The 51272-nt window shown below is 34.5% G+C and overlaps 1 protein-coding gene across 1 annotated transcript; it reads left to right on the top strand.

The window, feature by feature from the left end:
- The first annotated feature begins 16793 nt into the window (after nt 1-16793).
- Nucleotides 16794-26895, top strand: LOC139844022 (methyl-CpG-binding domain-containing protein 5-like). Its single transcript, XM_071834226.1, has 4 exons — nt 16794-17236; nt 20201-20311; nt 20631-20936; nt 26776-26895. The coding sequence occupies exons 1-3, from the start codon at nt 16889-16891 to the stop codon at nt 20853-20855; spliced, it is 684 nt and encodes a 227-aa protein (XP_071690327.1). The 5' UTR covers nt 16794-16888; the 3' UTR covers nt 20856-20936; nt 26776-26895.
- Nucleotides 26896-51272: the final 24377 nt, after the last annotated feature.

Here is a 51272-nt window from a genome sequence, read left to right as displayed (position 1 = left end):
TTTTATTAGAGAATAACTAGTACTGCCTCGTTAAAAACCTTGCTAAAGAAAACTCATTGGGATAAAACTTTAGCTAAGGGAAAAAGAGTGCAGCATAAAGTTGACTCCCCCTCAAGTAGGCAACGCCTGAGTTGTTACATCTTCTGAACATGCCTCATGCCAATATTATGAACGTGTGTTCTGAAAATAGCAGTTAGCAGTGCTTTGGTATAAAGATCAGCAGAGTTGTTGATTGAACGTATCTCATTTTAATCTGGTTGTCTTTTACGATATCTTGAGTATATGAGAAAAATCTGAGGTTTTCATCTGAAACTGTATCATCTAAATCTTTTATGTACAAGTTTGGCCCTCGTGATTTGTCTACAGTCTCCTTCATGGTTTGTTCAAACCGTTGTTTCAGTTCCTATTCCCTTTCAGTCTTTTTCTGAGCCTTACCAATATACCATTCTTTTCCATCAAACTTATGACCGTTAAGACCGTTTATAGCTTTAGCGCCTCGTCAGCATTTATGTTTTGTTCTGTCATTTTTGATACTCTTCTTTCATTTGTATTATGTAAGCTGTATTATCTTCATAGATAGTTGTTACGCTTTTATAGCGTTCTGGCTTCATGTAATGCAATCACTTCGGCATGATTTGATGATGTTGCAACAAGTGTTTGTTTTGAGAACGTCATGATATTGCGGTGCCTCCATTTAGGAATACATATCCAGTTTGAGATTTAGCTTTATGTAGATCGGATAAATAATCTGCATCTGTATAACCAAACAAATCTTGTTTCGAGTTGTTAGAATAAAATAATTATAAATCAGTAGTTCCCCGAAGGTATCAAACTATTTGTTTGATCCCATTCCAATGTCTTTTGGTAGGGGCTGAGCTGAACCTTGTCAACAAATTAACTGCAAAAGAAATGTCAGATCTTGTATAATCTATAAGATACATAAGAACCTCAATTGCACTAAAATATAGAACTTCCGATCTGTTAAAATTTTCATGATCTTCGCAGGGATGAAATAGATCAGTGTCAATATTGAGTGATCTAACAACAATGAGTTTGTCTTTAAAAAAAATGTTTTGAAAATCTTTTCGGTATAAGTTGTTTGATGTACAAGTAAACCATTAGGCATATGCTCAATTTGCAATCCAAGGTAATGTAACATCCCGCCTTTTTCCGTTTACTTTTCCGTTTAACTATTTAAGTTCCGTTATATGTTTATAACACATCCCGTTAATATGCGTTGAATTATCTCGTTTAGGTAATTCCCGCACCCGGTTTAAAGTTGAGGGACCAAACTTGCCAAAGGTTGAAACATTTGACTAGGTCAAAGAGTCAACCCCTTTTCATCCATTCATTTCACCTCCTCTTCCTCTTTTTACTACTTTCAAATCCTCTCAACATTCAAACACAAATTCATCATCTAAATCCGGAATAAGGAGCTAGCAACAAAACAAAATACATATTCGTGATCCTCTCTTCATCCTCTTCGATTTGATACCAACTTCATCACTTTTGGGTAACATTTCTAAAACACTAGATTTCTTTAAATTCGTGTTCTTGACTTAAAAGTATGTTAATTAGTGTCTATGGCTCATTGTGATGTCGTGTATGTAATTTGTATGCTCGATTTGTTGTTTTTGGTGTAACTAGTTCATTATGAAAATTGCTTGCTAAATCCTTGATTTTGGATGATCAAATGTTGTTAGATTGTTAAAGTGCATGTTTTAAAAGTGTTACTAGCATCATTAGCTTCATGTTGAAGTATAGGTTGATTAAAGAAACTTCATTAACATGATTATTGTTTTTGTGATGCTTGACTAGGGTTTGATAAGCTTTATATGAACTTTGATGCACCAAATGCTATGAAATATTGTAGATAAGAGTTTTGTTGCAATGTGTGTTTGATTACCTTCGAAACCGCATATCATACATGTAAATTGGTTTCCCGAATCATGAAATGCGTTTTAGAACTTGAAACTTTGATTATGAATGCTTAATACGGTTTTTGGTTGTTGTAAGTGTTGAATTGCTTGATGAAATGTGTCTAGGTGTTTTCCTCGTCAAATTACCTTTCCGATGATATATGATACATGTTCTAAGTGTTTGCGGGTCATGAAATGTGTTGGTTTGTGTTTTGGTTCGTGCACTTAGGAAATACAGCAAACAGGGCCTGGAAACCGATCAGGACGCCGTCCAGATACTGGGGACGCCGTCCCACCTTTTGAACCTGGACGCCGTCTAGGATATCAGGACGCCGTCCCACCCTTCATTTTGGGACGCCGTCTAGCCATTTGGGACGCCGTCCCATTGTACTAAAACTGGCTGTTTGGGTTGTCATTTGACGAAAAATGTTTGGGATGTTCTAGACCTCCAATTCACTTGCAACTTGTTTTAACATGCTTATATATGAATAACTAGCATAGAAAATTTGTCCGAGACCCGACCCGAACATGTTGACTTTTCCGTTGACTCTGACCCGACCAAGTTTGACTTTTTGTCAAACTTAACCAAATACTTATGCAACCTTTCTAATATGATTATTTACTTGTAACTTGCATGAAACTTGACTAGTTGATTCACATGTTAATATAATCAAGTCGTAACGAGCCATAGGACTAATTGAACATCTTTGACCCTTCGTGACTATCGTTATTGATACAACCTATTTGTTTAGGTCAAGACTAGCATTGTTCTTTGCACACGTTACTTGTCGAAGTACTTTTTGGTTCGTGCATACAAGGTGAGATCATAGTCCCACTTTTACTCTTTTTGAACTTACTTTTGGGATGAGAAAACATAAACGTTCTTTTAAACTACGTGAACACAAGTACAGGGAAAACAAACATTCTACATACAAGTTTGAACACAAATCCTCAATTCGATTATCATTAGTTACATCAGATGGTGTAAGCGAGAACTTATGTTATATGGCCATATGGGTTTGACAAACCCTCACTTCGGACGGTTCGCTACCGTCTACGGGTGAAATATATTTTCGGGAAACAGTGTATGTTCTAACACTATTATTACGGGGTTCAACGGACGGAATGTTAAGCTTTGATAATTGAGTGCTCGTGAATATTAACTTTTAGAATGTACTATGGCTTTATCGATGTTGCAAATCTTGTGGTTCAACTTACTATTACTCACTTACTTATTTAAACCTATGATTTCACCAACGTTTTCGTTGACAGATTCTCTATGTTTTTCTCAGGTCCTTGAACTTAGGTGATATATGCTTCCGCTCATACTTTTTGATACTTGCATTGGATGTCGAGTATACTTGCATACGTGGAGCGTCTTTTTGACTACTTTTAATCGTGTCGCACGTGTTTCATACAAACTTTAAACATTGTTATGTACTTGTTATGGAAACTACTTTTGTAAACTTTGAAACACCCTTATTTATGAAATGAATGCGACATACTTTTCGGTCAAACTTTGTTATAAAGACTTACGACCATGTAATGGGACCATACGTAGATGACGCCGTCATTTGACGATTTGTCGGGGTCGCTACAAGTGGTATCAGAGCCTTGGTTGTAGGGATTTAGAGTTCATTGGTGTCAACCCCGAGTCATAGGGTACATTGGTGAGTCTAGACTACAACCGGCATATAGACTTGACATAGGAATTACTTGACAAATTGTGCATTTATACTCTAACTCTTCTACTCATATCTACTCTTATTCTATCTAAATCTTGCGTCATATAATTTAATTGACACGCCACCTTGACTATATGATGTAATGTCGAATGCACATATGAATTAGGGTAATATAATTCCCGGAAATTATATTACGGTGACTCATATGAACATACCGACATTATGACATAAAGAATTTAAGGCGGGTCAAGGATAATTTTCTCTCTATCTTTATCCCATATCACGGTTAGTATTATTTAGAATACTAACCAACGGTATTCTTTTGTTTTGAAGGAACAATGGCTCCTCGCCGTGTACGACGCAATGAAACTCCCGAACAAGCCTTACAACGCATGATAGCCACCGCCGTGGATGCGGCCATGGCCGGTCACTCGTCTAACAACAACAATAACACCAACCACAACAACAATAACCAAGGAGCCGGTAACTCTAGCGAAGGGTGCTCCTACAAAGCTTTCATGGGGTGCAAACCTCACACTTATGATGGAACCGGGGGACCGGTTGTGCTTACTCGTTGGTTTGAACAAACCGAGGCCGTCTTTAGCATAAGCGGTTGTCGGGATCAAGACAAGGTCAAATACTCCACCCACACTTTCTCCGGAATTGCTCTAACATGGTGGAACACCTATGTTCAATCGGTGGGTACCGATGAAGCTCATGCCCTCTCTTGGGCCGATCTAAGGGAAAAGATGATTGTTGAATATTTTCCGCGCGAAGAAACCCGAAAGCTTGAGGAAGAACTAAGAGCTTTGAAAGCGGTCGGAAACGATCTTAAAGCTTATAATCAACGCTTCGCCGAACTATCCTTGATGTGTCCTAATCTTGTTAACCCCGAATCTCAAAGGATTGAGCTCTACATGCTCGGTCTTCCAAAAAGCATCAAACAAGGGGTGATGTCATCCAAACCCACTACTCATCAAGCCGCTATGAACATGGCTCGCCAACTAATTGAAACGGTTGACGAAATCGTAGTGCCGGCTCCTAAGGCCGAGGACAAGTCGGGTGGCAACAAAAGGAAATGGGAAGCCACTCCATCAACCAACTACAACAACAACACCTTCACCAAAAAGCCTTTCAACAACGACGGCAAGAAGGGTTATGTCGGAAACTTACCTTTTTGCAACAAATGCCACAAGCATCATCACGGCGAATGTAACAAGCTAGTTTGTCACCGTTGCCAAGGTGTTGGTCATAGGGCCAACAATTGCACAAGCGCCGCCCCCGTTGCTCGAAAGGGGCCCAATCCTCCAAAAACGGTCACTTGTTACGAATGTGGCCAAACGGGCCATTATAAGAACGAATGCCCGAAAAAGAAAACCAACCCCAACAACCGAGGCCGAGCCTTTAACATCAACACCGAGGAAGCCCGAGATGACAATGAACTAGTCACGGGTACGTTTCTTCTCAACAACACTTATGTTACTTGCTTATTCGATTCGGGTGCCGATAAATGTTTTGTGTCTAAGACTTTGGCTCCTACTCTTTGCACTCCACCACACCCCTTAGATACTACTTATTCCATCGAAGTGGCCGACGGAAAACTCTTAAGTGCCGACACATATTACCGGGGGTGTACTTTAAACATTTTGGGTAATGAATTTGAAATTGACTTGATACCCATGGAACTAGGGAGTTTTGATGTAATAATCGGTATGAATTGGATGGTCAAAAATAAATCTCACATTCTTTGCGATCTTCACGCAATCCGAATTCCTATCGAGAATGGTGAACCATTGATTGTCTATGGCGACAAAAATTGCACCGGACTCAATCTCGTTTCGTGCCTTAAAGTTCGAAAGCTACTTCGCAAGGGTTGTTTCGCGATTCTTGCTCACGTTAAGAAAGTCGAGGCCGACGAAAAGCGCATCGAAGATGTGCCAATTGTTAGTGACCTTTCCGATGTATTTCCTGACGAATTACCGGGTCTTCCACCTCATCGACCGGTTGAATTCCAAATCGATCTTATTCCGGGAGCCGCACCCGTAGCACGTGCACCATATAGACTCGCTCCATCCGAAATGCAAGAATTGCAAAGTCAAATCCAAGAACTACTTGACCGTGGTTTCATTCAACCTAGCCATTCACCATGGGGCGCTCCGATTTTATTCGTCAAGAAGAAAGACGGATCCCTACGAATGTGCATTGATTATCGTGAACTAAACAAATTGACGGTTAAGAACCGATATCCCCTTCCTCGCATCGATGATCTCTTTGATCAACTACAAGGTTCTCGGGTATATTCAAAAATCGATCTCCGTTCGGGTTATCATCAACTAAGGGTTAAGGGGGAAGATATCTCCAAAACCGCTTTCCGGACTCGTTATGGTAGTTATGAATTCCTTGTCATGCCTTTCGGTCTCACTAACGCACCGGCGGTGTTCATGGATCTCATGAACCGCGTGTGCAAACCTTACCTCGACAAATTCGTTATCGTGTTCATTGACGATATTTTGGTCTATTCTAAAAGCGAAGAGGAACACAAAGAACATCTCCGACTCGTACTCGAGCTCTTGAGAAAAGAGAAACTATATGCCAAGTTCTCCAAGTGTGAATTTTGGTTAAAGGAAGTTCAATTTCTTGGTCATGTTGTAAGTGATCAAGGCATTAAAGTCGATCCCGCAAAAATCGAAGCCATTAGTAAATGGGAGACTCCTACTACTCCTACTCAAATTCGTCAATTCTTGGGTCTCGCCGGATACTATCGTAAATTCATCAAGGATTTCTCCCTAATCGCTCATCCTTTAACCGCGTTAACTCACAAGGAACGAAAATTCGTTTGGACATCCGAACAAGAAACCGCTTTCCAAATCTTGAAAACTAAACTAACCACCGCTCCTATCTTGTCACTTCCTGAAGGCAATGATGATTTTGTTGTATATTGTGATGCCTCGAAAAACAGTTATGGATGCGTATTAATGCAACGAAAGAAAGTCATTGCTTATGCCTCTCGACAACTCAAAGTCCACGAACGAAACTACACGACACATGATCTTGAACTCGGTGCCGTCATCTTTGCACTTAAGCTATGGAGACATCATCTTCTTGGTACCAAGAGTACTATCTTTACCGATCACAAAAGTCTCCAACATATCTTCGATCAAAAGCAACTAAACATGAGACAACGAAGGTGGATTGAGACCTTGAACGATTATAATTGCGAGCTTCGTTACCACCCCGGGAAGGCAAATGTAGTGGTCGATGCCTTAAGTCGAAAGGAAAGAGCGGTGCTTCTTCGTGTCCGAGCTTTGAATATCACCATCCACTCCAACCTTAATAGCCAAATTCGGGTAGCCCAAGATGAAGCTCTTAAGGACAACAACATCGCACGCGAACTTTTAAACATTCTCGTCTCCCGATTCGAAGTTAAGGAGACCGGACTTCGATATTACGCCGGAAAAATTTGGGTGCCTAGATATGGCGATCTACGAAACCTCATCCTGGACGAAGCCCACAAATCGCGATACTCGATTCATCCCGGCGCCAATAAGATGTACCATGACCTTAAAGAACAATATTGGTGGCCGAACATCAAAAAGGAGGTTGCTAGATACGTCGCCAATTGTTTGACTTGCGCTAAAGTCAAAGCCGAACACCAAAGACCGTCCGGGTTACTTCAACAACCCGAGATCCCGCAATGGAAGTGGGAAAGGATCACGATGGATTTTATCACCAAACTACCGAAAACGTCGGGCGGTTATGATACAATTTGGGTCATTGTTGACCGTCTCACCAAATCCGCGCACTTTCTCGCCATGAAAGAAACCGACAAAATGGAGAAACTTGCACGACTTTACATTAAAGAGATTGTAGCCCGAAACGGAGTACCGTTATCGATTATCTCCGACCGAGATGGTCGTTTCGTTTCTAGATTTTGGCGTACGTTACAAGAAGCGTTGGGAACGCGTTTGGACATGAGCACCGCATATCATCCCCAAACCGATGGGCAAAGTGAACGTACAATACAAACCTTAGAGGATATGTTACGAGCCTGCGTTGTTGATTTTGGAAAAGCTTGGGACAATCACTTACCTCTCGCCGAATTCTCTTACAATAATAGTTATCACGCGAGTATTAAGGCCGCACCTTTTGAAGCGTTATATGGTCGAAAATGTCGCTCTCCTCTTTGTTGGGCCGAAGTGGGTGACGTGCAAATTTCCGGGCCCGAACTCATTCACGAAACAACCGAAAAGATTCTTCAAATCCGAGATAGGCTTCGGACGGCCCGGAGTCGTCAAAAATGCTATACCGACAAAAGACGCAAAGACCTCGAATTTCAAGTCGGTGACCGCGTCATGTTAAAAGTCGCACCTTGGAAAGGTGTCATCCGTTTTGGGAAACGTGGAAAACTAAATCCGCGGTACGTTGGTCCTTTCGAAATCTTAGAGCGTATTGGAACCGTTGCTTATCGTTTAAACCTTCCGCCTCAACTAAGCTCCGTCCATCCTACTTTTCATGTATCTAACTTGAAGAAGTGTCTCGCCGAGCCCGATATCATCGTCCCTCTCGAGGAACTTACTATTAATGACAAACTCCATTTTGTGGAGGAACCGGTTGAAATTGTGGACTACGTCGAGAAGGAATTAAAACAAAGCCGGATCCCGATTGTTAAGGTCCGTTGGAACGCCAAAAGGGGACCCGAGTTTACTTGGGAAAGAGAAGATCAAATGCGAAAGAAACACCCTCATCTATTCCCGGTCCCGGAAACGTCAGATTCCGAGGAAGAAACAACGACTACTACGCCTACCTAAATTTCGGGACGAAATTTCTTTTAAGGTGTAGGTAATGTAACATCCCGCCTTTTTCCGTTTACTTTTCCGTTTAACTATTTAAGTTCCGTTATATGTTTATAACACATCCCGTTAATATGCGTTGAATTATCTCGTTTAGGTAATTCCCGCACCCGGTTTAAAGTTGAGGGACCAAACTTGCCAAAGGTTGAAACATTTGACTAGGTCAAAGAGTCAACCCCTTTTCATCCATTCATTTCACCTCCTCTTCCTCTTTTTACTACTTTCAAATCCTCTCAACATTCAAACACAAATTCATCATCTAAATTCGGAATAAGGAGCTAGCAACAAAACAAAATACATATTCGTGATCCTCTCTTCATCCTCTTCGATTTGATACCAACTTCATCACTTTTGGGTAACATTTCTAAAACACTAGATTTCTTTAAATTCGTGTTCTTGACTTAAAAGTATGTTAATTAGTGTCTATGGCTCATTGTGATGTCGTGTATGTAATTTGTATGCTCGATTTGTTGTTTTTGGTGTAACTAGTTCATTATGAAAATTGCTTGCTAAATCCTTGATTTTGGATGATCAAATGTTGTTAGATTGTTAAAGTGCATGTTTTAAAAGTGTTACTAGCATCATTAGCTTCATGTTGAAGTATAGGTTGATTAAAGAAACTTCATTAACATGATTATTGTTTTTGTGATGCTTGACTAGGGTTTGATAAGCTTTATATGAACTTTGATGCACCAAATGCTATGAAATATATTAGATAAGAGTTTTGTTGCAATGTGTGTTTGATTACCTTCGAAACCGCATATCATACATGTAAATTGGTTTCCCGAATCATGAAATGCGTTTTAGAACTTGAAACTTTGATTATGAATGCTTAATACGGTTTTTGGTTGTTGTAAGTGTTGAATTGCTTGATGAAATGTGTCTAGGTGTTTTCCTCGTCAAATTACCTTTCCGATGATATATGATACATGTTCTAAGTGTTTGCGGGTCATGAAATGTGTTGGTTTGTGTTTTGGTTCGTGCACTTAGGAAATACAGCAAACAGGGCCTGGAAACCGATCAGGACGCCGTCCAGATACTGGGGACGCCGTCCCACCTTTTGAACCTGGACGCCGTCTAGGATATCAGGACGCCGTCCCACCCTTCATTTTGGGACGCCGTCTAGCCATTTGGGACGCCGTCCCATTGTACTAAAACTGGCTGTTTGGGTTGTCATTTGACGAAAAATGTTTGGGATGTTCTAGACCTCCAATTCACTTGCAACTTGTTTTAACATGCTTATATATGAATAACTAGCATAGAAAATTTGTCCGAGACCCGACCCGAACATGTTGACTTTTCCGTTGACTCTGACCCGACCAAGTTTGACTTTTTGTCAAACTTAACCAAATACTTATGCAACCTTTCTAATATGATTATTTACTTGTGACTTGCATGAAACTTGACTAGTTGATTCACATGTTAATATAATCAAGTCGTAACGAGCCATAGGACTAATTGAACATCTTTGACCCTTCGTGACTATCGTTATTGATACAACCTATTTGTTTAGGTCAAGACTAGCATTGTTCTTTGCACACGTTACTTGTCGAAGTACTTTTTGGTTCGTGCATACAAGGTGAGATCATAGTCCCACTTTTTCTCTTTTTGAACTTACTTTTGGGATGAGAAAACATAAACGTTCTTTTAAACTACGTGAACACAAGTACAGGGAAAACAAACATTCTACATACGAGTTTGAACACAAATCCTCAATTCGATTATCATTAGTTACATCAGATGGTGTAAGCGAGAACTTATGTTATATGGCCATATGGGTTTGACAAACCCTCACTTCGGACGGTTCGCTACCGTCTACGGGTGAAATATATTTTCGGGAAACAGTGTATGTTCTAACACTATTATTACGGGGTTCAACGGACGGAATGTTAAGCTTTGATAATTGAGTGCTCGTGAATATTAACTTTTAGAATGTACTATGGCTTTATCGATGTTGCAAATCTTGTGGTTCAACTTACTATTACTCACTTACTTATTTAAACCTATGATTTCACCAACGTTTTCGTTAACAGATTCTCTATGTTTTTCTCAGGTCCTTGAACTTAGGTGATATATGCTTCCGCTCATACTTTTTGATACTTGCATTGGATGTCGAGTATACTTGCATACGTGGAGCGTCTTTTTGACTACTTTTAATCGTGTCGCACGTGTTTCATACAAACTTTAAACATTGTTATGTACTTGTTATGGAAACTACTTTTGTAAACTTTGAAACACCCTTATTTATGAAATGAATGCGACATACTTTTCGGTCAAACTTTGTTATAAAGACTTACGACCATGTAATGGGACCATACGTAGATGACGCCGTCATTTGACGATTTGTCGGGGTCGCTACAGGTAATACTTGGTTTTTTCATGATCTTTCATTTCAAAATAATTCTTTAGAAGTTGAATGATTTCATAGATCTCTTTATTTGTTCATATGATGTTAAGAACATTGACATAAACAACTACGATCTCATATACGAACATTGTTTTTATAAAACATACGTGTAAAATAAGTTTATATTTATACCCTTTTTTTTTATCAAGTAGTCATTTAATCGGTTATACCACATACGTCCCGTTTGTATAAACCCACTTAGAAATCTTTGTGATTTAATGGAATATATTCCCTTGGGTTTTACATTAGATGCTTATGATACCTTAACCCTTTAGGTATATTCATATATATCACTATTAAGTGATCCATACAGATAAGTAGTAACAACATTCATGAGATGCATTTAAATAACTACCAGGTTGATTAAGTATCTAATAAGTAATTGTATCAATTACAGGAGGATAATTTTTCCTCCTAATTCATTTCTGGTCTTTGTGGGAAATATTGAGTTACAAGTCTAGTTTTGTCTTGTAACTTCATTTGCACATTTCTTTTCGGATAAAAATTCATTTGTATCCCATACGTTTCACATCTTTAAAAGTGATAACGATTGATCCGAAAACTTTTCTTTTATCGAGCGATTCTAATTCAGCTCTTATTGCTCCTTTCCATTGAGCTCAATCATGTCCATTTTGTATATTCAATGACAGATTTTAGTTCCAGATCATCATCTTTATTCATGATGTCATTGTAACATTATATGAAAATATCTCATAGAGATTTTAGTTTCATTTCGGTTCCATAATATTGCATAATTTATCGCAATTTTAGTATTTACATTTATCAATATCCTCTGCAGAAGAAATATTGATTTGTGGTTCTTCTTGAACACTTTCTCTTACCTCATTATCAGCTGATTTTCTTTTTCGAGGATTTTTATCTTCGGAACCAATTGATCTTCCACGTTTGATGCGTGGCAAAGACTCAACAGTGACATTATTGCCAGCTTTTGGAATTTCAGTTCGAGCTGGAGCATTTATCGCTGGTATATATGATTTAGTCACTTTTTTATATCTGTAAATGCATAAAGTAATTAATTTGCAAGTTCTTGCATATGCATTATTTTTGAACTTTCGTTTCACATTCTTTTGTGCGAGTTCAATATACCTTAATTGATGTTCACATCATGAAGCATCATTTTATTTTTTATTTTTATTTCTCCCCCTAATCTAGGGAACAATGTTTTATTAAAATGACAATCAGCAAAACGTGCTGTAAAAACATCACCCATCATGGGTTCAATATATCTTATGATTGAAGATGTTTTATATCCAAAATATATTATCATCTTTCTTTGAAGAACTATTTTATTGTGTTGTGGTGATACAATTGGAACATACACTGCACAACCAATGTTTTAAGGTAGAAAATATTTGGCTCTTGGCCAAAATCAAGTATTAAGTGAAAATATTTACGACTTCCACATGGTATAATGCGAATTAATGTCGCAGCAAGTAAATTTACATGTCCACATATAAATATTGAGAGATTTGTACTCATTATCAATTGTCTAGTTATTAGCTGTAAGCGTTTATCTATTGATTCAGCTAAACCAATTTTGTGTATGCACATGAGCAACTGGATGTTCAACAACAATCCCTGTAGATATATAATGATCATTAAATGCTTGAGATGTTAACTCACCAGCATTATCAAGTCTCATCCTTTTAATGGTGTAATCAGAATAATGTGTTCTCAATTTAATAATTTGTGCAAGAAACTTTGCAAATGCCATATTACGGCTTGATAACATACAAATATGAGACCATCCGCTAGATGCGTCTATTAGAACCATGAAATATCAAAATGGTTCACATGATGGATGAATTGGTTCATATATCTTACCTTGAATTCTTTCAAGAAACATTTGTGATTCTTTTTCACAATATACTTTTCATTAATCACCATATGTGCTTTCCATTAATCACCATATGTGTTTTTTATTTTATTTTATAAATCACCATATGTGTTTTTTTTTTTTTGTTTTTTTGTTTTTTTTTTTTTTGTGAACTATTTGTTTCATATCTAGCTTAGGCAATTATTGTGAACATTTGGTCCCTATAAGAGCATTTATTTTTTAGACTTTTAGTTGATTTGTACTTGTCACAATTAGGGATAGCACCCGCGGGTCGTGGATGCGGATCCATTGGATCCATCACCCGTACCCGCGGATTTTTTTTAAGAGACATCCAATTGAACCCTTGTTCGTTGAAACAATTTGACTATATTTTTACTCCCCATTATTAAACGGGCCATTTTGATGCACACTCTTAAAAAAATAATTTGTTTTTTAAGTTTTATTATTCAACCTCCTTTTTTCAACGGTCACGTTTTTAACAAAACATTTGACAAGTTTGGAAAAAAGTTTTTTATTGATTATCATCAAAAGTTTTCTATTGTCACTCTACTGGATGAAATTATGGCATACAACCAAAATTGCAACCCAACACTAAATAAGAACAAAAAGATTGTTTTTAATTAACATATGTATATGTGTTAAACTCGGAATAATAATAACTTATTTTAGAAAATTAACATAAGACATGTTGAAACATTTTTGTCACATTTAGCTCATCAAGTCTAATACTTATCATTGATAGATTTTATCACGTCTAGGAGATGTTTACTTTTTTCTTGTATTAAGTCCTACTTTCATTTACCTTTGTTTGGAAAAAAGTTTTTTTTTACTTTGTTTTCCCCCTTTCTGTAAAACTCATTTAAACACTTTCTTTGTTTTTTTTTTTTTAAAAAAAAACTTCCTTTTTTTTACGTTACCCGTAAATTATAAATATATAAAAAAAACTTTTTGTTTAAAATTTTTTTCTAGTTTTTAAAAGGCCACTTGACCAATTTTTTAATTCTTTCACAACACCTGATATCGTGATCGTGACCTTTCACCAAAGCAAGAGATATTCTTGATAAACTAAACACGGACTCGTGTTTGAAATTGTCGGCCACAAAAAAAAAATTCATTTGATAAAAGTATATATTTTTTTTTTAGTTATAGAAGGAGACCACTTCATTTTCAATACTTCATTTTTGACAAAAAACTATTCCATTTTACCATCCCCTTTTTTTTCTTACTTTAACTTTTAAGATATACTTTTAATAAAAATACAAACTACTTTTTCTTATTTTAACTTTTAAGATTTACTTTTAATAAAAATACAAACTACTTTTTGTATTTTAACTTTTAAGATTTACTTTTAATAAAAGTACAAACTACTTTTTCTTATTTTAACTTTTAAGATTTACTTTTAATAAAAATACAAACTATTTTTTTATTTTAACTTTTAAAATTATAAATTTAAGAATAAACATTAGTATGCATGAAATAAATAATGATTAATTGCATAAGTAATCATAAATGTTAGATAACATATAAAGACCCCGTCGTATTCGTATTGATCGGAATTAATCTCGACCCATGGTACCGTGTTGTCAAATGACGTGTTGCGTACATAAAGTACCGTGTTGTCAAATGACGTGTTGCGTACAATCATGAGGTCTTATTAACATAAATATAAATGTTAGTGAAGTTAATAAGAGTTAGATTACAGAAAATATAATTCAGGTGGTATAACCGACCATATATAACTTAAATAACATAAATATAAATGTTAGTGAAGTTAGTAAAAGTTAGATTACAGAAATATAATTCAGGTGGTATAACCGACCATATATAACTTAAATAACATAAATATAAATGTTAGTGAAGTTAGTAAAAGTTAGATTACAGAAATATAATTCAGGTGGTATAACCGACCATATATAACTTAAATAACATAAATATAAATGTTAGTAGTCCAAAATTTGATATATTCGAGTCTGAAAATTATTAATAATTTCATACCTTGATTAGTGATTCGTGATCGTTTGAGATATCTTTTAATTACACTAAGCTTTTCGTGCTGATAACGTGTTATAATTCAGTAGGCTTATAACTACCTTTAATGGTTATAAGAACAAAGAGAGAAAAAGAGAGAAGAAGGAGAGAAGAAATATTGATATTGATATTTCAAGAGAAATGGTGCACCTTAAATGGTTAACATACATGTCTATTTATAGTATAAAATATTACTATGCAAAAAATATAATAATAATAAAATTAACATCCAATCTAGATATTTTATAACACAATCTAGATATTTTATAACATATATATATATATATATATATATATATATATATATATATATATATATATATATATATATATATACGTTGAGAGAGTTGGATGGATGGATATATTAAACTGAACCAAACACGCGAATTTATAGGCATGTGAGCTGGAAAAGGAACTCATGCGATCGCATGAGTTTTGCTTATCCAGCTCATGCGATCGCATGGCCAGCTGGGGAGGCTCACATGTTGTTGTTTTCTTCTGCCGACGGTTTATATAATATAATATATATATTAATTTTAAGAATTAATTATATATTATATTATATTCATGTGCATAGTTGACTTGTAATTTTTAGTCCGTTGCGTCGAGCGTTGAGAGTTGACTCTGGTCCCAGTTTCGGATTTTCGAACGTCCTTGCGTACAATTTAATATCTTGTATTTTGCGTTTCGCGTCTTGTACTCTTGTAATTTTGAGACGTTTCTTATCACTAATTGGAACCTCTTTGATTGTACTTTGTACTTTTGAGCTTTTTGGTCGTTTGCGTCTTCAATTCGTCGAATCAGTCTTTTGTCTTCACCTTTTATTATTTAAACGAATATCACTTGTAAATAGAACAGTTGCAACTAAAATCTTGTCTTTCTTGAGGGATAATGCTATGAAATATATGTTCGTTTTTAGCATTATCACTAACCCAATTATATTTTAGCACATCATTACAATACTCCTGGCCAACACAATAAAGAAACACCACCCCTACTCCACTCAAAAAAGAAACACGTACTACTCATCCAAAAAGTGCAAAAAGAAAAGTGACACGAGCAAGAAACGTCTTAACCAATACAAGTGGTCTTATTAATACTCCTTGTAGTATGAAAGGACAAAATAAATAGAGAAACTGAAAAGAAAATGACTATTTTACCCATCACATGATTCACACATGATACGATTGAACGGGTTTGTCTATACGAGACTATGAGTGTGTTTGGCGCAAGAGCTTATGGGAGCTTATAGGAGCTTGAGCTTATGATTTTAATAAGCTCCAACTAATAAACTTTGTTTGGTAGACATAAAAAATAGAGCTTATGAAAATCATAAGCTCTAGAAAAATAAGCTACGGGTGTGTTTGGGTGACGAGCTTATGGGAGCTTATAGGAGCTTGAGCTTATGATTTTAATAAGCTCTAAGTCATAAGCTTCGTTTGGTAGAGAAAAAAAGTAGAGCTTATGAAAATCATAAGCTCTGAAAAAATAAGCTACTTTTAGTAGCTTATGAAAAAAAGTAGAGCTTATGAACTGAAAAATAAGCTCCAGCTAGTTTATCAAACACTTATAAAAAATAATAAGCTCCAGCTACCAGCTTAAAAAATAAGCTCCAGCTCCAGCTCTATCTCATAAGCTCCAGCTTCAGCTACTTTCATCCAAACACACCCTACTTCTAGTAGCTTATGAAAAAAAGTAGAGCTTATGAACTGAAAAATAAGCTCCAGCTAGTTTACCAAACACTTATAAATAATAATAAGCTCCAGCTACCAGCTTTAAAAATAAGCTCCAGCTCCAACTCTTGCCCATAAGCTCCAGCTCCAGCTATATGCTTCAACTCCAGCTGGTTTCATCCAAACACACACTATATAAGCAAGATTTACATACTACGTAGTAATAAAGATTTGTATACTAAGGGACTATCCTAGTAAAAAATCGCAATTTTAGATCAGCATTTTTGAATAAATTACGGGGACTATTTTAGTAATTTTGTCTCTTATATACGGTACGTCTAAAAAAGCCAATCGCAAAACACATATATAAACCCCAGTAAAAATAAAAATAAAAAAATTAAATCCCTGACCTTGTCACTTTACCTTCCTTGCAGCCGTCCGATAGCCCCCACCTCGGTGACAGCGCCCATGTCCGAATCGGAACCTGTTATCATCGACGGCGACTCGTTTTCAACGCCGATCAATTCCCCATCAGAACCAGAAGACCCCCTTGCTGCGCCCGACCCACTTCTCGGATCCGGATCTTTCATCGCTCCAAACAACGGAGTAGCTGCTGCAGATCAGAATGTTGAATCAAAAGAAACACCAACACCAAAAGCAGAAGCAGAAAACGACAAGATTGATTTAACGAAAAACGGTGATGATGAAGATGCTGATCTTTCTGCTAAAAGAGCAAGACCTGATTGGTTGCCTGCTGATTTTAAGATGACATTGAAGAAACGTACATCTGGTGCTACTGTTGGTTCTATTGATAGGGTCAGTATTTCATATTTCTATTCTGCTAAGTTTTGTTTCATTGCGCTTATTTAATTTTATTTAATTTCAGCTAATAATTTTTAGGTCAAATTGTCAAGAAAGTTACTGCTACTGGAAAATTCAGTTTTTACAAGCCGAGTGTTATATTTTTACATAATTTTCAAAAAGAATGACCAATGACTAATTTTACCAAAACACGTTAGTTAATTTCAGTTTATAAAAATTCCAACTTTAACAGTTTTTTTTTATAAATTTTGGATTTTTATGTCACATTTATGGGCAACTTGTCCTATTTAGTTTGTTATATGAGTTTGATGATGTTATATTCTTAATGTGTAGCTAGTTTATTGAAGACTGGATTTAAAAGAATATATTTTGCTGATTCAGTCTAAGCCTAAAATCCTTGATATCAAGGTTGCAAAATTTACTACTCGGGGAGTACTTGGTCGAGTACGTGGTCGTCGGTCGGGACTTTGGAGGAAGTAATTGGCAATTCGGGATTAATTGAAATGGACTTTTTATACGTTTAATCAATAAATTTCAAAACTATATGTGTAAGTATAGAAGAAGCCATAAACATAAACTTTAACATAATTGTTTAAAAAACTATAAACATAATAATTGTATATTTGTTAAAAAACTTTAAAATTCCAGTTTAAATTCATGTTAAAATGTTCCATTTTTTGCTTTCACCAACAACTCTGATTTTGACCCATTAAACAACATTGGCCGATTAATTAAACTGATATTGGAAAATCAGATTGTTTTGTTCTTAAAAAGGAGTAATCAGGGATTAATTCGGAGTAATCGGGGATTAATTGTTTGTAATATGGTTTTTTTACAACATTGGTTGATAGGATAACTTTGGGCATGCGATTAATTTTTCATAAATTTTGCATCTTTGTTGTGTATTTACTTTTTATACTGTAAAGCGCCATTTATTTACGACTAAGTTGCTTGTAAATTTTCGTGATAAAGATAGAGATTCTAGAAGGTATTTGTAAATATGCTAGTTACAGTAACCAAATTGAATACCAGGATCTATGTAAAGATTAAATAGTGTCCATGTAGTAAGTTGTTGTCTTCCAATAAATAGCTGTATGAAGAGGGTACTAAAACAAGAGTCTGCACAACTTTATGTTGTATAAAATGTACTAATGGTAGTGTATGCACTTAGCTTTAGGTAAATGAATTTGAACAAGCCTTTGGTCCCTAAACTCAATAAGATTTGGGAATGACCTTATGAACGTGTTAACGTAGGGGTGTCCGCAACGTTAAACATTCTTCTTATCTTAGTTGTCGTTGTAGATTTGTATTACATGATGCACGCTAGGAAATATACCTGTGCTTTGAGGATAGTTCGTCTGCTTCTGTTGTTGTATGTCAGTAATAAGGTAACACTCATTGACATGGTGTACTGTAGTCAGTTGGATTTTGGTGAATTAAAGTTGACTATGGACATTGTTGTAAAAGTTAGTTAAGTCGGCCCGTTTTGGTGACTAGTCCGTCCCATTTCGCCCAAAAATGCCTAAAAAGTCGGTCAACGCTAAAAATTTGGGTCAAAGTCGGTCTGAGTCGAGTATGAGTCAGGTCTGACTCGGTCAAGGTCAAAGTTAGGTCAAAATATTAATATTAATATATATTAAATTAGATTTTGTGCCATATTTATGTTTTTTGTCTGATAATTTTTATTAATGTGTAATATATAGTATATTTTTAACTTATTTATTACTAAAAGTCAACGTTGGTCAACGCCCTTCTCTTCCCTGACTCGAACTACTAGTCTCTAAGGTCCTGGCCGACTCATCCCTTACAAAATTTACTATGGATGTAATGAGGATTAAGGATGGTGATTGTATAACGAAAGATCTAGCTTTAGTAATTAACTAGAGATGTGAAGTGTTATATATTATAAACAGTCACTAACGGTATCGAGGTAACCCTTCCAACCAAGAGGTTGCAGGTTCAAGTCTAGGGTTAAACATTTTATATATTTCTGGAAAATTTAGTGTTGGGTGTGCGAGTTTTCAAAAATAAGAAAAAACAATTACTGTGTAACTTTTTGATAATGTGATTGTGATATCAGTTTTGTGACGGGCTTTGCATATTAGTATTTATGAAACCACAGATTTAGGTTTTTATAACATTGATTGAAGTCTAAATAACTCTTTCTAATTGTTCATCTTCTCGATGAAAGATTCCGAGATTATGATAATTTAGGTTACACATTCACTCACCCTTCATGTACATAAGTCCTAAAATGCTATTAAATTTAGTACCTAAATCGAAATGTCTATAGCTACCTTACTAGATTATATAGAATCCAAGCTATGTTTTTTCGTGATTACATCTTCTATAATTTTATGTAACTATTGGATTTCTTACAATAGTCATATAAAATTGGATCAGTAAGCTTTATTTTTGACATATAACGATATTTATGTTTGGTTCTAAATATACGTTGATGAAGTTTGTCATAAGCTTTTGTCTCGGTAGGTTTATAATGGAAACTTTTGTACGTTATGATATGTTGCCTGAGTGACTTCTGTAGAGATTATGATCTCTCAAGCTGTGTTTCAACTTGCAAGGATATTGATACTTGATATATGAATACCAAGATTAAGATATCCGAAATTTGTGTATATATATATTCATCGTACAAGTCTAAAAGTAAACCTAAAAAGAAAATTGTTCATGCTAAGAACCGGTATCAAATATAATACCATAATGACGATTTAATGGTCCAAATAATGATTCCCATCAGTAGTTGATAACATATGATTATGCAGCTTGTGTGTTTTAATCTTAGAAATAAAATGTTTATGCTGATCCGATTTGATAATTAAAAGAACACGATTGGAATCAATCTTCAAGGTTGTAGCTTCCATATATATGCATATTTATCTTGGCATTAGGTTCTAATATCCGTATTAACTATTTTTCGTGCATATTCACTTTGAGCAGTACTATATTGCACCAACTGGTCTTCGTTTGCGTTCAAAAAGAGAGGTGCTCACGTTTCTCGAAACAGGGGGCAAGCGAAAAAAGCCATCAACTCCAAACTCTGATGAACCTGTAAGCTAATACAAACTTAGTTTTCTCCTTTTCGGCTAATTGCATTTAATACTTGTTTGCTTTCAAAATTCCCTATTTCGGGAATCGTATATTAAATATAGATGATGATATTTCCACCGTCAAAATTGATAAATTCATCAAAATTGTGCATCAAGCACTTATACCGTACAAGTACTTGAGGTCAAATTTTAGTTTACGGGACTAAAAAATTGATTGAGTGGGTTTTTCTACGTACAAATTTACTCTTGGTGTTAAATTACTCATTTCTATTTAGTCGATTATAATTGCAATAATGTTATACGTAGTAATTATTATTCAGGCCTCTGAGGGTTCAGCACCTCGTAGTAGTAAAAAGAAGACTGTCGCAAAGAAGAAAGTTCATACTGCTTTCAAATTCGATTTCAAAAATCCACCAGAAAAGGTTAGTTGGCGCCTGACATATGCATCTGAGGATACTTGGTCTCCTAGCATCGGTGATATGAATCTACCTATCGCTGCTAAGCAGGAATGGGCTTCTGTTTTCAATCAAGTATGCCAAAATTAGAACGCCGATTGTGTCGGTCGCTAGTAGGAGGTACTAATAGACTTTAGTGAAACATGCAAACTTGTGTGACTATTTTCTTTTTGTTATAATAATAATAATAACATAGATATGGATAGTCAATTTTGGTGTATACATATAGTCAATTTTGGTACACAAAGTATGTATTTTTATATTGAGATTTTAGGCTATAAATACTCATGAATGCAAGCATTAAACTTGCACCATTTCTCACACTTACAAAGTGTTTCTTTCTTTCTCTCCATTATCATCTTTGTTCTTACACTTCATTATTAGTATTCTAAATCAAGAATCAAACCACTAAAGGTAGTTATAAGCCTACTGAATTATAACATCAAGAATCAAACCACTAAAGGTAGTTATAAGCCTACTGAATTATAACACGTTATCAGCACGATAATCTTAATACTAAATATGGTTGGCTCTGCCACCAAAATGATATATGGTCGGTTATACCACCAAAATGATATATGGTCGGTTATACCACCAAAATGATATATGGTCGGTTATACCACCAGAATGATATAGGTCGGTTATACCACCTGAAAAAATATATGGTCGACACTGTCGCCAAATTTTCATTTATGTTTACTAATATTTATATTTTTGTTATATAACATTTATTTATGATTACTTACACATGGTCGACACTGTCACCTACTTATCATTTATGTTATATTAAATTTATGTTTAATGTTTATATACTTATGAATATAAATTGACTCTAATTTATCATGATGTTTGTTTTAATTTTTGATAATAGAAAATGTCGAATCTGGAAAAGCTTAAATTTACTCCTTTAGAATCAACTGGAAACAACTACATGCCATGGGTTATAAAAGTAAAAATGCATCTTAAATCAATGGGCATTCTTGAAACCATAAATGAAAACAACACTTGTTCTGAAAAAGAACAAGCTACGGCATGTTGCTTTATTCATCAACATATTGATGAATGCTTACAAAATAATTATGTGACTGTAGAAGATCCCCATGTTTTATGGGAAGGTCTCAAAAGCAGATTCAATAATCAAAGAGAAATTTTACTTCCAGCTGCAATGGAACAATGGAGAACATTAAGGTTCCAAGACTTTAAGAAAGTAAATGAATACAGCTCAGCTCTGTATAATACATGTTCACAACTTAAATTCTGTGGACATGAAATTAGTGATGCAGACATGATGGAGAAAACTTTCTCCACAATGAATGCTGCAAACATCACAGTGCAAAGAAATTTGAGAATGCTAAAGTTCAAAACATATCCTGAACTTAATTCATATCTCTTAGTTGCAGAGCAAAATGATGAGCTATTAATGAAAAATCAGCAATCCCGTCCTACTGGTACACTTGCAATCCCTGAAGCAAATACTGCAAATAATTATAAACAGGGACCAGGACGCGGGCAAGGTCGTGGTTATAATAACCATCACCATCATCATGCCAAAAGCCATAACTATGGTAGAAACCATCCTTATGGTAATGGTAATGGGCGTGGACGTGGTCGTGGTCGTGGCCGTGGTGGTCAAAGAAATAGTAATCCACGAAAATATAAATATCAACCACAAAACAAGCCCATTAAACAAGATGTTGAAGAAAATTCTTCTAAAAATTCTGAAGAATCTTGCTACAGATGTGGTAGAATGGGCCACTGGGCTAATACTTGCCGAACATCTAAACATCTTGTTAAGATGTATCAGGATTCGCTGAAAGGTAAAGAAAAGGAAGTAAATTTTGTGGATAATATTGATCCAACAGTCACTGAGAAACCATCTGATTTATATGAAGATTTCTTGAATGTTTAAGTTGTGTGTCTTTTGAAAAATAAACGATTTAATATCGTCTGTCTTTGTCATTATGTTTGCTAAATGTTTCAGTACTATCTATTTGCGTTTAAAATATTGTGTAATATTAATGTACTCACTATTTATTTCTTATATATGAAGTTCAATATGAATTTTGCTGGAATACAACATCAATCAAGTGGTGGAGATCTCTGTATAGCAGACAGTGGAACTACACACACTATACTTAAATCCGAGAAATATTTTATTGATCTAAAACCAACGGAAGGAACTATACATACAATACCAGGACCTGCTAACTTGATAAAAGGGATAGGAAAGGCAAATTTCATACTACCAAATGGTACAAAATTTTTAATAAATGATGCCTTATTTTCTCCCAAGTCAAGCAGAAATTTATTGAGTTTCTCCGACATATACCTTAACGGGTATGATTATCAGTCAGTGACAACAGAAAATGAGAAATATTTAAGTATCACTGACAAGAGTCATGTGGTTGAAAAACTGCCAAGACTTAGTTCTGGATTACATTATACACATATAAATGTACCAGAAATACATATGGTAGTTAACGAAAAATATATTGATCCTGGTGTATTCAGTTTATGGCATAACAGATTAGGCCATCCAGGATCAACAATGATGAAAAGGATTATTGAATGTACTCATGGACATCCACTAAAGGATAGAAAAATCCATCATGATACAATGGTTCCATGTACATCTTGCTCTCTTGGAAAATTGATAACTAGACCCTCACCACTTAAGGTTGAGAAAGAATCACCAATGTTTCTTGAAAGAATTCAAGGTGATATATGTGGACCAATTCATCCACCATGTGGACCATTTAGATATTTCATGGTTCTAATAGACGCATCTAGCAGATGGTCTCATGTTTGTCTGTTATCAAGCCGTAATGTGGCATTTGCAAAATTTCTTGCCCAAATTATTAAATTGAGAGCTCATTTTCCTGATTACACCATTAAAAGGGTGAGACTTGATAATGCTGGTGAATTTACATCTCAAGCATTTAATGACTATTGCATGTCTATAGGAATTGTTGTTGAACATTCTGTTGCTCATGTGCATACACAAAATGGTTTAGCCGAGTCATTGATTAAACGTTTACAGTTAATCGCTAGACCATTGATAATGAGAACAAAACTCCCTGTATCTATATGGGGTCATGCAATTTTACATGCTGCTGCATTGATTCGCATCAGACCAAGTGCAAGTCATAAATATTCCCCCCTACAACTTGCTTTTGGTCAAGAGCCAAATATTTCCCATCTTAGAACATTTGGTTGTGCAGTGTATGTTCCAATTGCGACACCACAACGTACAAAAATGGGTCCTCAAAGGAGGTTGGGAATATATGTTGGATATGAAACATCTTCAATATTAAGGTATATTGAACCTATGACAGGTGACGTTTTTACAGCACGTTTTGCTGATTGTCATTTTAATGAAACATTGTTCCCTAGATTAGGGGGAGAAATGAAAAATAAAGAAAATGATGTTTCATGGTGTGAACCTCAATTAAAGTATCTTGATCCTCGCACAAAAGAATGCGAGACAGAAGTTCAAAAGATAATGCATATACAAGAACTTGCAAATCAATTGCCTGATGCATTTACAGATACAAAAACGGTGACAAAATCATATATACCAGCAGTAAATACTCCAGCTCGAATTGAAATTCCAAAAGCTGGCAATAACGTCACTCATGAATCTTTGCCACGTCAGAAACGTGGAAGACCAATCGGTTCAAAGGATAAAAATCCTCGAAAAAGAAAATCAGCTGATAATGAAGTAAAAGAAAGTGTTCAAGAAGAACCACAAATCAGTACTCCTACTGCAGAGGAGATTGATGCTGTCAATACAGAAATTGCAATCAATTATGCATATTCAAAAATATTATGGAACCGAAATGAAATGAAAAATCTTGATGAGAAATTTTCATTTAATGTTGCATATGACATCATGAATAATGATGATGATCCAGAACCAACATCTATGGTTGAATGTCAAAATAGACATGATTGGGCTCAATGGAAAGAAGCAATACGAGCTGAATTAGAATCACTCAATAAAAGAAAAGTTTTCGGATCCATCATTCTCACTCCTAAAGATGTGAAACCTGTAGGATACAGATGGATTTTTGTCCGAAAAAGAAATGAGAAAAATGAAGTTACAAGGTATAAAGCTAGACTTGTAGCTCAAGGTTTTTCTCAAAGACCGGGAATTGATTATGAAGAAACTTATTCCCCTGTTATGGATGCAATTACTTTTAGGTACTTAATCAGTCTGGCAGTTTCTAAAAATTTAGAAATGCATCTCATGGATGTTGTGACTGCTTATCTATATGGATCACTTGATAGTGATATATATATGAAGATACCTGAAGGATTTAAGGTACCAGAAGCATCAAATGCAAAACCCAAAGAAATGTATTCGATTAAATTACAAAGATCTTTATATGGGTTAAAACAATCGGGACGTATGTGGTATAACCGATTAAGTGATTACTTGATAAGCAAAGGGTATACAAATAATCTTACTTGCCCTTGTGTTTTCATTAAGAAAACAACATCCGGATATGTGATCATAGCTGTTTATGTTGATGATCTTAACATCATAGGTACAAATAAAGAGATCCATGAAGCCATTCAACTTCTAAAGAAAGAATTTGAAATGAAAGATCTCGGAAAAACCAAGTATTGCCTTGGTTTACAAATTGAGCATATGCCTAATGGTTTACTTGTACATCAAACAACATATACTGAAAAGATTTTGAAACGTTTCAATATGGACAAGGCAAAACCATTAAATACTCCTATGGTTGTTAGATCACTCAATGTTGAAGCTGATCCATTTCGTCCATGTGAAGATCAAGAAGACATTCTTGGACCAGAAGTACCATATCTTAGTGCAATTGGAGCTCTTATGTATCTTACAAATTGTACAAGACCTGACATTTCTTTTGCAGTTAATTTGTTGGCAAGGTTCAGCTCTGCTCCTACCAAAAGACACTGGAATGGGATCAAACACATATTTCGATACCTTCGAGGAACTACTGATTTAGGATTATTTTATTCTAACGAATCAAAACAAGATTTGGTTGGTTATGCAGATGCAGGTTATTTATCTGATCCACATAAAGCTAAATCTCAAACTGGATATGTATTCCTAAATGGAGGTACTGCAATATCATGGCGTTCTCAAAAACAAACACTTGTTGCTACATCGTCAAATCATGCCGAAGTGATTGCATTACATGAAGCTACTCGAGAATGTTTTTGGTTGAGATCAATGACACAACTCATTACTGATTCTTGTGGACTAGAACGCGATAAAAGTCCAACAACTATCTATGAAGATAATGCAGCTTGCATAGCACAGATGAAAGAAGGGTATATCAAAAGTGACCGAACAAAACACATACCACCTAGATTCTTCTCATACACTCAAAATCTCATTAAGGACAACCAGATTGAAATGAGATATGTGCAATCTAGCAAAAACTCTGCTGATCTTTTCACGAAAGCACTTCCAACTGCTATTTTCAGAACACACGTTCATAACATTGGCATGAGACATGTTCAAAAGATGTAACAGCTGAAGCGATGTCTACTTGAGGGGGAGTCAACTCCATGCTGCACTCTTTTTCCCTTAGCTAAAGTTTTTTCCCACTGGGTTTTCTTTAGCAAGGTTTTTAACGAGGCAGTAATTTATAGTTGATCTTCAACAAAATAAAATTGCTATCCAAGGGGGAGTGTTATAATAATAATAATAACATAGATATGGATAGTCAATTTTGGTGTATACATATAGTCAATTTTGGTACACAAAGTATGTATTTTTATATTGAGATTTTAGGCTATAAATACTCATGAATGCAAGCATTAAACTTGCACCATTTCTCACACTTACAAAGTGTTTCTTTCTTTCTCTCCATTATCATCTTTGTTCTTACACTTCATTATTAGTATTCTAAATCAAGAATCAAACCACTAAAGGTAGTTATAAGCCTACTGAATTATAACATCAAGAATCAAACCACTAAAGGTAGTTATAAGCCTACTGAATTATAACACTTTTGTTGTTGTTTTAGTGGATTATAAATTGGTAAAGAGGTAAGTTATTGACTATAGGCGACATGTTCGTTACTTGATGTTGATGTTTGTTGATGTTGCCGGCTGCTTTTAAACTTTGCGCTTTTGTCCAACATTTTCCATATACATGATGTAGATCCGTTAAGCGTTACCATCCCCACCTAAACACTGTTTTCTTTTCTTTATTAAAAAAAGAAAAAGAAAAAAGGAAAAACACTTTTCTTTTAGGCGTTTTTAGGCAAACTTAATTGTTTTTAAAACTTCATTCACCAAAAGTGACTTCTTTCTAATGTTTGTCAATTACACACTGTAATTTGATTATTTCCGTTTGTGAACTCGTCTACAATTTTGGTCTAACTCATAAAATTACTCAATTATCCTAGAAAGATTACCCGACTCGGCTTAATTTATGGGGGTTAGATCTGGAATTGGAATCTATTACTTGTCTGATTGTCTGATTGTGACGATGGTATGAAAACAAGCGAGCTTAAGCTAGTAATATTTGGAAGTACGTGGTATGGAAACAAGACAGCTTTTCTAGCAACTAGTAATATTTGGAGCTGCATTCGGGTGTGGACGAAGGTGAATATGCCAATTACTTCGTCTTGGTTAGAATGGCATGTCGGGTTCGAAGATTGGGGGTGCTTCTAAAGTAATATTGTATGTCATTGTCCCGACCTCATTGTGAATTTTATGAGTTCCAAAATAGTAGGGTTTTTTTTTTTTTTTTTTTTTTTTTATGCACCTTTGATGAAGAGTGTTATCTTCGATTCCATTCGCTCTTATTCTTATTCAATGCTAACTATAGAAGTCAAATATAGAAGTCGTAGTTTTCTTGTTTAAACTCTTTCAGAGTAACTTTTAATAATTGGTATTAAATATTATAATCATATTTAAACACCATTTATCTCATTATCTCATTATAAATTATAAATATAAATATATCATTACAACAAGGGCGTTTAATGTTCATAGGCTTTTTTATATTCAAAAAGGGTAATAACGTCATTTTACAACATGAAGCAAGGGTATTTTGGTCTTCTCGTTTTAATCATTAAACAAGTAATCTATTTTTAAAAAGTAAATTTAAACCTCGTTAGTTATTTACCAAAAACAATTAGATTGTATTAGACGTACATACTTAAATAGTTAGATCCGTTAAAAAGGAGGAGTAACTTAGAAACCTATCCATAAAACCAAATCGCAATAATGAAAGCGCGTTATTGATTGACCAAAACACAAAAGCAAACAGCTATTACAAGGAACCTTTTTTCTGTATATATTAATCCTAAATTCTAAATACTAATTTTAATAATCATCACACTCCACATACCTCCACGACACCGCACCCCTTCTATAACATTTTTCAATTGTTTGATTTGATTGAATACGTAATTTAAGTACTCCGTATATCACATCACTATAAAAATAAATAAATGTTAAATTGGATGTTAATTTTATTATTATTATAGATATTGTATAGTAGATTTTTTGAGTATAAATATGTGTGTTATGAGTTTATAAAAGACACACTAAAATATATATTCTCTCATATTCTCTCTATATACTTATTAGTTTACAGTCAAGAACTAGGTCACTAAAGGTAGTTATAAGCCTACTGAATTATAACACGTTATCAGCACGAAGTGCTCCGTATAATCAAGGTTTATCTAAGCAAGCACACGTCACTAATCAAGGTAAGAAATTATCTAACTTTCATTAACTTCACTAACATTTATATTTATGTTATTTAAGTTATATATGGTCGGTTATACCGCCTGAATTATATTTCTGTAATCTAACTTTTATTAACTTCACTAACATTTATATTTATGTTATTTAAGTTATATATGGTCGGTTATACCGCCTGAATTATATTTCTGTAATCTAACTTTCATTAACTTCACTAACATTTATATTTATGTTATTTAAGTTATATATGGTTGGTTATACCGCCCGAATTATATTTTCTGTAATTTAACTCTTATTAACTTCACTAACATTTATATTTATGTTAATAAGACCTCATGATTGTACGCAACACGTCATTTGACAACACGGTACTTTATGTACGCAACACGTCATTTGACAACACGGTACCATGGGTCGAGATTAATTCCGATCAATACGAATACGATGGGGTCTTTATATGTTATCTAACATTTATGATTACTTATGCAATTAATCATTATTTATTTCATGCATACTAATGTTTATTCTTAAAAGTAAATCTTAAAAGTTAAAATAAGAAAAAATAGTTTGTATTTTTATTAAAAGTAAATTTAAAAGTTAAAATAAGAAAAAATAGTTTGTATTTTTATTAAAAGTATATCTTAAAAGTTAAAATAAGAAAAAGTAGTTTGTATTTTTATTAAAAGTAAATCTTAAAAGTTAAAATAAGAAAAAGTAGTTTGTATTTTTATTAAAAGTAAATCTTAAAAGTTAAAATAAGAAAAAGTAGTTTGTATTTTTATTAAAAGTAAATCTTAAAAGTTAAAATAAGAAAAAGTAGTTTGTATTTTTATTAAAAGTAAATCTTAAAAGTTAAAATAAGAAAAAAAAATCTTGTCCTTTATATTACTCATACGCGTTTTGATATAGTGACTTTATTCGTTAACGTCAACTAACGACGTTACAACGGTCATATATACATAACGATTGTTAACGTCAACTGACGACGTTACAACAACTATATTTTTCAAATATAAAATAAACATCTCCGTTTTCACATTTTCACAAATCAATCTTCATTTTTCAGATTACTACTCTCAAAAAGTTTTTGTAAAAATGATTCACACAAGGATGATTTTTCTATTGTATTGGTCATATTAACTATCATCATTGTTGCTAATATACCACCGGGTGAACCTATATTCTATCCTGCCCTTGTGGTTTTATTATTTGTAATCATACCATTATTCTGTTGTTTGCTACTTATGAATTTAAAATGATTCTAATTTCATTTTATTATTTGTCTATGAATAGAAGTTGATTATGATTATGATTTATGTTATTCATCTTTTTGATAATAGAAAATGTCGAATTTGAAAAGGCTTAAATTTGCTCATTTAGAACAAGTGGGAACAACTACTTAACATGGGTTATGAATGTAGAAAAACATCTCGAATCAAACGGTATTTTAGAAATCCTGAATGAAAATAACAATTATTCCGAACAAGAGAAAGCAATAGTAAGTATTTTTCTTAGCAAACATATTGACGAGTCCTTAGAATCTACATATTATATGATCGAAAATCCAAGTGTATTATGGAAAATACTCAAAGATAGATACGATATTAATTATCAAAAAAAAAAAAAAAAATAAATAAATAACGGTGATCCATGAAAGAATAAAATTAAAGATATTAGTAGACGCTCTTATAAGAATTCCAGAGATTCTTATTAATGATCTGGTAACGTGAATCATCAGTCTAGTATTTCTTGAATACATGAACATCTTGTTTAGCTCACAAATAAGTCCTAAAAGAAAAGAAAACGAGAGTGAATCTGTTGACAAATCTTGATTAAATTAACCCTGAGCTACCTTGAGACTTGAATGGTTTGAATTTTCTAAGATGCCTAGTTTTTTATGTATCACTCATAAATAAATGGTTTTAGGCCATAACGCATATGTTTTATTAAGTGTTATCTTTTATGTACTTCAGATTATAACTTGTTTGCAAGTAATATAATTTGATTATCTTGCTGAAATATAACTCATTATTTGCTTATCTTATTTGAAGTTTTAGTATGAATTCTGCTGAAATACAACATCAATTAAATGGTAAAGACCTGTGTATTGCAGATAGTAGTAACATACACATTATGATCAAATCTAAGAAATATTTCATTGATTTAAATCAAATGAAGGAATTATAAATACTATATCAGCTCTTGCAAACTTGATATAAGGAACGAAAAAGGCAAAATTTCATATTACCAAATGGTACGAATTTTTTGGTAAACAATGTCTTGTTTTCTCCCAAATCAAAGAGAAATTTGTTAAGTTTCTCTGATATATATCGTAATGGATATGATTATCAGTCAATGATAATCGAAAATGAGAAATATCTATGTAGCACCGAAAAGCGCATATGATAAAAAGCGCATATGATAAAAAGCGCATATGATGAAAAGCACAGCGCATATAATTAAAAGCGCATATAATGAAAAGTGCATATGACGAAAAGCGCAGCACATATGATTAAAAGCGCATATTGTGAAAATGATATATGATGAAAAGCACATATGGTGATTAATGAAAATCACATATGGTGATTAATGAAAATCACATATAGTGATTAATGAAAAGCACATATAGTGATTAACGAAAAACACATATGGTGATTAATGAAAAGCACATATTGCGATTAATGAAAAGCACATTGAGAAATAATCACCAATGTTTCTTGAAAGAATTCAAGGGGATATATATGGACCAATTCATCCATCATGTGGACCATTTTTCTAATAGACGCATCTAACGCATGGTCTCATGTTTGTGTGTTATCAAGCCGTAATATGGCATTTGCAAAGTTTCTTGCGCAAATTATTAAATTGAGAACACATTATTCTGATTACACCATTAAAAAGGATGAGACTTTATAATGCTGGTGAGTTAACATCTCAAGCATTTAATGATTATTATATGTCTACAGGAATTGTTGTTGAACATCCAGTTGCTCATGTGCATACACAAAAATTGGTTTAGCTGAATCAATATATAAACGCTTGCAGCTAATAACTAGACAATTGGAAATGAGTACAAAACTCTCAATATTTATATGGGGACATGTAAATTTACATGATGCGACATTAATTCGCATTAAACCAAGTGCAAGTCATAAATATTCTCCATTACCAACTTAATTTTGGTCGATAGCCAAATATTTTCTATCTTAGAACATTTGGTTGTGCGGTTTATGTCCCTATCGCACCACCACAACGCACTAAAATGGGTCCTCAAAGAAGGATGGGAATATATGTTGGATATGAAACATCTTCAATAATAAGATATATTGAACCCATGACGGGTGATGTTTTTACAGCACGTTTTGCTGATTGTCACTTTAATGAAATATTATTCCCTAGATTAGGGGAAGAAATAAAAAATAAAGAAAATGATGTTTCATGGTGTGAACCTCAATTAATGTATCTTGATCCTCGCACAAAAGAATGCGAGACCGAAGTCCAAAAAATAATGCATATGCAAGAACTTGCGAATAAATTGCCTGATGCATTTATAGATACAAAAAGAGTGACTAAATCATATATACCAGCAGCAAATGCTCCAGCTCGAATTGAAATTCCAAAAACTGGCAATAATGTCATTCTTGAGTCTTTGCCACGCCAGAAACGTGGGAGACCAATTGGTTCCAAAGATAAAAATCCTCGAAAAAGAAAATCAACTGATAATGAGGTAAAAGAAAGTGTTCAAGAAGAACTACAAATCAATACTCCTTCTGCAGAGGAGATTGATGATGTCAATACGGAATTTTCAACCAATTATGCACATTCAAAAATATTATGGAACCGAAATGAAATGAAAAATCTTGATGAGATATTTTCATATAATGTTGCATATGACATCATGAATGATGATGATGATCCAGAACCAAAATCTGTCATAGAATGTCAAAATAGACATGATTGGGATCATTGGAAATGAGCAATACGAGCTGAATTTGAATCGCTCAATAAAAGAAAAGTTTTCAGATCTATCATTCTCACACCTAAAGATGTGAAACCTGTGGGATATAGATGGGTTTTTGTGCGACAAAGAAATGAGAAAAATGAAGTTACAAGGTATAAAGCTAGACTTGTAGCTCAAGGTTTTTCTCAAAGACCAGGAATTGATTATGAGGAAACTTATTCTCCTGTTATGGATGCAATTACTTTTAGATACTTAATCAGCCTGACAGTTTCTAAAAATTTAGAAATGCATCTCATGGATGTTGTGACTGCTTATCTTTATGGATCACTTGATAGTGATATATATATGAAGATACCTGAAGGATTTAAGGTATCAGAAGCAACCGATGCAAAACCCAAAGAAAATGTACTCAATCAAGTTACAAAGGTCTTTATATGGGTTGAAACAATCGGGTCGCATGTGGTATAAACGATTAAGTGATTACTTGATAAGCAAAGGGTATACCAATAATCTTATTTGCCCATGTGTTTTCATTAAGAAAACAACATCCGGATATGTGATCATAGCTGTTTATGTTGATGATTTTAATATCATAGGTACAAATAAAGAGATCCATGAAGCCATTCAACTTCTAAAGAAAGAATTTGAAATGAAAGATCTCGGAAAAACCAAGTATTGCCTTGGTTTACAAATTGAACATATGCCTAATGGTTTACTTGTACATCAAACAACATATACTAAAAAGATTTTAAAACGTTTTAATATGGACAATGCAAAACCATTAAGTACTCCTATGGTTATTAGATCACTTAATGTTGACACTGATCCATTTCGTCCCTGTGAAGATCATGAAGATATCCTAGGACCAGAAGTACCATATCTTAGTGCAATTGGAGCTCTTATGTATCTTACAAATTGTACAAGACCTGACATTTCTTTTGCAATTAATTTGTTGACAAGGTTCAGCTCAGCTCCTACCAAAAGACACTGGAATGGGATCAAACACATATTTCGATACCTTCGAGGAACTACTGATTTAGGATTATTTTATTCTAACGAATCGAAACAAGATTTGGTTGGTTATGCAGATGCAGGTTATTTATCTGATCCACATAAAGCTAAATCTCAAAATGGATATGTATTCCTAAATGGAGGTACCGCAATATCATGGCGTTCTCAAAAACAAACACTTGTTGCAACATCATCAAATCATGCCGAAGTGATTGCATTACATGAAGTTACTCGGGAATGTTTTTGGTTGAGATCAATGACACAACTCATTACTGATTCTTGTGGACTATAACGCGATAAAAGTCCAACAACTATCTATCAAGATAATGTAGCTTGCATAACACAGATGAAAGAAGGGTATATCAAAAGTGATCGAACAAAACACATACCTCCTACATTCTTCTCATACACTCAAAATCTCATTAAGGACAACCAGATTGAAATGAGATATGTTCAGTCTAGCAAAAACTCTGCTGACCTTTTTTACCAAAGCACTTCCAACTGCTATTTTCAGAACACACATTCATAATATTTGAAATGTCCCGTTCTTATTGATTAAAAACGTTCCATATTAATTGATTTTGTTGCGAGGTTTTGACCTCTATATGAGACGTTTTTCAAAGACTGCATTCATTTTTAAAACAAACCATAACCTTTATTTCATAGATAAAGGTTTTAAAAAGCTTTACGTAGATTATCAAATAATGATAATCTAAAATATCCTGTTTACACACGACCATTACATAATGGTTTACAATACAAATATGTTACAACAAAATAAGTTTCTTGAATGCAGTTTTTACACAATATCATACAAGTATGGACTCCAAATCTCGTCCTTATTTAAGTATGCGACAGCGGAAGCTCTTAATAATCACCTGAGAATAAACATGCTTAAAACGTCAACAAAAATGTTGGTGAGTTATAGGTTTAACCTATATATATCAAATCATAATAATAGACCACAAGATTTCATATTTCAATACACATCCCATACATAGAGATAAAAATCATTCATATGGTGAACACCTGGTAATCGACATTAACAAGATGCATATATAAGAATATCCCCATCATTCCGGGACACCTGATAAGGCTAAAAAGGAACATATATTTCATAGCAAAATCCCCCAAGAAAGACAAGATTTTAGTTGCAATTGTTCCATTTTCAAGTGATATTCGTTTATATTAAATAAGTGCGAAGACAAAAGGCGAAAACGACGAATTAAAGACACAAAGGTCCAAAAAGCTCAAATATACAAGATACAAATAAAAAGGTTCAAATTATTGATGAAGAACGTCTAAAAATGACAAGAGTACAAGTTGCGGAACGCAAAGTACACGATATAAAATAGTACGAAAGGACGTCCGAAAATCCGGAACCGGGACCCGAGCCAAGAAGAAACGCCCGACGCAATGGACCAAAAATATCTAGTCTACTATGCACATAAATATAATATAATATATAAATAATTATTAAAATTATTTATATTTTATATATATTTAATAAATATGTCGACGAACAAGAAGACAAAAGATATGTGAGCTGTCCAGCGTGGCCATGCGAGTCGCATGGCAAATAGGCATAAATCCATGCGAGTCGCATGGCAGTAAAAATCTGGCCAAATGCCTATAAAAAGGCAGTTTATGCACGAACTCAAACACATCTTTTTCTTTTCCTTCTCTGTAAACATATAACATAAATAAATAATTATAATTTTAATTATAATTTTAATAATTATGATTTAGTTTAGTATTGTAACAAATGATTTACGGGTTTTAAGTTAAGACTCTGCCCGTGTAATACTACGATATTAATACCCACTGTAAGTTATGTCTTTCCTTTTTAATTTAATGTCTCGTAGCTAAGTTATTATTATGCTTATTTAAAACGAAGTAATCATGATGTTGGGCTAATTACTAAAATTGGGTAATTGGGCTTTGTACCATAATTAAGGTTTGGGCAAAAGACCGACACTTGTGGAAATTGGACTATTGACTATTAATAGATGGGGGGTATTGTCTAATTGAGTGACAACTCATTGGAGTCTGTCGAACCTATCTTCAAATTAATTATCCTAATAATTAATAATGATTATGGTTGTCCTATTTAGTGACGTTCATATGGAATCTATTATAATCATTTAATTAATTATTCGGGTTGGGTAATTGATTATTCAAACTGATCAAGTGGGTAAATTAATATTCATATCTAATCAAAACAGGGGTAGATTACATACAGTGATAACTGGTGTAATTGTTGACAGAAGTGATAACTGCGTCACAGTTTAAATCCTTAATTAGTTGGAATATTTGACTTCGGGTATAAGGGTAATTTGACGAGGACACTCGCACTTTATATTTATGACCGATGGACTATTATGGACAAAAACCAGATAGACGTATCAAATAAACCAGGACAAAGGACAATTAACCCATGGTAATAAATTAAAATCAACACGTCAAACATCATGATTACGGAAGTTTAAATAAGCATAATTCTTTTATTATATTTCTCATCGTATCTTTATTTACTGTCATTTTATTACTCGCAATTTTATTTACTGTCATTTTATTTATTGTCATTATTTTACGCACTTTAATTATCGTCATTTATCTTTGCGCTTAAAATATAGAATCGACAAACCGGTCATTAAACGGTAAAACCCCCCTTTTATAATAATATTACTACTTATATATATATTTATATAAATATAGTTTTATAAAAATATAGTACGTAATCACTAGCTCCCTGTGGAACGAACCGGACTTACTAAAAACTACACTACTCTACGATTAGGTACACTGCCTATAGTGTTGTAGCAAGGTTTAGGTATATCCCATCCGTAAATTAATAAAACTTGTGTCATATTTTGTAGTATTTCCTAGTAAAAATAATACTATTTCGTACCCTCACGCTACATCATCAAGTTTTTGGCGCCGCTGCCGGGGAGCACTAAAACGCTATATTTTTAATTTATATTTGCAAAAAAAAAAAAAAAAAAAAAAAAAAACGTAAAAAAAAAAAAAAAAACGTAAAAAAAAAAAAAAATTTATTTTAAGTTTTATTACCTTTAGATTTTTAGACTCAGTCACAACTTTTAGTATTAAGTTTAGTTTTGCCATAGTTATTTTCATTTTTAGATTTTTAGGCTTTGCCGTAAAATCCCTTAAGTACTTATTCCTTAGACTAAGTTTTAGGTGCTTTAGAATTTTGCGACGCCATTTTTCGCGCTACTTTCTTATTTTTATTTTTCGACGCCTATTTTTCGACTTTTTTTTTTTTCGACATTTTTCGACGCGCAATCTATTTCTTCCTTATTTCTCGCCATTCTAGTTTTTAGGACTTAGAATTTTTTCTACTTCTTCTCTAAATTTCTTAAAATTACGAAAATTTATTTTAAGTGGTTAAATTGATAGACATCAAAATTTTCTGGTTCGTAGTAATAGTTGGATTTGTACGTGGACCGGGTTATTGGAGCCAAACAGTACTCAATTATATTGAGACCAAACGAATCCTGCCCCTCTGCTGCATCTTTTGGCTATTCGAAACGTGGGCAAAATCAGAAAAGTCTATTGATTGGATAACTTATTATAATTTTTCTTTCCTTTTAAAAACTAATAGGATATTCAGTGAATGCACCGAGCAAGACGTTCACCACCTTTTGTACGTTCACCACCTGTAACTAGATCAAGACATTTAGCAAATATAACCGCCGTTGATTTTTCTTTAGAATCGTCATCCAGTCGACCAAGTACTTCAGTTCAAATTTCCGATAATCCATTTTTTGAACCCAACCTCACAATTGAGAATCCAGAGAATATTCAGGAACGGTTCGTAGATCCTGAACCACTAAACTTTCCTTCGGAGCCACCAATCATTCAAACAGAGATTGTTGAGGAACGAACCATTAAATCAGAATCATCTAGTGATACCGATTCAACGAATTCAATTATGGAAGTAACGGAACCTCTAAGTATGGAAGATCGAATGAGAGCTAAACGCACGGGCCAAGGTCACGCCATTATTAAACCAGAAGTTAATGCTCCAGATTATGAAATCAAAGGACAAATCCTACACATGGTAACTAATCAGTGCCAATATAGTGGTACGCCAAAGGAAGATCCAAACGAACATCTTCGTATGTTTAACAGGATCTGTACACTATTCAAAATCCGAGAAGTTGAGGATGAACAGATCTATCTCATGTTGTTTCCCTGGACTTTAAAGGGAGAAGCCAAAGATTGGTTAGAATCGTTACCTGAAGGGGCGATTGACACATGGGATGTTTTAGTTGAAAAATTTCTTAAACAATTCTTTCCGGCATCCAAAGTCGTGAGACTTCAAGGAGAAATTGTTACGTTCGCGCAAAATCCAAATGAAACATTATATGAGGCGTGGACAAGATTCGAAAGGATGTTGAGAGGATGTCCTCAACACGGATTAGATACTTTTCAAATAGTACAAATCTTCTATAAAGGCGTAGACATCGCCACACGAAAAGACATCGACATAACCGCTGGTGGATCCATTATGAAGAAAACCGCAACTGAAGCTTACAAAATTATTGATAACACAGCCTCCCACTCGCATGAGTGGCACCAAGAAAAAGATATCTTTCGATCATCTAAAGCGGCTAGAGCCGATTCTAGCCATGACTTTGATTCCGTTTCCGCAAAAATAGATGCTTTCGAAAGACGAATGGAAAAGATGAATAAAGATATTCACGCAATACGAATCAGTTGTGAGCAATGCGGTGGACCACACTTATTGAAAGATTGTCACATTGAACCAACATTGGAACAACGAGAGAATGTTTCCTATATGAACCAAAGGCCTGGAAATAATTATCAAAATAATTATCAACCGCCAAAGCTAAACTTCAATCGAAATCAAAACATTCTTTACAATCCAAAAGGACCCGAAAATAACTGGTATAACCAACAAGGTCCGAATAACCAACCGACTCAAAACAACACTTTCAATCAACAAAGACCTGGCTTGTATAAACCACCACAACAAACCGAAGAGAAAAAGTCAAATCTGGAAGAAGTGGTATTTAAGCTAGTTGAATCTCAAACACAATTTATTGAAACTCAAACCCAAACGAACGAGAGGTTTGATCAGTCATTAAGAACTCAACAAGCTTCCATTTTGAATCTAGAAAAACACGTAGGTACTCTTGCTAGCATGATGAGTGAGAGGGAACAAGGAAAGCTACCGAGTAATACTGAAGTAAATCCTCGGAATGAGAATGTTAATATGGTTTCAACGAATTCTGAAAAACCAGCACCAGAAGATGGGAAGGTTTTAGATGAGAGTAACAATGAAGAAGTTACACCACCACCACCCGAGTATGTAAAGCCAATGGTGGCACCATACAAACCACCCATCCCGTTTCCAAGAAAAGGAGTTGAGTATGAGCAAGTGATAGGTAATAAAGATTGTGATACCTCTGGAAAGAAGAAGAAGAAAAAGAATAAGAAAGTACAAGAAACAAAAGCCGTAGAAGTAAACCCGGTGAATACAGTTCCACCAAAACCACCACCTAGGGTAGGTGATCCGGGTGAATTTATTGTTCCTTGTCTACTTAGTGATTGTGTCATGTATGATGCACTAGCAGATTTAGGTGCAAGTGTGAGTGTTATGCCTCTTTCCTTATATAAGAGATTAGGTGTAGGTAAGTTAAGTCCAACGGATATGAGTGTTCGACTCTTTGATCAAACCATTAAGCACCCAGTTGGAATTGCTGACAACCTACCCATTCAAGTAGGTAATTTAACCTTTCTAGTCGAATTCATTGTCATTGACATAGAAGAGGACCCAAACATTCCTCTAATTTTAGGTCGACCATTCTTTGCGTCCACCGGGGCGTTATTTGATGTAGGAAATGGAAGAATGACACTTAGTAGTGGTAACAAATCGATCACCTTTATGATTCGAAAGTCTAAATCTCCACCAACCAAAACCATTGAACCAGCAAAAACGATTGGTAACAACCATGTTGTTTTACCAACTCCAACGGTAGTGCTTAATAATAATGAAACGCCTAAGTGTGGGGAAAATGAAGTAACACCTAATGATGACATGATAACAAAGAACCCCGTTGTTGATACGAAATTAAATGATCTCGTTATTAATAGTTCAATGAAGAAACTTATTAAACGGATTCGCGATGCTAGAACCAAGGGGAACTTTAAGTTATATAACCGGTTAGTATCCAATCCATCACCTAAAGAAAAGGAGAAACTAGTTGAAATTGTGGATATTATACAGGAATCCGACCAATGGCTTAAAGAAAAAGTCACGGATATGCAAGTTGATTATGGACCAAGAGAAATTAACGATGAAGTTAATCACAATTTTGACACCACGGCTACCTAAGTGTGGGGAGATTCAAATGTTCTAAAAAGAAAATGCTATCTAGAGTTAGTTGTTCTGTTCTCGTGTAGTTCCGAGAATGGAACCCGATTGGTCTTTTCCGCTAGCAGACACTAAAGAACTAGTTTTCTCCCTCCATTCTGAATTTTTGTTTTGTAGGTTTTTTTTTTATGAAATTAATATGCATTTTAATTTAAGTTTTTAAAAACAAAATTTACTTTAATTCATTAAGTTGAAAAAATAATTTCTAAAATTCGTCGTGAGTTGAAGACTAGGTCATTAAGCCGAAATTACTTTACCCGAGGGCGGGGCGACAAATTTTGTTATCATTATTTTTAATTTTATTGATTTAAAGTATGCCAAAAATATTATACTTTATAAATTTTTGAAAAGTGGGGTTATAAACCAAACTTCAAAAAAATATATATATATATATGTTTGTATTTTATCTTATGTACAAAACAGGGTAAAACAATGCACTTTCAAAGACTGTCATTAAAGTTCAGCAAAAGGTACTAATTTTGACGACAAGACGCAAAATAACAAATGTTATATAACAAATGGAGGAATGAACGATGAGGCGCCATCAATCATTCGACGAGCTTTGTAATTACAAACTCGGTATTTTTAATCACTTTTCTACACTAATCACCCTCATGAATTTATAATTATAGTCTGATTTCATGCAAATGAGGGCATTGCATGATCTCAAGTGTGGGGAAGGGTTATAAATTCTCTCGGGTTTATACTTAGTTTAATTGCCAAATTTCATGAAAATTTGAAAAATTTTCAACTAAAATACTAGTAACGCAGTAGTTGTATTAGAATCTAGTGCTCTCTGATAACAAGGAACAGCCCTAGTCTTATATACTGACTACCCACTTCTAGTAAAATTTTTCAAAATTTTCAATTAAATGAAGTCAAAATCATGTTTATACATATTTATGAACGATGAAAACTAGGTGTTAATACCGAAATTATCGTTACCTCGAGGACATAAATTGAGAAACAACCCAAAACGCTTGAATTCATTTAAGAATGGAATAGAAGAGAATAAAAAGGCAAAGAAATAAACTAAGTGTGGGGAGAATGTACCAAGTTATTCAATTAAAAACTATCTATCACATGTTTCTGTAAAGTTATTGCAGGTGCTTTTGTTTTGGACTTAATTAACAGTTTTACCCGGTTTATTGTAATATATTTGAAAGAAAAGATGGATCTACACGATGAATCAATTCCATCATTAAAAGGAAGTAAAGTCTTCCGAAAAAGACACGCGCTTCTTGATTTAGGTCATGAAGTTGTCGTCCAGACCAGCTGTAGGTTGACGAAAAATCTAGAAAAGTCATCTCTAAAATCAGCAGGAAATCCACGGACCTCAGCATCAAACAGGGTCGCCAAGTGGTCAGATTTATCCTAACTATGAGAAGGATTTATCTCGTACAATGGGGGGCGCCATGCAAATTATCTTGATAAGACTAATGAATCAGATCCCCAGAAAGGATAATCTCCTTAAAGATTAAAAATCAGCTTTTAAGCCTGATATTACTCAATCCTTGAGATTGACCTTAAAGATTGAGAATTCAAACTCATGGAATTCGATGATATCTAAACTCGAGCTTGAACGAGAAAATATTTTGATCAAAATTAAAACCGATTTGTTTTCTGAAAATCCATTTTCAATGCGTTCATTACCATTGAACGTAAAATCCTGGGAATTCAACAGAATTCATTAGGTCACCTGAACCAAATCGGGTGTCAACCTTAAGAACGGTGGTTGCATAGCATGGTCGGAGACAGGACCTTGTGCCAGACCGAAAAATCATAGGATGATCTTTACTATTGCTCCTACCAAGGATAGTACTAGCATCCGACACGTAATTAGACCATGAACAAATGCATGTCATTAGACATTGCCTTAACAGTTTCTTGTTCATCGCTTTCCTTTACAACCGGACGGTAGTTTACCGAAAGGTAATATACGGAACAAGTAAACTGGATGTGTGCTTTCCGATACCGGGATAGCAGTGGATTACACGAACCTAAATGTTTTTAGCCAAAATATTGATCCACAAATATATTTTGCAACACCGATGGTGGGTCAAATCAGAAAACTTGTCTAGGGTAAAATCTAGCTTGAATTTTTAAAAGATCAAATGTTTTCATAAAGATCCAATTTCCTAAAGGATCTACATTTTTATAGTCATGTGGGACTGTAAACCGCCTTTTAAATGTGCACTTTGCTTTGGAAACCGAAAGTAAATCGGCTATTTGATTGCAAGTGTCGTTGACCTAAACCCAAGGCAACTGTGGATGACACACCCACCTTTAACCATGGTTCTATTGTTAATATCATTGTTTATACCGCTCTATCAAAATCACTGATGTACAAAGTGTGAAGAATAAAGAAGTGATTCGTGTGATGTATTATATTATTTCAAGACTGTATTGCTTGAGGACAAGCAACGCTCAAGTGTGGGGATATTGATAAGGCTAAAAAGGAACATATATTTCATAGCAAAATCCCCCAAGAAAGACAAGATTTTAGTTGCAATTGTTCCATTTTCAAGTGATATTCGTTTATATTAAATAAGTGCGAAGACAAAAGGCGAAAACGACGAATTAAAGACACAAAGGTCCAAAAAGCTCAAATATACAAGATACAAATAAAAAGGTTCAAATTATTGATGAAGAACGTCTAAAAATGACAAGAGTACAAGTTGCGGAACGCAAAGTACACGATATAAAATAGTACGAAAGGACGTCCGAAAATCCGGAACCGGGACCCGAGCCAAGAAGAAACGCCCGACGCAATGGACCAAAAATATCTAGTCTACTATGCACATAAATATAATATAATATATAAATAATTATTAAAATTATTTATATTTTATATATATTTAATAAATATGTCGACGAACAAGAAGACAAAAGATATGTGAGCTGTCCAGCGTGGCCATGCGAGTCGCATGGCAAATAGGCATAAACCCATGCGAGTCGCATGGCAGTAAAAATCTGACCAAATGCCTATAAAAAGGCAGTTTATGCACGAACTCAAACACATCTTTTTCTTTTCCTTCTCTGTAAACATATAACATAAATAAATAATTATAATTTTAATTATAATTTTAATAATTATGATTTAGTTTAGTATTGTAACAAATGATTTACGGGTTTTAAGTCAAGACTCTGCCCGTGTAATACTACGATATTAATACCCACTGTAAGTTATGTCTTTCCTTTTTAATTTAATGTCTCGTAGCTAAGTTATTATTATGCTTATTTAAAACGAAGTAATCATGATGTTGGGCTAATTACTAAAATTGGGTAATTGGGCTTTGTACCATAATTAAGGTTTGGGCAAAAGACCGACACTTGTGGAAATTGGACTATTGACTATTAATAGATGGGGGGTATTGTCTAATTGAGTGACAACTCATTGGAGTCTGTCGAACCTATCTTCAAATTAATTATCCTAATAATTAATAATGATTATGGTTGTCCTATTTAGTGACGTTCATATGGAATCTATTATAATCATTTAATTAATTATTCGGGTTGGGTAATTGATTATTCAAACTGATCAAGTGGGTAAATTAATATTCATATCTAATCAAAACAGGGGTAGATTACATACAGTGATAACTGGTGTAATTGTTGACAGAAGTGATAACTGCGTCACAGTTTAAATCCTTAATTAGTTGGAATATTTGACTTCGGGTATAAGGGTAATTTGACGAGGACACTCGCACTTTATATTTATGACCGATGGACTATTATGGACAAAAACCAGATAGACGTATCAAATAAACCAGGACAAAGGACAATTAACTCATGGTAATAAATTAAAATCAACACGTCAAACATCATGATTACGGAAGTTTAAATAAGCATAATTCTTTTATTATATTTCTCATCGTATCTTTATTTACTGTCATTTTATTACTCGCAATTTTATTTACTGTCATTTTATTTATTGTCATTATTTTACGCACTTTAATTATCGTCATTTATCTTTGCGCTTAAAATATAGAATGGACAAACCGGTCATTAAACGGTAAAACCCCCCTTTTATAATAATATTACTACTTATATATATATATATTTATATAAATATAGTTTTATAAAAATATAGTACGTAATCACTAGCTCCCTGTGGAACGAACCGGACTTACTAAAAACTACACTACTCTACGATTAGGTACACTGCCTATAGTGTTGTAGCAAGGTTTAGGTATATCCCATCCGTAAATTAATAAAACTTGTGTCATATTTTGTAGTATTTCCTAGTAAAAATAATACTATTTCGTACCCTCACGCTACATCATCAACACCCTTCGGATATGATATAAATTTCGAAGTACTAAAGCATCCGGTACTTTGGATGGGGTTTGTTAGGCCCAATAGATCTATCTTTAGGATTCGCGTCAATTAGGGTGTCTGTTCCCTAATTCTTAGATTACCAGACTTAATAAAAAGGGGCATATTCGATTTCGATAATTCAACCATAGAATGTAGTTTCACGTACTTGTGTCTATTTTGTAAATCATTTATAAAACCTGCATGTATTCTCATCCCAAAAATATTAGATTTTAAAAGTGGGACTATAACTCACTTTCACAGATTTTTACTTCGTCGGGAAGTAAGACTTGGCCACTGGTTGATTCACGAACCTATAACAATATATACATATATATCAAAGTATGTTCAAAATATATTTACAACACTTTTAATATATTTTGATGTTTTAAGTTTATTAAGTCAGCTGTCCTCGTTAGTAACCTACAACTAGTTGTCCACAGTTAGATGTACAGAAATAAATCGATAAATATTATCTTGAATCAATCCACGACCCAGTGTATACGTATCTCAGTATTGATCACAACTCAAACTATATATATTTTGGAATCAACCTCAACCCTGTATAGCTAACTCCAACATTCACATATAGAGTGTCTATGGTTGTTCCGAAATATATATAGATGTGTCGACATGATAGGTCGAAACATTGTATACGTGTCTATGGTATCTCAAGATTACATAATATACAATACAAGTTGATTAAGTTTTGGTTGGAATAGATTTGTTACCAATTTTCACGTAGCTAAAATGAGAAAAATTATCCAATCTTGTTTTACCCATAACTTCTTCATTTTAAATCCGTTTTGAGTGAATCAAATTGCTATGGTTTCATATTGAACTCTATTTTATGAATCTAAATAGAAAAAGTATAGGTTTATAGTCGGAAAAATAAGTTACAAGTCGTTTTTGTAAAGGTAGTCATTTCAGTCGAAAGAACGACGTCTAGATGACCATTTTAGAAAACATACTTCCACTTTGAGTTTAACCATAATTTTTGGATATAGTTTCATGTTCATAATAAAAATCATTTTCTCAGAATAACAACTTTTAAATCAAAGTTTATCATAGTTTTTAATTAACTAACCCAAAACAGCCCGCGGTGTTACTACGACGGCGTAAATCCGGTTTTACGGTGTTTTTCGTGTTTCCAGGTTTTAAATCATTAAGTTAGCATATCATATAGATATAGAACATGTGTTTAGTTGATTTTAAAAGTCAAGTTAGAAGGATTAACTTTTGTTTGCGAACAAGTTTAGAATTAACTAAACTATGTTCTAGTGATTACAAGTTTAAACCTTCGAATAAGATAGCTTTATATGTATGAATCGAATGATGTTATGAACATCATTACTACCTTAAGTTCCTTGGATAAACCTACTGGAAAAGAGAAAAATGGATCTAGCTTCAACGGATCCTTGGACGGCTCGAAGTTCTTGAAGCAGAATCATGACACGAAAACAAGTTCAAGTAAGATCATCACTTGAAATAAGATTGTTATAGTTATAGAAATTGAACCAAAGTTTGAATATGATTATTACCTTGTATTAGAATGATAACCTACTGTAAGAAACAAAGATTTCTTGAGGTTGGATGATCACCTTACAAGATTGGAAGTGAGCTAGCAAACTTGAAAGTATTCTTGATTTTATGAAACTAGAACTTTTGAAATTTATGAAGAACACTTAGAACTTGAAGATAGAACTTGAGAGAGATCAATTAGATGAAGAAAATTGAAGAATGAAAGTGTTTGTAGGTGTTTTTGGTCGTTGGTGTATGGATTAGATATAAAGGATATGTAATTTTGTTTTCATGTAAATAAGTCATGAATGATTACTCATATTTTTGTAATTTTATGAGATATTTCATGCTAGTTGCCAAATGATGGTTCCCACATGTGTTAGGTGACTCACATGGGCTGCTAAGAGCTGATCATTGGAGTGTATATACCAATAGTACATACATCTAAAAGCTGTGTATTGTACGAGTACGAATACGGGTGCATACGAGTAGAATTGTTGATGAAACTGAACGAGGATGTAATTGTAAGAATTTTTGTTAAGTAGAAGTATTTTGATAAGTGTCTTGAAGTCTTTCAAAAGTGTATGAATACATATTAAAACACTACATGTATATACATTTTAACTGAGTCGTTAAGTCATCGTTAGTCGTTACATGTAAATGTTGTTTTGAAACCTTTAGGTTAACGATCTTGTTGAATGTTGTTAACCCATTGTTTATTATAACAAATGAGATGTTAAATTATTATATTATCATGATATTATGATATATAATATATCTTAGTATGATGTATATACAGTTAAATGTCGTTACAACGATAATCGTTACATATATGTCTCGTTTCGAAATCATTAAGTTAGTAGCCTTATTTTTACATATGTATTTCATTGTTAATACACTTAATAATATATTTACTTATCATTTAACATAATTAACCAAGTGTATCAATATCTTAATATGATTCATATGTACCTAGTAAGACGTTGTTATAACGATAATCGTTATATATATCGTTTTCGAGTTTCTTAAATTAATAGTCTCATTTTTATGTATATAACTCATTGTTAAAATACCTAATGAGATACATACTTATAATAAAAACATGTTAACTATATATATAACCATATATATGTCATCGTATAGTTTTTACAAGTTTTAACGTTCGTGAATCACCGGTCAACTTGGGTGGTCAATTGTCTATATGAAACATATTTCAATTAATCAAGTCTTAACAAGTTTGATTGCTTAACATGTTGGAAACATTTAATCATGTAAATATCAATCTCAATTAATATATATAAACATGGAAAAGTTCGGGTCACTACAGTACCTACCCGTTAAATAAATTTCGTCCCGAAATTTTAAGCTGTTGAAGGTGTTGACGAATCTTCTGGAAATAGATGCGGGTATTTCTTCTTCATCTGATCTTCACGCTCCTAGGTGAACTCGGGTCCTCTACGAGCATTCCATCGAACCTTAACAATTGGTATCTTGTTTTGCTTAAGTCTTTTAACCTCACGATCCATTATTTCGACGGGTTCTTCGATGAATTGAAGTTTTTCGTTGATTTGAATTTCATCTAACGTAATAGTGAGATCTTCTTTAGAAAAACATTTCTTCAAATTCGAGACGTGGAAAGTGTTATGTACAGTCGCGAGTTGTTGAGGTAACTCAAGTCGGTAAGCTACTGGTCCGACACGATCAATAATCTTGAATGGTCCAATATACCTTGGATTTAATTTGCCTCGTTTACCAAATCGAACAACGCCTTTCCAAGGTGCAACTTTAAGCATGACCATCTCTCCAATTTCAAACTCTATATCTTTTCTTTTACTGTCCGCGTAGCTCTTTTGTCGACTCTGGGCGGTTTTCAATCTTTGTTAAATTTGGATGATTTTCTCGGTAGTTACTTGTATTATCTCCGGACCCGTAATCTGTCTATCCCCCACTTCACTCCAACAAATCGGAGACCTGCACTTTCTACCATAAAGTGCTTCAAACGGCGCCATCTCAATGCTTGAATGGTAGCTGTTGTTGTAGGAAAATTCTGCTAACGGTAGATGTCGATCCCAACTGTTTCCGAAATCAATAACACATGCTCGTAGCATGTCTTCAAGCGTTTGTATCGTCCTTTCGCTCTGCCCATCAGTTTGTGGATGATAGGCAGTACTCATGTCTAGACGAGTTCCTAATGCTTGCTGTAATGTCTGCCAGAATCTTGAAATAAATCTGCCATCCCTATTAGAGATAATAGAGATTGGTATTCCATGTCTGGATATGACTTCCTTCAAATACAGTCGTACTAACTTCTCCATCTTGTCATCTTCTCTTATTGGCAGGAAGTGTGCTGATTTGGTGAGACGATCAACTATTACCCAAATAGTATCAAAACCACTTGCAGTCCTTGGCAATTTAGTGATGAAATCCATGGTAATGTTTTCCCATTTCCATTCTGGGATTTCGGGTTGTTGAAGTAGACCTGATGGTTTCTGATGCTCAGCTTTGACCTTAGAACACGTCAAACATTCTCCTACGTATTTAGCAACATCGGCTTTCATACCCGGCCACCAAAAATATTTCCTGAGATCCTTGTACATCTTCCCCGTTCCAGGATGTATTGAGTATCTGGTTTTATGAGCTTCTCTAAGTATCATTTCTCTCATATCTCCAAATTTTGGTACCCAAATCCTTTCAGCCCTATACCGGGTTCCATCTTCCCGAATATTAAGATGCTTCTCCGATCCTTTGGGTATTTCATCCTTTAAATTTCTCTCTTTTAAAACTCCTTGTTGCGCCTCCTTTATTTGAGTAGTAAGGTTATTATGAATCATTATATTCATAGATTTTACTCGAATGGGTTCTCTGTCCTTCCTGCTCAAGGCATCGGCTACCACATTTGCCTTCCCCGGGTGGTAACGAATCTCAAAGTCGTAATCATTCAACAATTCAATCCACCTACGCTGCCTCATATTCAGTTGTTTCTGATTAAATATGTGTTGAAGACTTTTGTGGTCGGTATATATAATACTTTTGACCCCATATAAGTAGTGCCTCCAAGTCTTTAATGCAAAAACAACCGCGCCTAATTCCAAATCATGCGTCGTATAATTTTGTTCGTGAATCTTCAATTGTCTAGACGCATAAGCAATCACCTTCGTTCGTTGCATTAATACACAACCGAGACCTTGCTTTGATGCATCACAATAAATCACAAAATCATCATTCCCTTCAGGCAATGACAATATAGGTGCCGTAGTTAGCTTTTTCTTCAATAACTGAAACGCTTTCTCTTGTTCATCATTCCATTCAAATTTCTTCCCTTTATGCGTTAATGCAGTCAAGGGTTTTGCTATTCTGGAAAAGTCTTGGATGAACCTTCTGTAGTAACCAGCTAGTCCTAAAAACTGGCGTATGTGTTTCGGAGTTTTCGGGGTTTCCCACTTTTCAACAGTTTCTATCTTTGCCGGATCCACCTTAATACCTTCTTTGTTCACTATGTGACCGAGGAATTGAACTTCTTCCAACCAAAATGCACACTTTGAAAACTTAGCGTACAATTCTTCTTTCCTCAATACTTCTAACACCTTTCTCAAATGTTCACCGTGTTCTTGGTCATTCTTTGAGTAAATAAGTATGTCATCAATGAAAACAATGACAAACTTGTCAAGGTATGGTCCACACACTCGGTTCATAAGGTCCATGAACACAGCTGGTGCATTAGTTAAACCAAACGGCATGACCATAAACTCGTAATGACCGTAACGTGTTCTGAAAGCAGTCTTTGGAATATCATCTTCTTTCACCCGCATTTGATGGTACCCGGAACGTAAGTCAATCTTTGAATAAATAGACGAGCCTTGTAGTTGATCAAATAAGTCGTCGATTCTCGGTAGTGGGTAGCGGTTCTTGATGGTAAGTTTGTTCAACTCTCGGTAGTCGATACACAACCTGAATGTACCATCTTTCTTCTTGACAAACAAAACAGGAGCTCCCCATGGTGATGTGCTTGGTCGAATGAAACCACGCTCTAAAAGTTCTTGTAATTGGCTTTGTAGTTCTTTCATCTCGCTGGGTGCGAGTCTGTAAGGAGCACGAGCTATTGGTGCAGCTCCTGGTACAAGATCTATTTGAAATTCAACGGATCGATGTGGGGGTAATCCCGGTAATTCTTTCGGAAATACATCGGGAAATTCTTTTGCAATGGGAACATCATTGATGCTCTTTTCTTCAGTTTGTACTTTCTCGACGTGTGCTAGAACAGTATAGCAACCTTTTCTTATTAGTTTTTGTGCCTTCAAATTACTAATAAGATGTAGCTTCGTGTTGCCCTTTTCTCCGTACACCATTAAGGGTTTTCCTTTTTCTCGTATAATGCGAATTGCATTTTTGTAACAGACGATCTCCGCTTTCACTTCTTTCAACCAGTCCATACCGATTATCACATCAAAACTCCCTAACTCTACTGGTATCAAATCAATCTTAAATGTTTCGCTAACCAGTTTAATTTCTCGATTCCGACATATATTATCTGCTGAAATTAATTTACCATTTGCTAATTCGAGTAAAAATTTACTATCCAAAGGCGTCAATGGACAACTTAATTTAGCACAAAAATCTCTACTCATATAGCTTCTATCCGCACCCGAATCAAATAAAACGTAAGCAGATTTATTGTCAATAAGAAACGTACCCGTAACAAGCTCCGGGTCTTCCTGTGCCTCTGCCGCATTAATATTGAAAACTCTTCCGCGGCCTTGTCCATTCGTGTTCTCCTGGTTCGGGCAATTTCTAATAATGTGGCCCGGTTTTCCACATTTATAACAAACTACATTGGCATAACTTGCTCCGACACTACTTGCTCCGCCATTACTCATTCCGACACCATTTGTTCCTTTCGTTCTATTAACCCCTGGTCCGTAGACCTCACACTTCGCCGCGCTATGACCATTTCTTTTACACTTGTTGCAAAATTTAGTGCAGAACCCCGAGTGATACTTTTCACACCTTTGGCATAGCTGCTTCTGATTGTTGTTGTTGTTGCGGTTATTATTGTTGTTGGGATGATTGTTGTAGTTGCTGTTGCTGTTGTTGTTGTTGTTATTGTTGGGCCGTTTGTTGTAGTTGTGATTGATGTTGCGATTGTTGGGATAATTGTTGCGATTATTGTTGTAATTGCTGTTGTTGTTGTATTGGTGATTCTTATCACCGTTTTCCTCCCACTTTCTTTTGACTTGCTTCACATTGGCCTCTTCAGCAGTCTGTTCTTTAATTCTTTCTTCAATCTGGTTCACAAGTTTGTGAGCCATTCTACATGCCTGTTGTATAGAGGCGGGCTCGTGTGAACTTATATCTTCTTGGATTCTTTCCGGTAATCCTTTCACAAATGCGTCGATCTTCTCTTCCTCATCTTCGAATGCTCCCGGACACAATAGGCACAATTCTGTGAATCGTCTTTCGTACGTGGTAATATCAAATCCTTGGGTTCGTAACCCTCTAAGTTCTGTCTTGAGCTTATTGACCTCGGTTCTGGGACGGTACTTCTCGTTCATCAAGTGCT

The sequence above is a fragment of the Rutidosis leptorrhynchoides genome, chromosome 4, assembly GCF_046630445.1.
Source record: "Rutidosis leptorrhynchoides isolate AG116_Rl617_1_P2 chromosome 4, CSIRO_AGI_Rlap_v1, whole genome shotgun sequence".
NCBI classification, from domain to species: Eukaryota; Viridiplantae; Streptophyta; class Magnoliopsida; order Asterales; family Asteraceae; genus Rutidosis; species Rutidosis leptorrhynchoides.
Note: the sequence above shows the minus strand (reverse complement) of the source record. Positions and strands in the feature narration are given on the sequence as shown.

Bases quoted from the DNA above. Each gene is read 5' to 3' on its own strand.
- LOC139844022 (XM_071834226.1), top strand. From the start codon at position 16,889: ATGTCCGAATCGGAACCTGTTATCATCGACGGCGACTCGTTTTCAACG. The intron at 17,237-20,200 runs GTCAGTATTTCA...CACTTTGAGCAG, and splicing joins CTGTTGGTTCTATTGATAGG to TACTATATTGCACCAACTGG. The intron at 20,312-20,630 runs GTAAGCTAATAC...ATTATTATTCAG, and splicing joins CTCCAAACTCTGATGAACCT to GCCTCTGAGGGTTCAGCACC.